This window comes from Mytilus galloprovincialis, chromosome 10 (assembly GCF_965363235.1).
Source record: "Mytilus galloprovincialis chromosome 10, xbMytGall1.hap1.1, whole genome shotgun sequence".
Lineage (NCBI taxonomy): Eukaryota > Metazoa > Mollusca > Bivalvia > Mytilida > Mytilidae > Mytilus > Mytilus galloprovincialis.
The window spans coordinates 25006792-25078880 of NC_134847.1; the positions used below are offsets into that span (position 1 = coordinate 25006792).

The 72089-nt window shown below is 30.9% G+C and overlaps 1 protein-coding gene, 1 long non-coding RNA gene and 1 pseudogene across 2 annotated transcripts in view; all 3 read left to right on the forward strand.

The window, feature by feature from the left end:
* The first annotated feature begins 1072 nt into the window (after positions 1-1072).
* On the forward strand, positions 1073-18610 carry LOC143047242 (uncharacterized; annotated as a pseudogene).
* Positions 18611-25667: 7057 nt separating this feature from the next.
* Positions 25668-30369, forward strand: LOC143049052 (uncharacterized). The gene is made up of 3 exons (XR_012970026.1): positions 25668-25825; positions 28979-29141; positions 30070-30369. It is a non-coding gene; the product is annotated as an uncharacterized LOC143049052 (long non-coding RNA).
* Positions 30370-58189: 27820 nt separating this feature from the next.
* The window catches only part of LOC143049054 (von Willebrand factor A domain-containing protein 2-like), a 17259-nt gene continuing 3359 nt past the window's right edge, over positions 58190-72089 (forward strand). Inside the window, exons 1-4 of the mRNA XM_076222848.1 lie at positions 58190-58293; positions 60295-60603; positions 63272-63529; positions 63937-63988. Of these exons, the coding sequence (XP_076078963.1) occupies positions 58221-58293; positions 60295-60603; positions 63272-63529; positions 63937-63980 (684 nt within the window). The 5' untranslated portion in view covers positions 58190-58220 and the 3' untranslated portion in view covers positions 63981-63988. The remainder of the gene's footprint in view (positions 58294-60294; positions 60604-63271; positions 63530-63936; positions 63989-72089) is intronic.

Genomic DNA, 72089 nt, shown 5'->3' on the forward strand with positions numbered 1-72089 from the left:
AAATGAAAAATCATGCACATCTAAAAGTGAGGTGATTACAATAGTGACAGATTTTTATTCCGATTTATATAAGTCCCAAAACATTGATAGACAATCAATGACAAACTATTTAGAAGACCTTAATCTACATAAATTAACAGAAGACGATAAAACAAACTTTGATACCTTTATAACACAAGATGAATGTCTTAAATTATTAAAGGAATTCAAAAATGACAAATCTCCAGGAGTTGATGGAATAGGAAAGTCTTTATACTTAAAATTCTGGAACATAATAGGGGAAGATCTGGTGGAAGTTTTGAACAATGTGTATTTAAACGGAGAACTCACAGAAACAATGAAGACAGGACTGATCTCACTAATATATAAAAATAAAGGTAATAGAAAAGACATGAAACAATGGCGACCGATTAGTCTACTATGTGTTGATTACAAAATTCTTACCAAATTCTTAAGTAAAAACTTGTCAAAAATATTAAACAAACTATTAGATAAAAATCAAACAGGTGCAGGACCAGAAAAATTAATATCAGACAATCTTTTATCTATAGAAAGTATATTAGAGTATATGGATTTGAATGGCATAAGTGGTATATATTAATTTCATTTGACCAGGAGAAGGCTTTTGATCGGGTGGAACATGAATTTATCATACAAGTGTTAAGAGCGATGAATTTTCCGTCAAACTTTATAAGATGGATTGAAATCATTTAAACTAACATATCAAGTAAGGTTATTATAAATGGAGCACTTAGTGACAAAATTGAAATTACAAGATCCATAAGACAAGGATGCCCAATAAGTATGAGTATCTATGCTGTCATAATAGAAGCATTAGCCTGTAAAGTTCGCAGAAACAATGATATACAGGGAATACAAATTCCTAATCATAACACAAATGTAAAACTTTTTCAACACGCAGATGATTGTTCTATTATATCGACAAATTTAACAGACTATGAAAAATTACTCGAAGAATTTAAACAATTTGGTTTGGTATCTGGCTCGAAAATTAATGAAATTTAAACCGAAATTTTGAAAATTGGAAATCCTAATACAAAAAACTATGGCAGTATAAACAAACTAATCAAAGACGAAATTAAAGTCCTTGGAATATGGTTTGGGAAAAATGCAGTTGAAATTAACTGGAAAAAGAAATATTATTGACTGATACAACAGATAAGCAAATGGACAAAAAGAAAATTCCGATACAAACATAAAGTTTTAGTTTTAAACACTTATATAATTAGTAAATTCTTCTATACTGCAAGAATATATCCACCTAGTGAATTTTATATAAAGAAAATGAATAAAGTGATTTATGATTTTTTCTGAGACAACATTGAGCTGTTAAACAGAACAACAATTACCAAACAATATAAAGATGGTGGACAACAAGTTCCTGACATTAATCTGAAATGTGAAGCCTTACTTTTATATAGAATAACTCAAGTTTTAACTGGAAATTCATCTGTATGGACAACATTATTCATTTATTTCATAGGAATCACCACAAGAACCATACTTCCAAAATTAGCAGAAAATATGTATAGACATTCTGTAGTCACTATAAGGCAATATGAAAAATTAAAATGCATATATCTTAAATATCAAAGTAATATTATACTTAATAAGAAAAGTTTTAAAGACGTTTATTTACAGCTGTTAGAATTTAACAATGTTATAAACAAGATTGAAATATTATACCAAAATGTAAATTTCCAACATATATGGATTAACTTACAAAGGGTAAACAATATGTATATACGAGATTTCATTTATAAAGTTGTACATATGATATTGCCAACAGGGGCGTGGCTCTCTAGGAGAAAGTTTTACAGGCAAACATATAAATGTAGCTATTGTAATAAACATGTTGAGACATTAGAACATCTATTTACAAAATGTGTAACTTTGACATATTTCAGAACCTTAGTTTGTAGTATTATACAAATGAAAAAAATTATCAAAGTTTTAGTATGAATACAAATACATGTATACTGTTTAATATTGATATAGACTTGTTTCCGTATATTTATGGATATGTTCATAGTATTTGGGCATGTAGATATATGCCAGTAGAAGAACACTTATCAGAAATACTTATGTTAAAATATTATAAAGATGAAATTTTATACAAACAATTAAATAATATTGAACAGTAGTTTCTTTTTGTTAAAAATAAAATTTAAATTAAAAAAAAGCACAATGATGAGAAAGTTGACAAAAAAAAAACCAACATCAGGATCGACCTTAATATAGGTGATTGAAATGATGTTTGAAATTTGTTTTTGCTATAGGAATTTTATTACATTTAAGTTGTAATCTATTTTTGACTCTATCCTTTGACTTCTTTCTTAGCATATGTATGCACAACTAAACTAAACTCAAATCTTTTATAACCTGCTACTTTTTATATTTTATTTTGTTAAATTGTGTGCTATTGTTTTACATATGATCGTTATTTTTTCTATAAAGTCAACAACAATCTGAGTGCTATAAAATAAAATAAAATAAAAAAAAAACAAAAACAAAAAAAAAAAAGCTGTATTTAGTGTATCAAAGTAGTTAGGCCAAGACAAGAGGCAATTCAGTGTGAAAAATGTTCAGGCTGGCAGCACAGAACCTGTAATACGGATAAGTACTCTAACTTATATTTTTATTTTTAATTTTTTTTTAAATGAAGGAGCTTTAATTTCTTTATTATAATATTGAATATTAAATATATTAATATAGATTAGAAAAGAATATTTTTATTTTCCAAAGATCTCCAAATAACAGGGCCCATAAAAACTTAGAATTAATATTCAGACCGGTTCTAACTAAAAGAGATGTAACATCCAATTTCTTCTATACCAGCTACATTTATTGTGTCAAAAGCCTGTCATACACATTTTTTTGGAAGATCTTTATGTATACTTTTCCGATAGATATTGGTTTAAAGATATTTTTTTATTTTGTTGTTGATGGTAAATCATCAAATGTTTAAAAGCTATGACATACATATACTAGTATACATTGTAAATTTTTTTCAGATATTTTTTGTTTTTTATGTGACACTATAGAAACTAATCTGTCCGTCTGTCTTAATGTATATATATCTTTTATAATATAATTATTTTTTTTCAAATTCTAAATATTTTTTTAACTTTGAGCCTTAAACCCAACCACAGAGTACCATGTTGTAGACTATGGCAGCAACCGTGGTAAGAGAAAATTGGTTGACACTGATGGCTTCAGCTTCACAGTGAAGGTAAGTTTAAATACTAGTATACAAAATTAATATGTTTCGTTTCTACTGTTTTATAATTAGTACTGTAACGTCGGTAGCCTATGCATATTAACTAAGAGACAATATAAAAAAAGAAGATGTGGTATGATTGCCAATGAGACAAAAATGAAAAAGACCAAAATAAATAGGCATTAACAACTATAGGTCACCGTATGGCCTTCAACAATGAGCAAAGCCAATACCGCATAGTCAGCTATAAAAGGCCCTGATAAGACAACGCAAAACAATTCAAACGAGAAAACTAACGGCCTTATTTATGTAAAAAATAAAGAAAAACAAATATGTAACACATGTGTACTGATTAACATACTTTAATATAATACTAGAGTATAATGCGTGAACTCTGCTTGATGTGTTAAACCAGATTGAGAGATCACATTAATCAAAGTTTTGTATATGAATATGTAATTGATTCTAATGTAATGTGTTATGTAGTTCTTGAGTTAATGATGTCCTTATAATTTCAGAAACAGAAGAATGACCATACTTTGTGGCGCTGTACAAAAAGGTCAAAGACACTCAAATGTCCAGCAACAGTGATACAAGATGATGACATCTTCAGACCAGGCCAGAAGAACCATGTCCACCCAGGTGAACCAGGTTTTCACATTGCTGTACAAATTAAAGCTGAGGTATGTCAAACTAAACCAAAAAATTATTATTAAAAATTGAGAATTACACAATTTGTATGTATTTTATACAAGTTAATATAAAAATAAGGAGATGTGGTATTATTGCCAATGGAAACTAATCTATGCATCAGTCATCCAGACGTGAAGCAAAAAGATTTAGCCAACGTCACATTATTCATCATTTAAATTTGATTTGAGAATGATACAGTAAGATTAAAAGCATAAAAATAAATATTGTATTGACGTTTATACATAAAGTTAATAGATTGATTTATAATAGGTCACTGTATTTATATTATCATTATGCTTACAGGTCAAACAGCATTTAAAAGCTGCAGTCTACGGTGTGCCAACATCAGTCATTGTAAAGACAGCCATGAGAACACATGCTGACCCAACAGCTCCAGAAGCCAGCAGACCAAACCCCAACTATCTAGTCAGAACTGGGAACCGTATTCGTCAGAGTGAGAGACCTTCAGATCCAACACACTTAGATGCTGAGGTATATTTACATTAATAAATTAATAACTCTCAAAAACGAAAAGAAAGAAATCAATCAAGAAATCGTTATGATTATAATATGAATATTATGAAATCAAAAACGAATATGATGATCTTAGATGATGTAATAGTAACTGATTTGGAAATAATGAATAAAGTGGAAAACAATCAATATATATATTTACACAAAAGAAGATGTGTTATTATTGCCAATGAGACAACTCTCCACAACAGACCAAAAAATGACACAGAAATTAACAATTATAGGTGAGCGTACGGACTTCAACAATGAGCAAAGCCAATACCCGAATTTACAATTTAAAACAATTCAACCAATTTGCATGATATTATAATCTTTTATTTATATTTCAGTTGGAGTATGACTTCCTCACACAGAACAAACCAAACTTCATCCGTAAAGATCTGACCGTGGGTAACAACCGTCACCTCATCTTTTACACAGATAGACAGTTGCAGCTACTAGCCAGAACCAAGACTTGGTACATGGATGGCACATTCCGTGTTGTCAACCATCCATGGGAACAGCTCTTCTCCATGCATGCCTTTGTGAAGTATATATGAAGCAGATTCCACTAGTTTTCTGTGTCATGTCTGGAAAAAGCAAGGAAGACTATTATCAGGTTTGTGTAATACATATATTTTATAATATGAAAAAAGATGTGATAAGGGTGCCAATGACAGAAGTTACAAACTATTCACTGTATGGTTGACAATGAGCAAAACCCATAAAAAATTATAACTATGCAATTAAAAAAGAAAAGTAATATAAAGATCCACTTGATTTCATGAATATATTAAATTGTGTAAATTGTGTAATGCATCGTGTTGTAATTAATTTTGTTTTCCTAATATTTATATTCTTTTACAGGTTTTAAGGTTCATTGACCGCAGACTTCCTGAAGACATTTCCCTTGACGGTTTTGTTGCTGATTTTGAAGCTGGTTTGTGGCAACCACTGAGACAGCGGTTTCCACGTTATGCCATCCAGGGCTGTGCCTTCCACTGGTCCCAAGCAGTATTTAGAAAGGTGCAAGAACATGGTCTGCAGGTAACATAAAGGAGTAGGTTCAGTAAGACCCCTTTTTAGCCTCAAAATATAGCAGTTTTAGAAAATTGTGAAAATGTAATCGTTTAGATATTTATTGCAAAGTAGAATGCTCCTGCTACATAAATATGGGCTGTTTTTGACAATACAATGCACATATATCGGGTACTAGCATCATAAAGTCATTCTAAATTACTGAAATCTTCATAATTGTAGCATTTTAGTTAAATTTTAGACGGTTTCCGTCTGAAATGAAAGTGGCCGCATTCGTGTTCATTCATAATATTGAAATGTAAGTTGTATTTGATGATAATACATAATATATATAAAGGTTGAGGATGAACACGGATGCGGCCACTTTCATTTTTGACAAAAATCATCTGAAAAGTGACGATTTTTGGCATATTTGATAGATTTTTCATATTTAAGCTTGAATCAGGGCGTTTTAAATGACTTATTAAGTTAAAATCTTCCCCATTAACTAATTGAATCAATTGAAATAGACACTTAAGTGTTTAGAAAGTGTCTAAAATCTTTCGTTAGATGAACTTGAAAATTGAGGCCGAAATCGGCCCTTACCGGACCTACTCCTTTGTATATATATATTGTTATGTCTGATCAAATAAAATTATAAAAGAAGTGTGGTATGATTGCTATTGAGACAACTTTCAAGAAATATAATCGTGTATATGTAAATAGTTATATCACACTGTACTGTCTTCAACAATGTTGTTATTGAGAATTTTTTATGGTTATTATCTTTTATTCAAAATGAATACAGCTAGCTTTATTATAAAATTAATATAATCAAGAGATATAACAGCATCAGTGTTTGACAATATATTTGTTTTTAATTGTTATAAGTATTTAATTTGTTTATATTTTTTCAGACTGCCTACAACCAGAAAGATTATACACCTTCTTGAGACAACTGATGGCACTTCCCTTCTTGCCGTCAGAGCACATCACTGACACGTTCCTCCAGTTAGATGCCAGAGCACCACAGGCCATAGTTCCCGTTATGAAATATGTTTACTCCACCTGGACAGACAGCCCCATCTTCGAGATACACCACTGGAGTGTATTTATGTCAGCCATCAGAACCAACAATGATGTCTAGGGGTGGCTCAACCGCTTTAACACCAACGTTGCACCCAGAGGGCCTGTACCGTTCTACCAGATGGTCACTGAACTTTTTGCAGAGGCAGGTGACATCCCCCTTCAGCTGAAACTTGTTACCGAGGGTAAACTCCAGCGATACCAACGCAAGAAGAGCCGCCAAGTGCAAGGCAAGATTTTCAGCCTATGGAATAGCAAAGTAACAGTCTTAGTTTTATGATGTAAATATAGTGTGTGTAGTGCATTGCTTCAAATGATTTAGTGCTTTTATTATTGATTACATGTAATCTTAGTTTAATGATGTTAATAAAGTGTGCGTAGTGCTTTGCTTCATCAACATGACAATAGATTGATTATTGCATACTGTTACTGTTACTTTAACTTATGTTTTACTGTACTTGTGGGATCAGCTGTTGTATATATTTTATAAATAATGAAAATATCTGATACTCATATTTACTTCTTATTTACACAGTTTGGTTACATAAGATACACAAATATTCAACAAAGTCCAATTAACCATGAACCAAAGAGCATGCATAATATTCATCTCTAAATAAAACAGAAACAATGAAATAATACTTACATTTCCCTGTGAGGATTAAACAGCACCAACAGTCATGCAAGATCTCAACTGTTCCAAACATGCATAACAAATATCCAATACCTTGATGACATTAAGTTGAACAACAACAACAACAAAAACATATTAAAATTCACAAAGATGTTTTTAAGTCAATATTTGTAGATAAAACCTTCATATTAATGAAAAGAATAGCCTTATTCCACATATTTTAAATGGGTGCCGAATTTGACTATTCTACTTATATTTCAGGATGTACACATCTGAATAGCCAAACATTTCTAGAATTAAACTTTTTTTACCTGATTTTTGGTAAAAAAAAAATAATTGGTTAAGAAAAAATTACATGGTGGTGCATTTCTTTTTTTGCTACGGCCCTTTGAAAGTATTCAATTTTGATGATTTTCTCATTTTAAAAAACTTTTACCTATTTTGCGGCTATTTTCTTAAAAAAAGATAAAAAAAAGTTTTTTCATACTTTCAATTAAGATGAAGTGGACCAATCTAAATAAATTTAACTTACGAAAATATAGGTATAGGTGTTAATATCAGAAAGTTGTATCCTATTTTGATACTTTTTGTGTCAATTTACCATGCTGTCAATTTTGTATATTTGTGATTTTTCTCTGTTTTAAGATCAAAATGCATATTATTTCAATTTTTTTGTTATAAATGATTGAAAAAAAAAAACATCTAAGAAACTTGAAAACAAAAACAAAAAATGATATGGGATGTACCGGTTTCTGGTAAAATAATTTCTTGTATCTCTCACCCATTTTTCTTAAAATTTTGGCAAAAAAGATTGACTTGATTAGAAATGAAATTTGAAAAAAAAATAATTACTCAAAAACTACTCATTGTAAATACACAATTTTTTACAGAGTTTGATTATAATTTTTTTTTAAATTCACTGATATTTTCCACCTGTATCACATGTTTTGGAAATAGTTGCAGAACGAGATTTCAACGAGACTGAAAGGTCAGAAGAATACATCCTTACATACCACAAACATACATTTTTATTTGATTTATTTCATTCAACATAGTATTTGTTGCGTAATCTAATATGTAGAACATAAAAATAATCTGCAATTATTCTCATTAAACTTTATAAATATACAGTTACTAACACATACTTAACGATACCATTTACAAATGACATTTTAAAGCAGAAATTAATGATGAATAAGATACAAATGTTACTTAATCATGTTATAGCTCAAATTGCTTTTTCACGTTAAATATTCCATGAACAATAAGCTTTGACTACTTAACACTGCACGGCACTAATTCACAGATTCTTCTGCAATACAGAATACTAGTACCTACAACGCCTCCTTAGCTCGCATTCTAAATTAATTGATTTAATTTTTGCATTTCGAACTATCAGTTTTAAAAGTTGGTTTATGATATTGAATACTTATTGACTGGGTATGAGTGAAATAGTAAGTTTATTGTCCCCGAGGTGCAAATATTGCCTTGAGGCGTAGTCGATGTCAAGTGTTGTATCCGAGGGGACATTAAACTTACTATACCACAAATAGTCAGACAGTAAGTGTTTTATTAAATCGAAAGAGACAACAGACAATAAATAATAGGGATAAATCAACTATCGTACTACTAAAAGCAGAAACCCAACCAATGTGTTTACTTTATGAAAATTCAGAAATGCAAAGGCTAAGTTTAACGTCAACCCTAGATAAAATAGGTAAACCGCGACGTCGTAATTATAACTCCCGCGGTATTTTCAAAATCATCCAATGACGTAGCTGCATTTGAGATTCCGCGAAATATAATGACGCTTGCGGTCAAATCGTTTCATCGAGGTCCAATACTATTGACCGGTCAAAAAGTTCAATGCTTGCGATATCAAAATAGTCAAAATATTGTGTACTTATTTTATATAAAAAAGGTATAATAATATAGGGTTATTGCATGAATATTGGGGAATATTGTCCCGAGTAGAATGTTATTTTGCACGAGCTTGCGAGTGCAATATATGTTCTACGAGGGACAATATTCCCCAAATTTCATGCAATAACCCTTTTATTATATAGCAATATAATATTTGAACGTGAAAATTGGTTTAGACTAAGATTTTGTCGTTGATGACGTCATGAATTTTGAACATTTATTGCACTAGTGCAATATTGGAATTCATTGCACGCTTACTTTCGATTAATTTCTGTGGGAAATATTATTTTGCTATGCAATAAAACCATTTATTACATTGGTTGCAATGAATTACATTGCTTTCCCAGTTAAATAACAACCGAAAATTTCACATGTGAAATAAACGTGGTTGTTTCGCTCTCTTACTTCATACAACAATAGGCGTTGAACATACAATTTCTCTTTAAATTTCCTGTTCCAAGTCAGGATTATGATAGTTGTTATCAAATATTTCGTGTATGTATTTGCAACTTACCTTCAAGACATCAAATATAAATATAATATACAACCATTCTGTTATCTTTGAGAAGAAACATGAAAAGTATCAAAAGCTTCCTACATTTAAACTTAGATGTGTTTTTTTTTCTTTTTATGTACTTTCTGTTAACAGTTAAATACAATGATTGTTATGCCTTTAAAGTGTTCAGGAGAATTAGCTTTGCCTGTACACAGAGAAAAACTGTGATATGAAAATGCAGTCTTTTTAGTCAAAAGGTCCTCATGAATCTTCAGTTTACCTAATTTTCTCTGGTGCATTTTGATTTTTGGCTTTTTTATTATATACATGTATGAATCAATATGTATAATTAATTCGAAAGATTTACTGACCTTTCAGTAAGTGTTTCAACGAACTGTGACATTATCAAGTAGAATGTTTTTCCTCGCCGTTTGTTGAATACGGGCCTATTAAATGTTTCTATTCTTTTTTAGTTGTCTAACGATCAGTGAAGAGAATGTCAAATGTTGAGCAGATGCTCACCGAATAGTTTTAAAGAATTGATGACATTTTACATCTTTATTGATGGCCAGGGAGTGAGTATTTTGCATTTGACATTTACATCAAATTGTATATGAGGCGTTGTATAATAAGCAAATTCTTGTTTAAGTAACCAATAGTTTTAATGTATTTCAAACGTTTTGTATCTGTTGGTGTAATATACCATGCCAAAAGAACAACAGGTTCCATAGTCAATACTAAACGTAGCATATTAATAGCATAAGTATTCACCTTTTAAATAAAAGAACAATCCCTCTGCATACTAAATATTTCATATAAAAATGAGATAAAGGTATTGTTTCTTACAACAATAAGACAAGAAGCGTGTTGTGGGAGGAATAAAGACTGGATGTATTAAATATCATTTTTCTGAAATATTACTATAAAGGTAGGAATAATATGTTGTTTTGAATTTATTAGTTTTAATAATAATAGTTCAATTTGTTATGACAACGGAAAACAGACAGTGACAAGAAAAAATATAAAACTTATGCTTAAGGTTTATGACCCCTTCTGTAGCCATTTTTGTACGAATTTTACAAACATCAATTGTATCAAAACAACTTATATCATGAATAACAGCGATAGTCCATTTTGTACATATATCAAGGGGAAACTTGATGCAAAGCATTTTTATTAACTGTTTCATTGCATTTAATAGAAAAAGAGGACTTATTGGCAAATAAATCAAGATTTTTATAGAAATGCCAAAGCCTTTAATACAGAGATGCTTTTAATAAAATTGGAAACATAGATTACTCACTTGCTTTTCTATGATGTGCTAGTGTTAATTGTTTACAAAAAGTTCTTAGCAACCTGTAAATCCCAAAACACCTCTTGCTGAGTCACTAAAGTCGAACGCATCCTCAAATGTGTAATTGATTTGGTCCATATTTATATTTGTTTTAACCAATAACTACATTAATAAACTTGTTTTAAGGAAATCAAGGCTAGTACTGCATGCAATAATCCTATATCTATCAGTCATCGAATTGCTAAATACGAGATAACAAGGATAAAGGCTGTGGATTTTCTACAAAATTTCCATATGTTTAACATTGAAACAACACAAGGGTACATAATCCGTAAAGAAAAAGAAAATTAAAAGTTGATACAGGTTTTATGATATTGGGTCCTTGTCGGTGGCGTCTATATTGGATAAATAGTACTTGTATATCTTTTTATGAGTGATATTTTGTTTCTGTTCGTTTGGATGTTTATATAGTTAGGGAGTTTCGATAAATACATACCTCATGCTATAAATGTAATAATACATTACAGTTCTTGTTTCATTTCTTTACTTTCAGACGAAATTCGGTCAATGATGAATTCAGTTTTAGTTGGCATCGCATTTATGGTACTAGCAGTACATACGACCAAATCACAAATAGATTTTAAAAACTACGTAGATGATGCTGTGAGCAAACCACAAGTAAATGTTAAAAACTACGTCGATGATGCTGTGAGCAAACCACAAGTGGATGTTAAAAATTACGTCGATGATACAATGAGCAAACCACAAGTCGATGTTAAAAATTACGTCAATGATGCAGTGAGCAAAGCTGCTGACAATTACGTCGATAACGAAGCGATTAAACCACAAGTAGATGTTAACAACTACGACAGTTATAATGACGGTAGGTCACAGTAGTTTAACTTTAATTGAATCAATCACTATAAATGTTTGGATGACTAGCCAGTTAACACTACGGTGATGAGTTCGAACCCTGCACGAAGCAGATGTGTTAGACTCAAATCTCAAATGACTAGGATTGACACCATTTCAGCCAAACGTCGATGGCTTTCTATAGCTCCTCAAACTACAAAAATCGGCGGCAGCGAAATAAACAGTAGTGACGAAAGTGACGTTAAAATGTTTAACACAATGTTTTAAATCAATCAATACATGTTTGGAACGGTTGCATATAACATTGATATCCTTATAAAGACGATACTTACCTACATTTTCTTGATTTCTTGACATGATTTCCTTTTCCTGCTTGAAGACATCTCTCATGTCACACTAAACAGAGTGTGATAATTAGTACTATCACAAGCCGATAACTTGTTTTGCCTAATTTGCATTGTTCCTCTGTACGAAATTCCAACAATTCCATTTACTATTCTTTGTTTCAATGAGTCATGTAACCAGTACATGTCATGACGAACTAATCTTTCTCCATGACAAAACTAGATTATTGTTCCCATGTTGCAGACTTATGTCAACCCATTCCTAACATTAACATTCTTCACAGAAAATTTCTTAAGAGTGTGCAGATAAATTTCTATATTATGAATGCATTTCAAAATATTTCAAAATTTATCTATAATTTATATTGCAAAAAAAAAAAAATAATACGTATACTTTGTTGTTTTATAGTATATGACAATAAAAGGTTGTAAGTAAGACCCAATGTAAAATCCCTGAAATTGTTAGGGATTTTACAAAATCACTGAAAATAGAGCTAGGGATTTTGTAAAATCCCTGATTACAAGTTAAACTTGTTATTAGAAATGTGTTTTTCTTAATATAAATACTAATGATTTTGAAATGCATTTGTATAATAAATACTATGAGCATGATGAACTAAAACTAGTGTATAATGATAATGACGTAAAGGCATATAAACAGATATTTAGTCCACAATCAACTTATTTTTGCAAGACAAGTTTGGGTGACACCTACAATTTGCATAATTGTCCTGCTTTTCTACAGGCACGCCTATTTTGTTCACATCTATACTTTCCAGAAAATCCACATTTTAAAAATCTTTGTCCATCACAAATACAGTTTAATAGCTTGTCGAAAAGATATAAAGTTTCAATTGAAACAGATGATGGACTCCAAAACAAGGAATCAGTGGGTTTAAACTGGTTTCTTGTGTATGACACTAACAGAATATTATTATTGGTAGCAAGAGGATAGTCTTTCTCTGACTTTCCATGGACAATAGCCATTATATTTCGGGGATTTCCTTTGCCACGTTTCTGTGGCTCTTTGACAATAGGTTCCAAAATGTCATCATGTTTTCCCCGGTTCCATTTGTTGCACTTTAATTTTCCCTAAATTATTTGGAGTAACTTTTGTGTGTATGTTTGCTCTTGGTTTAAAGACTTCTGTGTCTGAGTCATTATTGTCGAGCCTTCGACTTTATTCGAAAAAGCGAGACATACTGATCCTACATTCCGTCGGTGTCACCAAATATTCACTCTGGGGTATTTTTTTTTTTTTTTTAACTTTAATAACTTTCTTAAACTTTTAGTTTTTTTGCCAGGAAACATTACATTCATTCTGTGGTTCAAGTTTTTTATAATTTGAAAAAACTTTCTTAAACTATCCTGGATTTGTACCAAACTGGGACACAAGCTTCTTTATGATCATAAGATAGTATTCTGAAGTAAAATTTGTTACTGCTGTAGGCTTTTTCCACAGACATTTTCAATCAACAAGAATGAATTTATTTTTACAAATTCCCTGAAAACAATTAGTGAATCTGTGAAAAAGATCTAAATTATTTCAGGTATTTTATAAAATCACTGGTCAAAATCAAGGATTTTATTAAATCAGTAATCAGTTCAGTGATTTTACAAAATTCCTGGTTTTACAAATTCCCTGTACCATATATATGTATATATAGATATAAGTGATATTCGAGTCAATGAGAACTGAGTTCATTAACTACCCAGTCGGGGCTCCTGATATTGTTTCTTACTTATGAAATTATGACTTTAGGTTACATATCCTAAATTTTAACCGTAACCAGTTGTTGTTCGGAGTACAGTACAGTGTCTGGTTATCTTCTTACAATCTTTCGTTTCTTTGCTTTCCATTATAGTTCAGATCAAAATTATTACATCAAATTCCAAATAACTAGTTATTATTTTCTTCTAATAGAATGCAGAGGGAAAATAGATATCGTGTTCCTCATTGACAACTCATGGAGCGTTTTAAAGCCTAATTTTGATAAATTGAAAGATTTTGTAACTACAACTGCTTACGATCTTAGACCACTTAGTCAGGACCACGTCCTTATTGGTGTAGATGTGTTTTCAAAGAAAGCTATCACAGAAATAAGTCTGAAAGATTGCAACGACTTTTGGTCTTTCCGACAAGCTGTTTCTCAAATTCCCTTCCAAGGAGGACCGACCAACACTCACTGTGCTTTAGAAAACGCCTTATGGAACAGCTTTTCTGAGGATTTTGGTGAGTTGTTCCTTGTATATTGCTTTAAAAATGTCTTATTGTATAGCTTTTCCGAAGTGTTTGGTGAATTATTTCGTATATAATGCTTTAGACAATCTCTTATGGAATAGATTTTCCGAGGAGTTTGGTTAGTGAGTTTTGATATCTAAAAATGACCTAAAACAAACATAAAATACTATATTTAACGAGTTAGCCTAACAGAAGTAGAGCAAATTCCACATGAATTTATTTAACACAAGATCCTTTTCTAAAAGTCTTGCTATCTGTACTGAAAATCATGGTACACGTGATGTCATAGATACTTATTCGAATGTTAAGGTATGATAACTAAGAAGTATTTCCGAACATTTGACCAAACTATAAATGTCAAAAGATTGCTAACAACTGCACAAGGTAATATAATCTGCTATTCAATATACATTTATGTAGTATTTGTCATGTATTGAACAGGAAAAAGTTTTGTATGAAATAATGTAAAGAATTTCCAAAAGTAACGATACAATAAAAATTAAAATAACAATATTTTTTCAAAATCTAGAGTTTTAATTTTTCTTTTTGAATCAATAGGAGGTAGACCTAATGTACCAAAGCTTGCTATTATTTTCACCGATGGTAAATCTCAAGATAAGAAAGCAACTTGGGAGGCTGCGTATAGATTGAAGGATTCTGGAGTTAATGTTGTTGCTATTGGCATAGGTCCACATATTGACGAGGAGGAGCTTGTGACCATTTCATCCGATGGAAATCCTTACAAATTACCAAATTTTGGATCGTTGGAGCATCCGTCATTTCGGAAATCAATATATGGAGTAATTCATAAAATCAAAAGTGCTATCTGTTATTGTAAGTGTTTAAATACTTGTATTTCCTCAAAATCGAATTCATCTTCATTTATAGAAGTATGATAAGTAATAATATATGTATATGAGTAACTCAAGGTCAGGCATACTGAATACTTAATTAGCCTCGTGGTCGGAAGAAAGACAAAGGTAAAGGGACATAACTCCTTATAAATCTCTGGTATAATAGAACAACAAAGGATATGGGTAATATCATTGATATGGTCTTATTTAAAAATTAACTGTTTACAAAACTTTTGAATTTTTGAAATACTAAGGCTTTTCTATCTCAGGAATAGATTGCCTTAGCTGTATTTGGCAAAACTTTTAGGAACTTTGGTCCTCAATGCTTTTCAACTTCGTACGTTATTTGGCCTTTTAAACTTTTTTTATTCGAGCGTCACTGATGAGTCTTTTGTAGACAAAACGCGCGTCTGGCGTAAATACATAATTTAATCCTGGTATCTATGATGAGTTTATTCACCCATGACACAAAATTAATACATGCACATCAACAACAAAAAACACAGAAAAAACAAAGAAACACGCTTTCATTGCTATTCTTTATCTCAAAATCACAGTGAGGCCTTCAACCTTCTTTGTAAAAATATTTAAAGCATCAAAATATCTGTGAATATTTAAAATGCGGTTTCAAAAGAATTCTGAAAAGGTATGGTCCAAATGGAATTTAACACTGGCCGAGAGAGGTTTGTCTCTGCACCTAGTATACAATCTTCAGCGTTTTTTTTTTTATTAATTAGTTATCAAAGGTACCAGTTATATAATTTAATACGCCAGACGCTCGTTTCGTATACTAGTATATAACACTTATCAGTGACGCTCACCATATAAGCTAAAAGCCTAATTTTTTTTTAACTAAAAGATGTATTGGTATATTGAACAATACACAGCAATGAAAAGAAATGCTGAAATAATATACCAGATGAATGTATGATGATTTGTATGAAATTTAATTTACGTAAAGATGCAACATAAAGATTCGACTATTATGCATGAAAGATCCACTATTTTATCGATTGCCATGTATTCATAATTATTATACGTGAAATTTCAAGATTGAAAAACAGTTATTTACATAAGCTTGATGCATTACAACTTGAATGACAATATCATTTGAATACACACTTTTTGTTAAATATAATGATGAATAATCTATATTTATACTTCAGCTGAGTCCCAGTACAGTTAAAACACAGGAAAGTGTAAGTAAACTTAGCAATTTAAAAAATTACACGATAGAGTCAAGTCGAGGTATTTGAAGATGTCCTGCAAAACTTTATTTTTGCATGTCATTTGGTGTACACTAAAAGAGATATATTCAAATATACCAAAACCTAATTGGGGTTAACTTTGGCAGTTTTTTTTGGTACTATTTGTGGATTTGTACAAGCCATATTAAAGGCCATGTTATTTTTATTTTCGTGTTTCAATTGATGCATATATGTATTCAAATATACACAAAAAGTCATTCTGTTTACCTTTGCTAATTTTCACTTTAACACCTGTCATGACCAGTTTTGTACTCGCCATTTTCAAAAGTCATCAATCGATTGAGAGAAAACATATCCGGGTTACAAACTAAAACCGAGGGATTCACATCAACCATAACATGTATAAGAGGAAAACAACGAAACAACAGTACACTGAACATGCTGAAGTGCAACAAAAAAAACCGACAATGCAACATACAGAGAAACAAACTATTAGATAATAATTGCTATATTCCTGACTTTGTACAGGACATTTTTAGAAAAATGGTGGGTTGAACCTGGTTTTGTGGCTAGACAAACCTCTGCGCTTTATTGCAATGTTAATTATACCGCTAAAGTAACAACATTACATGACGTTTAAAAGTATATTCCGAAAAACATTAATACAAATTTGTTAGTTTTTAGGGGGAAAAACACTTATGTTTACATATCTAATGTTTGATTTTTTTTTGTAAATGGACACAGTTTTACTGAAGTATAGATAATAATATCACCCCTAGTTTTTTGGTGGGGTTCGTGTTGTTTATTCTTTAGTTTTCTATGTTGTGTCATGTGTGCTGTTGTTTGTTTGTCTTTTTTTTTCATTTTTAGCCATGGCGTTGTCAGTTTGTTTTAGATTTATGAGTTTGACTGTCCCTTTGGTATCTTTCGTCCCTCTTTTCTGATCACAAATCCAAACTCATTTTGGCCGTGTACAAGTCTGCAATAAATCGCCTCTACTAAATCTACGGTTTGATTAGCAAGAGTAAAAACTAACAAAAAGCTATTGCAATTTTAAATTTCAGTGATATTTTCTTTTAACTATGAGTTTGCCCTTCATGTTATATGGGGTATACGCCATTGGGACTCCTGCCATGCTAAACAATTGACACAACAAACACAAATAGTTCCTTGTGTTCATCCTGCTGTCATTAACAACAGAAAAGAGTGTTTACAATGTCCAAAATCGTCATAAAATCATTATCAAAACTTTCCATCTGAACAAAATTTCCAATATGTCAAATATCTTAAAGTGACTAAACATGATTAAAATACCGGCATAGTTTTCCAACTTTGTACAGGAACATAACATGTGGCTGGTTAAACTAGGTTTTGTATGTTTTCGTTGTTTAAGTCCTATTTCGTTGTCTATATTTGTTCAATACAATGGTTGTTTAGTATAATCGCATGCGTTTCACACGGTCATGTTTTCCCCAGTCTTATAATTGCATCTTTACACTAAATCAGTCTCAGAGAAACATTGTAAATTAGTTGAAACTGGACTTTGAGCTAGATTTGCGTAGCTGCGATTGATCTTATATTGGTTTTATGCATATTTTGCCAGTTTGTTAGCTGTTGCTGTTTTGCTTCTGATTTGACAGGATAAACCTTTTTAAGGATGTTCGTTACTCTGTTTCAAAATTACAAGCTTTTTAAACGACAAAAAATTAAAAACAAGAGGAGCGAACATCCTTTACTAAATTTAACGGTATTAAAATGTCGTGCTCTCACATCACTGTCCCAAGTTGGGGAATGACTGAAAGCTTAAAACATTTCTAATATCATTATTATTCTTTATATGGATATAAAACTAGGAATTTGATGTCATGGTTTTGTCTTTGTTTGTCATCTGTCATTAGTGTTTTTCGTATATATAACAAGCGTCAATCAGTCTGTGTCACACTATGTTATCAATGAGCATTTTAAACGTGTAACATGTCCGTAGGAGTATGTGTATTTATTTAGTACATGTCCTTAAGTATGTGATGGGTACTTCAACTTGTTATATTCGCAATTCTACCACATTTGTTGATATATGGTTTTTGTATATGATTTGAGGTTAACATTTTTTTAATTTGCAGGTTGCATTGAGGGTATTATGTGAGGAAACAACATGACGCTGTTTTCGTTACAAATAAAAATCATGTAATTTGTTTTTATTCTATACATTAAGCATAAAAAAATCTACATCCAAAACAATTCATAAAATATATCAGTTTTGTTTTATAATTTGGTACGCTTAACGCGTGTGTGTTTTTTTTATATATATAAAACGCTTGCCAGTGTTCATAAAATGCAAAAATAAAGTACAAAGTTGAAGAGCAAAATGCAATGAAACGTTAGAAGGTTTTCGCGAGATATTTGAATTATTAAGCTATGTTTCATGAGTATGTTGTATATAAAGCTGTTCGTAAATAATTGTAACAGGAAGAATTGTTTATGTGTTAGATTCTTAGTTTGAAGTCTATCTTTTAGGATAATGTTAGTACATACATGTAATATATGTAATTTGTTGTGACTTATTCTTTATCTGAATTATTATATCTTACCTAGACGTGTAAAAAACTGAAAACAACACAATATAAATTTCATGCGTCCGAAGCTGTTTTCTGTTGTCTGTTTTGACCTGTAGTGACAACTTGTTGTGCACTCCACGACTTGTAATATAAGAATATTACGACTAAGGGGAAATCATACACTGGCATAAAATATCAGCCGAAATCCTGTAAAACGATCTTGAATAATAAATTATATAACATGTTTTACATTCTAAAACATATACATTTTTCTTTTTTTAAATTCAAGATGAATCATTAATATGAATAATAGTATGTGACTAATAGAGTAATTTTAACTACAGTTTTTATACTGATATTTTATATACAATAGAATCCGAATAAACAAAAAAGAATATAAAAAGGGAAGTAAAAAAAGCCCAACAAAAACAAATTTCGATACCATGTATTCAAGTGTCGGGATTAAAGAAAGAAGGTTTCGAGAGGAAATCAAAAATAATTGTTTGACGAAAGCCCAACAACATAAAGCTAAAAAAAAAAGGCAACACACAAAAGTTCACAAATATAGAACTAAAGATTGAACCTCTAAAACCCCATCCAAAGCCGACGATAAACTCAGTTCCTGCTCCTGTAGTGGCAACAGTCGTGTTGCTTATACCCAGTAAAAGTCCGGTGATGACGTTTGTTTAATCAATGACATATTGTGGTGCACAAACACGATTTTTCGTAGCAGAAGACAATAGAAAATTGCAAATACAGTGTAAAACGTATAATATAAAAAAGATTATTTTGTAATTGGTGTGCTTGTTATTTGTATCAATTCTTCAACAGTTCAGCACTTTTATATGACATTGTATAAAAGTGCAAATATAATTTCATCCTAAAATTCGTAAAAAACATAAATTGTAAAAACAAAGGAAGCTAATTTCTTATTGTCCATGAGGTAATGGTAAATATTTTTATTCCGTGGGGGGGAAACATGTCAACTATTATTAATCCTGAATTAATTACAAACATTTTGTCGATGCCACTGCTTGTGTAAGCCAATGAATCAAAAGTGTTGTGCTGACATGAATTATCATTAATATAATCATTGTTATAAATCAACGTTTTACAAAACTTTAATTTTCGAAATCTTGGGATTTTCTACCTAAGTAGCTGTATTTGGCATCACCTTTCGGAATTTGAGTCCAATACAAAATTGAGAATGGAAATGGGGAATGTGTCAAAGAGAATATAGCCGAAGGCCACCAACGGATCTTCAATACAGCGAGAAAATTCCGGGGTCGTGCTTCCGCTGTCTCCCAAGCAAAAATATGTATTAGTTCAGTGATAATGGACGTCATACTAAACTCTGAAATATATAAAAGAAACTAAAATTAAAAATCATAAAAGACTAAGAAAGGCAAGAGGCTCCTGACTTGGGACAGGCACAACACTGCGGGGATATTAAACCTGTTTTTGAGATCTCAACCCTCCCCCTATACCTCTAGCTAATGTAGAAAAAATAAACACACAGCAATACGCACAGTGACACTCAGTTAAAAAAAAATCCGAGTCCGATGTCAGAATAGGAAACAAAAAAACTAAACAAAATGACAATGATACATGAATTAACAAAGGACTACTAGCAGTTATTGACATGCCAGCTCCAGACCTCAATTAAACTGATTGAAAGATTATTTCTTGATCATATGAATGTCAAGCACAATCCCTCCCGTTAGGGATTTTGTATCATACTATCATAAAATATACAAGGAGAACATAACCCGTACGATGCCTTTTTGCTTTTTAACTTTGTACGTTATTTTTGCCATTTTCTATTTTTTTTATCATTATTGTTCAAGCGTCACTGATTCGTCTGTTGTAGACCAAACAGGAGTCTAGCTTACCAAAATTTCAAATCGTGGTATATATGAGGAGTTTATTATTGATATCCGACATGTTTTACTGTTTTTGTTGCATTATCGAATACACATTTATTTTATATCTTTACCTGTTTGACGTTTACATTTTGACGTCAAACGCGCGATTCTACACCAGAGTTGATGTTAATCTAGTCATTCGATAACAGGACTTAAAATATTTCAATCCTTTATAAAAAAAAAAAGAAGATGTGGTATGATTGCCAATGAGACAACTATCCACAAAAGACCAAAATGACACAGACATTAGCAACTATAGGTCATCGTACGGCCTTCAACAATGAGCAAAGCCCATACCGCATAGTGAGCTATAAATGGCCCCGATAAGACAATGTAAAACAATTCAAACGAGAAAACTAGCGGCCTTATTTATATAAAAAAATGAACGAAAAACAAATATGTAACACACGAACAAACGACAACCACTGAATTACAGGCTCCTGACTTGGGACAGGCACATACTTAAATAATGTGGCGGGGTTAAACATGTTAGCGGGATCCCAACCCTCCCCCTAACCTGGGACAGTGGTATAACAGTACAACATAAGAACGAACTATAAAAATCAGTTGAAAAAGGCTAAACTCATCAGATGGACAAAAATACAAGTGGACTTTATTGCTTGATTTTAACATACTTAAACAAAATACAAAAATAAAAAAGCGATGAACGTGGTTGTTAAATTTGATGTATGCTTTTTTGTGCTCCTTTGTTAATTTTCTTTTTTTGATTGAAATTGTTACACGGTGATGACTGCTGTACTCCTAAAACAGTTTTACCTATTATGTCTGTTTTGTTCACACATCGTTGTCAATATAACGGAATTTGATGCTCCTGTCATACAAGTGAGAGGTTTAGCGCTATAAAACCAAGTTCAATCCACCATTTTCTACATAGGAAAATGCCTGTACCAAGTCAGGAATATGACAGTTGTTGTCCGTTCGTATGATGTGTTTTATCTTTTGATTTTGCCATTTGATTAGGGACTTTCCGTTTTGAATTTTCGGAGTTCAGAATTTTTGTGATTTTACTTTTTATTTACTCTTTGGTAAACTAATGATAAACACAATTACCCCTAGATAGTATTGTCTAATTCAAATATGTTTTGTCACGTCGCCTGTGTTAGTAATGTTACCAATTTATGTATTCGATACATATATAATTGCACATACCAAAAGAAAACTGTGGTAATTGGTTTTTTTTTATATATCTGGTAAATTGATGGAGTTCTTTTTAGTTTTTTTTTACTAATATGTTAGAGAAATAAATTGATTTATAATTGCACACATTCGATTATTCATATCATATTGTGTCTAATTTTTGTAAGCATATTATAATCATTTCTTACATTCTAATGTGAAGCGGTTATGTGGAGGCAATTGGTGGGAAAATAGGTTGAACTTGAAAATTATTGAAATTGGAAAATAGCAAAATAAATGTAGTTGTTTATGAAAACGATAAAAAAAAATCACTGAGAACGAGAAATTGATGAAAACAATATTTGAAATTGAAAACTTACACGAAAACATGTTACTATTTGGGTATTTGAAAACCTTTTTTTATCCCTTCGTGTGAGTAAGTTAAATGCATTTTCAAGGTCAACGGCATACAATCTGCTATTTATTTTGCATAATCGTGCATACACAAAAGAATCTGCTGTAAGTCATACAATATTATTTTTTCTAATAGGATTATTTGTAAAAGGAAGTATTTATTTTTTATATACATTTTCATTACGGATATTATCAAAAGCTAAAAGAATTATGCATAATTGATTTCATTAGCAAGGTTCAACGAACAAAGAAAAAATAGTGTATACATATTCGGTAGATCAAACATTCCTGTCTTAATAATTTTCAGATCATGTTAATTATATAAAAATCTAAAATCTAAGTTTAAATTAGAACACACACGCGACCTCGCGGGCCAGTGACTGGATTGAAATACATATGCTTTGTGTTTAGCCAACATATGTTTTTAGTATTCGTATTGTCATCTGATAAAGTCATTCTGATTGTAAGGTGCATTGTATTCTCTTTTGTCATAATCTTTCTGTTTGAACAAGCATTGGTTTTCTTTTCTAAAGTAAACTTGCTGTGAACTAATTTAAATTTTTAACAAATTAACCAAATAAAAGATGTATTAAGGTGGAAGAAAACAGACTTTTTAAATAGTGTAACATAGATATAAAACAACAACTGGAAGAATTCCAGGTTTTCCAGATAGAGGAGAGATTTACAGAAGGTAACAGGTAACCAAACCGGATACTGCATGTGACGTTAACAATTGGTATCGGTATCGGATATCTACTGCTTGAATTAAAAAAGAAACAATTTTGTAACATCTGAACAATAGGTTAAAGGATGTCGCTTCTTGACACCTTCCATTTTTCAAAACAGAAAATATCAATTGGTTTGAACGCTCAAAAAGGAGACATTGAGCTGATTTTGCAATTTGCTTCTATTCTGATCCGTTAATGGTAAATTTGTTCCTCAAATTCGATTCGATCCGTTAATAATTAGTTATATTAATCATGTGAGAGAAATAAAAGCCTGGAATAGTGTACTTTTTAATCAACACCTTTGTCCTATGTTAGTTACATAATACAGTTGAATTCTCTGATTTTACGAGAAACATGTATAAATTACATAAACAAACGACAACTACTGTACACCAGATTCCTGACTTAGGACAGGTACAAACATATGCGGATTAAACGTTTTAATGGTACCAAACCCTCTCCCTTTTTCCTGAAACAATAGCATAACATCACAACATAGAAAAACACACGATAAAATATCAATTGGAAGGCTTAACTCAATGAAAATACGTAAACTAACACACTATGAACGAATAAATTTGATCTGCGATACCTGAATGCAAATGAATAGTTAATAAAATATTAGGGACAAACATTCAAGGCCAAAAAGTAAACAAGTCCAAACAAAGCCATGGCAAGACACCACCGCGAAATATTTCACCCTTCGAAAATAATCACTTTTGAAAAAAAAACGGTTTTCATTATATACACAGGTAAATGAAAAATAACTTTGTCGGTTTAGGTATACTACTTATGTGTATATAAATTCTTCCAATTATTACGTCTGTTTGTTTTGTTCACTCATTGTTGTCAATGTAATGGAATTTTATGATACTGTCGTACAAGTGGGCTTTGTACAAAGTCATGGTTTTTTTTTATAGACGTCTTTACAGTATATCAGTTAATCCGATTACTCTTAGATCGAAAATGTGTGTCTTTTATCTTTATCTAAGTGTTTTTGTTCTTAGTGATTCCGGAAATTTCCAACTGGATACGGAGGGAGGGGGCATGTCAGTGCTGTAGCCACTTTTTTGTACTAGGCAGGTGCAAATGGTGTTCAGAGTACATCGTGAAAGATTTTGAAGAAAAATATATCATGCACACTGACATCAGCAGTACTCGTGTAAGTGATGATTTTTAGGCGAATGTGAAATTACATGTTGTCAGTATCTTTTTATTTACTCTTGACCCCATAGTTTTCAAACACGATCATGAACTTGGGACAGTATATTGGTTAGGTTGTTTAAAATTTTACTGCCTTGTACGGCATTTTTTTTTTATTGATTCTGTTACAAATCGTCGCATAGTACATTTTGCTATATCGCGAACAGTGATAAAATGAAAAAATGCACGAAATAAACACCAGAAATAGCCGATGATTTAATGATATTGGTAGTGAATTCAAAACAGACTTTTAAAGATCTACCAAAAATACACTGACAAAACAAATTAGGTTGTACCACAGAAAACAACTAATGAGGGTTCTGACATACTGCATAAATATGTGGATGGTTTAAACTAGTATATCATCCCTCCTTTAATAATAATACATAATCTGCAATAATAATGCTTACAGGACACTTACATATAAATAACGATACACCAGTTAACAAAAACAAAACAATGATAAATATAATTAAACAGTATCAAAGAATGCTTGCGTTTATTGAATGTAGCTTCACAGTACTTAAACATAAAAATGCAGAAACAGTAGTTTACCGATTTTTAAATCTAATAAATCCGTTAAGAAGATAAATTATGTTAACAAGCAAAAACTGAGGAAATTGCATGCAAATTAAAAAAAAAAGACCGGTTTCGTCGACCAGATAAACGTTTCCTGCTTTGCATTCACGAACTTTTTCAAAAATTGTTGAAATTGTTTGCAATTGAGCCCTTTATCCGATGTGAGTGTCTGAATGTATAAAAGGCCGTGATGTTGATCTAGATGGCCATATTGTTTGGTAATGACTAAAAACGTATTCATCTAGTTTAAATATTTGCTGCAGACAGAATTCATTGATGGAAAATGCGGAAACTGAATGACGGCTATGGGATACAGTATCAGCTGAAAGGTTCCGTAAATTGTTAATAGTTAATAAGAGTATACAACATTCAGCAACCAAATTCAAATTATTGCACTCTTATATAAAAATAGATTTTTTTTATTATTATAATTCTATGTTTATTTGCGTTGTACGATAATAATATTCCACAATCATCATTTAATAATAAAATTAGAAAGACTTATTCGGTTACTACAAAAGTGCATAAAAAATTCATTAAATAAACAAAAAAGTCACGTACAAACAATATAATATATGATCAACATGTTCTTAATCCTGTACAGGAACAGAAAAACTGCGCACTGTGTATCTGTTGCTTACTCATGCTTCTAAAACGATTAGTTTTGACATGGAAAAGAACAGTTTTAAGCAGAATATAAAAGCATTTCGAGATTAGGTACAAACCAAACACGACCTCAAATTTGTTTAACAAATCAACTGTGAGTTTTGCACCTATTTAAGAAAATTTAACTCAACGTATGTTCTGTTGGAAGAGGACAACTTCGAGGATTTTTTTCTATATATTTTTTTGCATTGAAATCAGGGGTAAACATATAATATCTTTAGATTATTGCAAAACACAAAATTATCACGGAAAGGACTGTAGACAAGAATACATTCTTTGATTTCTCTTCACGTTTATTAATTAATAAAGCAATCAAGGAACCTTAATCTGTAAAAGTGTGCATAGATTGTTACGAAATTAGGATATGGTAGTCTTGTTATTCATATAACATCCTAATAATAGTAGCTTTTTTCAACGAAATCCCGTGCGAAAAAAGGCAACAGTTGTATGCCAGTGTTCAAAAGTCATAAATGGATTGAACGAAAACAAATCCGAAGTTATATGATAGACATTCTATTCGGTACCGGAGCCATTTTGAAAACCCGTTTCAACAACGAGATATTAAAACATTTCTGAAAACTATGGCATTGTTCTATGGTAGTTAAAAATAATACAAATCAAAACAGCAATGGTACAATAGATATTTGCCATATTATGCATATATACAAGGGAAACTTCGTTCAGAAAATCGGTACGTTGTGGCAAATATAGTTAAAATCTACAGACTTGAATAAAGAGATTTTTATTATTAAATTTATAACATAGTTTACTCACTTCTTAATGCGCTAGCGTTTATTGTTAACAAAAAGTCATTAACAACTATATTCAAAAACAAAACTCGTATTAAGTCACTTAAGTCAAGTGCATGTTTGAAAAAGGATTGCCTGCTAATTTATAAATTTATTATTATTGGTATCAGTAATCAATTCGACTTATATGATGTGGATAATTCAATTCCCTTTTATTAGCAAATTTAAAGTACGTGTATGAATATAGTTAATGTTTACTTTATTTGTTATATAATTCAACTTCATGCCTTGGTAGTTCTAATGATTTGAATATCAAGTTTTAAAACATATACAAATATATAGATATACACGAAAATCACGTGATTGTTATATGTGAGTAAATGATAGCTTCTGTTGTCGTCCATGCAATGATTTCATATGTGTATTATAAGTACTGTAGATAAAGTAGACGTTTAGGGCAATACATATAATTAAGTCCAGATTTTGACATACAAGAAGCAAGTATGTAAACACAAATAATGCATAAATTAAACAATAATTCAACATTATTAAACGAGTATTTTAAATATTAACCAGATGCTCTGCAGGGCGCAGCTTTATACGACCGCAGAGTTCGAACCCTGAACATAGGGGCAAGTATGGACACAACATTCAAGCTTGATACTGCTCTGAATTTGGATTGTGATTAAAAAGTTGACACAACACCGGTTTCTGACACATAATGAATGTGGTCTAAGAACTTAAACTTAAAAACTTTAAATTTTAAATTGGACATTACCTATTATGGTTCAATATCCAAAATCTAAATACATGGTTAGATTCAGCATATCAAAGAACCCCATATATACAATATTTGTTGAAATCAAACAAAGTTTAATTTTGGACCGCAATTTGGATCAACTTGAAAACTGGGCCTATAATTAAAAATCTAAATACAGGTTTAGATTCAGCATATCAAAGAACCCCAAGAACTCAATTTTTGTTAAAATCAATCTTAGTTTAAATTTGGACCCGTTGGGCCTTAATGTAGATCAATTTAAAAATGGGACTAAAAATTAAGAATCTACATACACAGTTAGATTCGGCATATCAAAGAACCCCAATTATTCAAATTTTTGATGAATTTAAACAAAGTTTACTTTTGGACCCCTTCGTCCCCTTATTCCTAAACTGTTGGGACCAAACCTCCCAAAATCAATTCCAACCTTTCTTTTATGGTCATAAACCTTGTGTTTAAATTATATTGATTTCTATTTACTTATACTTAAGTTATGGTGCGAAAACCAAGAAAAATGCTTATTTGGGCCCCTTTTTGGCCCTTAATTCCTAAACTGTTATGACCTCAACTCCCAAAATCAATCCCAACCTTCCTTTCATGTTCATAAACCTTGTGTTTAAATTTCATTGATTTCTATTTACTTAAACTAAAGTTATTGTGCGAAAACCAATAATAATGCTTATTTGGGCCCTTTTTTGGCCCCTAATTCCTTAACTGTTGGGACCAAAACTCCCAAAATCAATCCCAACTTTCCTTCAGTGGTCATAAATCTTGTGTCAAAATTTCAAAGATTTCTATTTACTTAAACTAAAGCTATAGTGTGAAAACCAAGAAAATGCTTATTTGGACCCTTTTTGGCCCCTAATTTCCAAACTGTTGGGACCAAAACTTCCAAAATCAATCCCTACCTTCCTATTATGGTCATAAGCCTTGTGTTTAATTTCATAGATTTCTATTCACTTATAGTGCGAAAACCAAAAGTCTTCGGACGCCGACGACGACTACGGACGACGACAACGACGACGACGCCAACGTGATACCAATATACGAAAACAAATATTCATTTTTTGCGGTCGTATAAAAATGAAAGCGATCAAAAATTTGCATCGCCCTTTCCTTTTCCCCATCTCTTTTCCCTTTTCTCGATTACTATTTCAGCACGTAAATAATCAATTGAATGATAACCAACATATACGTTTAGATACGTCAACGTATCAGATACGGATACGATACGTCTTTCATGTCCCACTTCTAGTAATATATATTCGATACATCAACCGTGTAACTATATGGTCGATACCTTATAAACTATGTTACTTATATGCTTGGTATATGAACAATACTATTTTTATATTTGATATATCATCTGTGCTACTTATATTTTTGATACATCAACGGTGTAACTTATGTGTTTGATACATCGATTATATCACTTATGTGTTTGATACATCGATTATATCACTTATGTGTTCGATACATCGATTATATCACCTATGTGCTCAATACGTCAATAGCATGCATTATGTCACTTGTATGTTTATACATCAACTTGGTTGCATATATGCTTTAGTTGTGTTACTTATATGAATAACAGGAGATATGATGTATACATCAATGAAACAGGAAAGAAACAAAACAAATGATGGTTTTGTATTTTCTATAAATGGATTATTTGACAGGATATTCGGGAGACCGTAGCATTATCACTTGCATTAAATTTCTATTAAAGAATACTTATTAGAAAGAAACGACATAGAATATTGTATCAACTGAGTGTTTTTTTTTTTTTATATGCATGAAACTAACATCAATCCTTTCGTTTTTAGAATACTGAAACAGTTATGCGGACCCCATATAAAAGCATGTTATTTTTACTTCTGACTGCTGTAATAATTAGTACGATTGATGGCTAACTTAAGAAAATAGATGCCATATCAAATACGATAGAGGCCGTACCAAAGAAGGATGTTATTGCTTCCATCAAGAACAGTAATTATTTAAATGAATCACAGAATTCTAGTGCAGTGAATTCATTTGTAATAACGATTTTAATTAATTTCAGAAAACATGTTGTCTGTTCTAAAACATTTGAAACATGTAACATTTTAAAATGAATTTGACCATTTACTCTTGAGGTCACCCATGGGCTTTCTGATTACCTGATTACTATGTACAAATAAGTAGATGTGGTATGACGATTGATTTGAAAATGTATAATTTTACCCTTAATGTCAACGTCTGGTTAGTATTTTTTGACTACCAATATTCTCATTTGAGGAAGAAAAGAATGGCATTAGAGAAGGCAGAATAACAAAAACGATTGTGATTATTAAATTACCACAAAATTGAGATCATGCGATTACAATGACAAAACACTTTGTTTATTTGATAACAATGACATAATCATTGTGATTGATATAACTAAACCAATCGTAATCATGTGATTAATATAACCAAAACATCGTGATCATGTGATTATAATGACAAAAAAAATCTGTTATGTGATAGCATGTGTGATTGACAGATAAGATCATTGTGATAATATTAAAACTACACTGTGATAATGTAATAACAATTATCAAATTAGTTTGAATATCTCATCGCAATGGCAAAACTATTGTGATTTTGTGATTACAAGGACACACACCTGGTGATTGTGAGATTACCATATAAAGTCATTAATTATGACTATTTAATTACTAAATACCTTAGTCAGATAATAATAGATAGAAGAATAATCAAACTTGACTCAAAATTGAAAGATAATTTTATAATATTATATTTATTTGATGTTCAAATGAAGACAATCAAACTAAGAAGACTACGCAGACGCAGTCTTCCAAAAAATGTGATACAGAAGATGTAGGTAGAACAATGCGGTTTCGGATAATTTAATTATTTTTTTCATATTTTACAGAATGTGGAGGAAAACGAGAAATAGTTTTCATTCTTGATTCATCGGGAAGTGTTGGAACGCAGAATTTCCAAACTATGTTAAACACCGCAGCAAATATCGCCCATCATTTCAAAATTGGCAGTCAATACACACAAGTGGGGTTAGACAGATTTTCCTCGACAACAAACACAATGATAAAACTAAAGCAATGGAACAATTGGTTCGCTCTTCAAATGAAGATTAAACAAATTCCGTATATCTCAGGACTTACATATACTTGGCTTGCACTAGACCATGCAAGAACTGAAAGTTTTTCTGAAAGCTACGGTAGGTAATTAATTAGTATAGAAATATATTTAATTGCAATCTACAAAACAAACCGTCAATTAAAAACGAGTAATACTTGAGACAAATCAGGAGATTTTCAATCATAGTCAGACAACAAGCTGCTTTCTTTAAAGATTAACAGGCAATCGTAAACTCTAAACTACTGCAAATATGAAAGGTCAATTAGTAATTTCATTTGATATTTATTTCAATCAATGGTTATAACATTGTATGTTACAAGCAGATAATGAAAGATACTTAGTAAACAAACGCTGAAATAGGAGTCAAACTTACACGTGTATCCTTAACTTGAGAATTTTGTACACCAGATGTATCAAATTATCACCTTTTTCAAATTGGAATTCATAGAAACCATACATTTTTAGAATCGGTGAAAACTAAGTATAAGATGACATCGGATGTGATTATTTTAAACCGGAAATTACTGATCATATATAGCGGTTTTTTTTTTCAAGAAATAAATCGGATGGTTTTTCCCCATATAATTCCCCAAATGTAACCCTACTTGTCATTTTCAACAGATTTGCTGCAGTTTTCACTATTAAAAGACATAAAATAATTTAGCTAGATATTAAGGAATAACATAAAAATTTAAAAGAAAGAAATTTCTAATCGTCTTCTTTAGATTTCTTATACAACTTCTTTTCCGTGTTCTGTTGAATTTAGATTCAACAAAATATGCAAAAATAAGATTTAAGATTAGTGCGATTGCTATTGAACGTGATCGATATAATAAAACAGCTTTGAAAATAGAATGTACTCCACGATTGAAGATAAATAGTTGGTTAGATTTGGTTTGTGTTCAAATCTTGTATATTTTTAAGAACTTAAAAACAAATTGATCTCTGATTACACTGACATGTGATTACTTTTTGTACGCATATAAGGACAATACTTGTATAAGGTTTAGTTGATTTACTGTAAGACAATTCATGTCAGATTTGTCAATTATATAATATAATATATATATATATATATATATATATATATATATATATATATATATATATATATATATATATATATATATATATATATATATATATATATATATATATATATATAAACAAAATGAAGTATGTAATTAATTTCTTCCGTAAAATTCCTTAGAAACCATGTATACAATAATATTAAGTTAAAAGACCAGACTGATCTGAACCGATCTTAACGGCTGGTCGGTAAATTAAATACCGTTCCGACATTTTGCTTCTAGTAATAAATACAGAACTTTGTGCAAAGTGATAAACATAAATTAAATATACTGCAAGAACTATTAATAATGACATTTTAAAACATTTTTATAAAAAAAAAACACATTTCATTTTACTATGATAGTAAATGCAAATTTATTCTCTATATATTTTTGACAGGAGCAAGACCTGGAATTCCAAAAATCGCGATTGTGATGACAGATGGCAGATCTCAAAATAAAACAGAAACTTGCAAGGCAGCAAAGAGACTACGAGATAGTGGGGTAAAAGTATTTGCTATTGGTATAGGCAACATCGACTGGAGTGAGATAATATGCATAACACTAGATGGTTTCCGTATCCGGGTGAACAATTTTTCTGCACTGAAATCAAAGTCCTTCAGAAAAAGAATTGCGAATGAAGCTTGCTCACGTATGTTTATTTTTAACATTATGAATTTGAGGAACAAATTTACCATTAACGGATCAGAATAGAAGCAAATTGCAAAATCAGCTCTATGTCTCCTTTTTGAGCGTTCAAACCAATTGATATTTTCTGTTTTGAAAAATGGAGGTTGTCAAGAAACGAAATCCTTTAACCTATTGTTCAGATGTTACAAAATTGTTTCTTTTTTAATTCAAGCAGTAGATATCCGATACCGATACCAATTGTTAATGTCACATGCAGTATCCGGTTTGGTTACCTGTTACCTTCTAATCTCTCCTCTATCTGGAAAACCTAGAATTCTTCCAGTTGTTGTTTTATATCTATGTTACACTATTTAAAAAGTCTGTTTTCTTCCACCTCAATACATCTTTACATACATAATTGTTTCTTTTTTTTAATTCAAGCAGTAGATATTAAGTAGACTTTTCGAGTGTTTCTCCATTTAAATGGTAAATTTATAGTTGTATTCATTAGGTATTGTTTGAATATTAAAAAAAATGCATATTCAGAGGTAAATTAAACATTTAACTGTGGAGTAACTTTATCATTGAAAACAATGGGTTCACAAAATATACCATATACCATACGAATCTTTTTTCACTGACGTTTTTGCTGTGGTTGAATTCAACTTAATTCTGCACCATAATATTTCTTCTAATTATACTAAAACAAATAGAAATACAAACTAGAGTAGCGTCTGAAAGATTCAGCTCATTGCTTATAGCTATATCTGAGAAATCGTCATTATTTAAAATAATATTATGCATTACAATACAAATAATAGGATATAGTCCCAGATTAAACCCATTTTAAAAAAACATGTACTTAGTCAAGAATTTGACAGATCTTTTCTGTTTGTTCCGTTGGTTGATAAAGTCTACCGTCTAATTTTCAGATAATGGACTTACCCTTGAGGAATTATAAAATTGAGAATGGAAATGAGGAATATGTCAAAGAATCAACAACCCGTCCGAAGAACAGATAACAGCTGCAAGCCACCACAGGGTTTTCAACGCAGCGAGAAAATCCCGCATCCGGTGGTGGGCCTCAGCTGACCTCTACATACATATACCCTACATGTACTAGTTCAGTTAAAATGCTAAAATACTAAACTCCAAAACATATAAATGAACTAAAATTAAAAAAACACACAAGATTAACAAAGGCCAAAGGGACAGGTGCAAAGATGCTGTAAAAGTTTTGGATAAATCATTATGCATTTAGAGAGTCTCGTTAATCGCATAACTGATCACATACATATTCATACCGCATATTTTTATATCCTTTATTTATAACCATTTAATAGTAATAAAGGTATTCAACTATATAGTTAGCATTTATTTATCCCACATCTGGTGGTCGAGCGTTTTTTTAAAACACTATATACAATATTGATTACGGCCAAAAGTACTACTTCAACGGTCGAAATAGGCCACGACTCATTTATAAAACAGTTAAAATCTACGATGTCATGTATTTGACAAATTCACTAGGCAAACTTATTTAATATATTTGCACCTTAATAATCGCCCTATTAACAAGACATCCATTTTTTTGTCAGACTATGGTATTTACCCCTTTTTGTTGTGAAGTATAGTAAATTTTATCCAAAGAAACCGCTTAAAGTAAGAAAAGTTTTAAGAAAGAAAAATAGAAAAAAAAGTAGCAGGAACATAAGTCATAAACCAAGAAAACGATGAGGCATCAATAATTGTCGTTGTTCTTATCTTTCCTTGTAATTGTATTTCCCCATAAATGATGTATTTGTTGGGTTTTTTTATAGCAAATCATGAACCTTGTCATAAATTGGGGTAATCATTCCTTATTCGAATTTTTGCCTTACAAGTTAATAAAATCTTAATCATAATAAAAATATGCGTTTGTACATTTCATAACTGTCAAGCTGTCAATGCTAGATCTTAGATTTTGTTATCTGGGAATTATGAATTTCTTGGACTTAGTCTTCAAGAAAATAAGCATAATACAATGTAAATAAACTCATCATAGATACCAGGATTAAATTTTGTATTTACGCCAGACGCGCGTTTCGTGTACAAAAGACTCATCAGTGACGCTCGAATCCAAAAAAGTTAAAAAGGCCAAATAAATTACTAAGTTGAAGAGCATTGAGGACCAAAGTTCCTAAAAGTTTTGCCAAATACAGCTAAGGTAATCTATTCCTGAGATAGAAAAGCCTTAGTATTTCAAAAATTCAAAAGTTTTGTAAACAGGTAATTTATAGATATGACTATATCAATGATAATTCATGTCAGCACAGAAGTACTGACTACTGGGCTGGTGATACCCTCGGGGAATTAAAACTCCACCAGCAGTGGTATCGACCCAGTGGTTGTAAATAAACTCATCATAGATACCAGGATTAAATTTTGTATTTACGCCGTAAATGATTAATACTTTTTTTTTATTATAGTCTAATAAACACACAATGGGTACATTCTCTAACGAAAATATTCTTTAAATGATAACCTGTTTAAGATACCCCAAATCGATGAACAGAGAATGTACATTATGTTAGCTTATATGGTCCAGACAGAAAATTAAAAACATAACAGCATTATACCAGTTTGCCTGTCCAAATACCGAGCGTAAGGTCTTATTTCCTTGGCGAGCATTCTGATTACCAAACAAAATTTGACGGTCATTACTGTCCACAGGCAAAATAGTTGATGATATTTTTTTTATCTAAATATGCTTTTAGTACTTTTTATTGATATTGTAAATAATGAATATTAAAAAAATAAACATTAAAAAAATATAAATTCATATTCATGTAATAATTTTGGTTTTTAAGACAATGTGATGTAATTATATTATTTAATAAAGTTACGTCATGAGGTAGATTCGTAGAAAGAAAAGCTAAAACTAAGTAAAATATGTTTTGTTCGTGAAAAGATAACACAAGTTTAACTTGTCTTGTATATTTCGTAGGGGACAGTTGAGATCTACATGAATTTTGTCAAACAGGCAATATGGTATATCAGTTCGTTAATTAAGTGTTGTTTTTTTCTTTTTTTCATGGCCGTATAACCGATGATAGGACATATTTGAACCCTAAGACGCGGTGATTTAGTAAAATACATTGATCAGCTCTAAACTACATGTAAGCATGTGTTGGAAATTTTTTTAATACCATTTATTGTATGTTCTATTCAACCCCTGATTACAACTACCCATACTTTGATGGCGGATTAAGTCCAACTCGTTTCTTTGAGATTTTTTTGTTCATTTTGCATTTCATGTATGATTGACACATTAAGCTCAATAAGAATTTCAATTTCTTTATTAAAAAAAAGTTAAAAACAAAACATAATGTTATGGGAACATTCTCAGATAACGTCCTCAATATTCCGTCAATGAGATGGAGAAAAAATATCTACATATTTCTTTTTAAGGATATTTTCTAATCTGTTTCAAAATAACTAGCCATTTAAAAGACTATTAAAGATTGATAGAATATGAATAAAGGATCTAAAAAAGCAAAAAAAAAAAATGACGGGTCAGTGCTTGTTTCGAGATATCAACCATTGAACATTTGGCGGGTAAAATTCTCTCTAAACTTTACATGCATTTTATATTGGCACCTTATTTCTCTAAACAATTATGAAAAAAAAAACAAATATGACTTTTTCAACTAAATTATGGAAAGAAAAGCGGGGGTTAGCGGGGAATTTATTAAAAGGCGCTGCAAGGATAAAACCAGATGATTCCGAATATCTGGCACAAATTCAAAAACAAGAGGAGCGAACTTCCTTAAGGTTTAAAAAATATAACAAAATATTAATGCTATATGAATTTTGAATGAATAGTTTATTTATTTTTCAGTAAGCACAATTATAGGACCGACAAGGGGCTGAAACAGATTGATTAAAGGATACTTCAAAGGTATTTATTGTCAGCCTATAATCAGTTGCAAGTCTATAAAAAAACACGTGTAGCAAATATCATTATACTGATATTAAATGAACATAAATTCCTGTTAACTTAGTATATGGTTTATCATGTTCAAAACTGATTAATTTTGTAAAGTTTACAAACAAAAGTGGTAAAATAACCTTTGTAATTTAAACCTTTCGGTAATACCTACAACTGCCTTTATAAAATGTTTTCTCCTATATTTTGGATTTATGCGTTCTTGGAGAAGTCAATACAGGAAAAGTGTAAAAACATGTTAAGGAACACTGTTAAACTTTTCCATTAACTTTTATATGCGTAACTGTAAAAATGCTTATCGTTGATTGAATTTACAATGTATGCCTGAGTTCAGGAATCAAAATTATATTTTAAATGTAATTACCAAACACATCTATTGTGTAAATAATACAATATGTTTGTGGAAGCTTTTTAAGGAGGTTTGCTACTCAGTTTGAAAACAACAAGGATTTCAAACGATTGTTATAAAAATAAAAAACAACAAAAACATGAAAAAAATTATGGATCAGCGTGCTTGTTTTTTAAGCTGAAGGCCATTGAAAATATGGCGGGAAATAATTTTCTCTAGACTTTTCATTCATTTAACATTGGCCACTATTTCTTTAAAAAAAACTATGAAAAAATAACAAGGATTTTATAAGATTTTCAAAAATGTTTTTTTTTAATAATGGAATAAAAATATGAAGTGCAAAAACGGGGTAAGTGGGCAAAACATTTAGAGGCACATTGATGTGTGTAGAACATCTGTCTCTCAATAACAGACATCATTTCTTTCCGTATCGAATGATCTTGCAATCAGACGATCCCCCTTTAAAACATAATTTTACTTCTATATACATGTTTTCACCTTTTTTTTGTTATACGTACAATAAACTCATCATAGATACCAGGACTAAATTTTGTATATACGCCAGACGCTCGTTTCGTGTACAAAAGACTCATTAGTGACGCTCGAATCCAAAAAAGTTAAAAAGGCCAAATAACGTACGAAATTGAAGAGCATTAAGGACCAAAATTCCTAAACGTTTTGCCAAATGCAGCTAAGATAATCTATGCCTGAGGTAGAAAAGCCTTAGCATTTCAAAAATTCAAAATTTTGTAAACAGTTAATTTATAAATATGACCATATCAATGATAATTCATGTCAGCAGAAAAGTGATGACTACTGGGCTGGTGATACCCTCGGGAAAATAAATCTCCACCAGTAGTGGCATCGACCCAGTGGTTGTAAATAAACTCATCAAAGATACCAGGACTAAATTTTTTATATACGCCAGACGCGCGTTTCGTCTACAAAAGACTCATCAGTGACGCTCGAATACAAAAAAGTTAAAAAGGCCAAATAACGTACGAAGTTGAAGAGCATTAAGGACCAAAATTCCTAAACGTTTTGCCAAATACAGCTTAGGTACAACTAATTTAACACAAGATAATGAAACTTGGTGCAATGTAAATCATGGGTATTTATGTTCCTTTGTCCGTTCATCATCAGCATGCAAACTCCAAGCTGTTCATTCTAATTATACGCGATAAAAATAATTCTATAAAAATTTTAATAAGCTCACGTATGTCAACTATCATACTAATTGTATCATTTGTATGGTAACTTTTCGTCAGTTAATATCATTTGTACTATACTAAAACATATTCTTTATACATTAGATACCGAAATGTTTCTGTAAACAAAACAAAAATAAGTAATTTACTTTTTTAATTATATATTTTTCTCAGATTATATTAGTATTTTTGTGTCTTTTTTTAGATACCATCGATGTTGCACGAAGTTACTTTGATGACTACCTATGTATTAATAACATTTAGAATACTTATATTACTTGTTGAATATTTTAATTTATTATTTGATTGTGGACTAAATTTTATATGGTATCGACAGTATATATTTCAGAATAGAATTAAGAGATCAGTATATAAAAAAAGATAATTGTATCAGTAAACAGGAGCGAAAAACTTGAAAGTTATGTTAGAATTTTGGTTTTATATTATTTGGATTACTGTATATATTTTAACTAAATTGCTGTGTAACACTTAAACTAGACTTTTAAACTAGAAATTAAACTGATATGACTAGATAATTACGTTTAATGTTGCAATACGAAAACCACTTTTTATTAGTATGCTCTGCCAATAGATCAAATAGGTTTGAGTATTTGCCAAAAGGTTATAGTTCTTCGCCAAGCACTACTCAATTACATTATTGGATTAAATTAACGTCTGTTTTACTTATAAAGAAATTTTGTAATTGCATAAAATCTGCATTGTAAATCAGATCAGATATTATTACTTAATGTTGTTTGTTTTCTTATTGTATTTTTTGTGTATTGCTCTCTGTTGTTTATCATTTGTAATGTTGTAAACATGTTTTCGTTGCAATAAAGTATTTATTTCAAATCATTACGTTTTATGTGACCATTAATCAAGATTAATTGACTTAAAAACATGATTCCTTTTTATAATATATGTTAAACGAACAAAACGTTTGATCTCTGAACCCTATACGAGCAAAAAAACGCTAACATAATCTATACTATAGTCACAAGAATAATTGTTACAATGTCGTACAATGTCACATTCTGAATAGGAGATTGTTGTACGATTGTTTGATTGTTGCTCTCTTACAACATTTCTGGAAATAAACCAAATAAACAGACAAATCATTTAATTTTAATATCTATTTTTTATCTACTTTTCAAAGACATTCACCAATAGCTCCTTCTTTTTGCAATTAGCAGTGTCTCGCACATGAATTATTTCCGTTACTTTAAGAATTAACTTCATATTCTAAATGGATATCAATTCAACACTGTAGAAAGCGCTGTAGTCATTGCCTTTATCGGTACTACATGTAACAGCGTCTTGTTAACTGTTTCTGAAGAGTCGAAGGCTAATTGCAATTCAGCCTAACCATAATTTTACTAGGGTCAATGCAGAACAGGTCAGTGTATTATCCCTATTTAAATGAATATGAGAATTCAAGTAAAGTTAGAAACCAATCGTTATGCACATACATTACACCGTATTTCAACTTTTATTTTCTTATATACGATGTAATTTGTCAATATTGATGACGTTTCAGATTTCCCGTCTAAGTACTTATTGCTATTAATTTGATCTGGCAAATAGGAATTGCTTGGAAGGAATTAATCAGACATTAACCTGCTCATTTAATAATGGTCTGTGTTCTTGTTATTGATCGTCGAAAATGAGACAGTATTGTCAATCGAAAAGTCACTGGGAACGGTTTTGGATTTTGCGGTACTTAATATAAAATTTGAATGCTATTTAGTTCAAAAACATACAAAATAAGTAGTTTATGCACCAACATGGGTCCAAACGTTCGTTATTTGTATCACCATTGCATCCAGAAAGATGTGTCTTGTTTCAGTTCATCTCTTTTCCCATTAACACGAACTACGACAAGCTAGACTGTGTTTGTCGAGAGGGTACGCTAACCGCGTTATATATGTATCCCGTCTTGTGTAGCCTGATACCACAATTTGTTTGACTGCATTGTTTGTAAGAATAAAGTCAAATTTTTTGGTGGGATTTGTGTTGCTTAGTCTTTAGTTTTCTATGTTGTGTCTTCTGTACTATTATTTGTCTGCTTGTCTTTTTAATTTTAGCAATGACGTTGTCAGTTTATTTTCTATCTATGAGTTTGACTCTCCCTCTGGTATCTTTCGTCCCTCTTTGAGAAACAAAACCTTTTCGAAAATATTCAAATGCCAGGATAATCAATGCTGATTTCGTTCAAAGCATAATTTCAAATACTAGCATTCAAGTTCTGGGTTTTATATCACTTACAATTTATACGTTCTTCTACCAAAAGAAACCTTTTCTTAATAAAAGGCCTAAAACGAAATTAAGAAGTTATATTATATCTTTCAAAACTACTGGAACTATATCCATTGACCACAAGCAAAGATATATCACTGTGGCCTGAGGCAAATGTTATTACCAAGGATATGTCAAAACCTGTACTTAATAGACATAACTTAATAAAATACATGTATTCTGTTTGTGGACCTGTTTCTGTATTGTTATGAGTTACAATTTATGACTAAAATCAGCAAAGACCCATCGAAACAACATCTGATTCAAAAATTTAATAACACTTAACACAGTATGTACACTAAAGAGATTTATCCTGCCGAATTGACTTTGAATAAAGCTAATACTAACATTGAACACTGACCATTCCTGGCTCTTGATATCTTTATCTTTAACGGGATGCGTAATACCAAAATTTTTGATAAAAGAGATGATTTTTCATTTCCTATTGTTAATAAATAAAGGCAACAGTAGTATACCGCTGTTCAAAACTCATAAATCCATGGACAAAAAAAAACTAAAATCGGGGAAACAAACTAAAACTTAGGGAAACGCGTTAAATATAAGAGGAAAACAACGACACAACATTAAAATGTAACACACACAGAAACGGACTAAGCATTAGACAAAATCCTATGAGAATAAAAAATATAACATCGAAACCAAATACATGAATTATGGATAGATAAGTACCGTGACACGTCTTATAGTAATGTGAATTCACACTCAAAAATAAGAGAAACACAAACGCCACAACGGAAACACAACGTTAAAATGTAACGCACACAGAAACGAACTATAATATAACAATGGCCATATTCCTGACTTGGTACAGGACATTTTTAAAGGTAAAAATGGTGGGTTGAACCTGGTTTTGGGGCATGCCAAACCTCCCTTTTTTATGGCCATTAAAAATATAACATTAAAATGACAACACAACATTACAGGACTGCAATATAAATAAATAGGAGAACACAATTGACAAAGAAACATACGATTAAAGCTAACAAAAGGCAACAAGTTTAAAATTTTAATACGCCAGAAGAGCATTTTATCCACACAAGACTTACTAGTGACGCCCAGATACAAAAGTTTAAAAGCCGAAAAAAAGTACAAAGTTGAACAGCATCGAGGACCACAAGTTCAACAAAGTTGTGCCAAAAACGGCCAGGGTTTTCTGTTAATAATCCATTTTTAGATGGTGACGTTCCCTTGTCGACATCTTATGGTGTTTATGTCTCAACTTGTTCGATTCGTTCGTGTATGTAACAACGTATTTAATTTTAACGAAAGCAATCTATGTATTACTAAAGAAAAATTACACCAGGGTGTTCGAAATCACAAACTAGTCAAAACATTTACTAAATTTTATCATCGGTACAAGGACATCATTCGAAAACATAAATCAACATGCATACATTTTATACGTTCAGGCAATTCACATCCAATCTTTTATAGTAATATTCTTTACAAAGCACAAAAATGTCGGTATTCACCTCAAAAGCTAACCAAACCTTTAAACAGACTTATTTAGAAGGGATATAGTTACGATACTGATGTCGGGTCATTAAGGATTGCATATTTTGGTATTCATATTGATTCACTCATAGGGTCTTTGCATCTGAAATAAACACATTTATTCTAAAATCAGTTGTTGGCATGATACGGGTTATGTTCTCGTATATTTCATGCTGGTATGATACTAAACCCCTAACGGGAGGGATTGTGCATGATTTTTTATGTGATGAAGACATAATCTTACAATTAGTTTGATTGAGGTCTGAGGCTCGCATATCAGTAACTGCTAGTAGTCCTTTGTTAATTTATGTATCATTGTCATTTGGCATCGTTCCTTTTGTTATCTATTCTGACATAGTACTCGGGCTTCTTTTGAAATGGGTTCTACTGTGCGTATTGCTGTGTGTTTCTTTATTCAACATTGGCTAGAGGTATAGGGGGAGGGTTGAGATCTCACAAAACATGTTTAACCCCGCCGCATTTTTGCGCCTGTCCCAAATCAGGAGCCTCTGGACTTTGTTTATCTTGTATGTTTTTTAATTTTAGTTTCTTTTATATATTTTGGAGTTTAGTATGACGTCCATTTTCATTGAACTAGTACACATTTAGGGCCCACCTCCGTTTGCGGGATTTTCTTGCTGCGTTGAAGACCCATTGGAGGCCTTCGGATGTTTTCTGCTCTTTGGTCGGGTTGTTGTCTCTTTTACAAATACCAGATTACCATTCTCAATTTTATTGTTATTTGTTTTCCAAATTGATTTTTATCTCAGCATTAATCAGGCTGTTTTTCACATTTTGTCTTGTACATTTCTAGCTTAGTATACGGTATGAGGTGTGCCTATTGTTGAAGGTCTCTAGAGGGCATATAGTTGTTTTAATCCATATTTTCTTATAGAGGGTTAATACTGATGGTCTGTGCGAAAACATACTCGTCGTTCGTGCTTTAGTTTAATAATTAATAACTGCATCGTCTCATTTCGTTTATTTTCACTCCCATGTGTGTCAGTTTTACACTAAGAATCGTGTACCCCAGGCAAAGATGACCTTAGCTGTATCTGGCTGAACGTTTTGAGTCTGAGGAGGTTGATCTAGCGTTCCGAATTATAAACCTGGTACAAAATGTATTGTTTGTGAGTTCACTGAATCAATGCCACTGCTGCTGGAGTTTCGTCCCAGAGTGTTTTACCAGCCCAGTATTCAGCATTTGTCTTGACTTGACATATCAATAATACGATCATTTTCTATAACATGTATAAATTCTCTGTTGACAAAATTTTGCAATAAAGGAATTGGAAACACAATGGCCTTTATTCCCACAGACAAAGATGGCCTTTACTATATTTGGCACAATTTTACGGTATATTGGTTTTCAATTCTCTTCAACTTCGTTTTTAATCTAGCCTTTTTTAACTGTTCTGAATTGATCGACACAAATGCTTCTAATATTATTATAGTATGCTACTGCTGGTAATTGTTTCGTGACTGGCGGTTCACAAAAACCCAAAACTCAGCACATCAGTGTTGATCTGAACTATCAAAAGATAATTCTACGGTCATATTTAAAAATTACTACATTTTTGTTCATGTTTAGATATTTAAAACACTAAGGATTTTCTATCGATAGGAAGTAATGAAAGAAGGCTTATTTGGCACAAAACTTTGGAATTAATTAGTTCTCCAGTACATTATACTCGTTAATGAAGCGTCTCTTTCAAGGTAAGTTGGAGTACTTATAGTGACATTTTGACTGAGTGTGTATCCGAATGACTGAGGATGCATGCATTGCAGGCGACGCTTACAATGTCGACGCACCCGATCTCGCTCATTTTGGAATTAATGCGATTCTCCCAGTTTTGTTTGTTACCTTGTATTGTCTCTTCTAAACCAATGTACGAGATATGAACATCAGTAAAAGAGGGACGAAAGATACCAAAGGGACAGTCAAACTCATAAATCTAAAACAAACTGACAACGCCATGGCTAAAAATGAAAAAGACAAACAAAAAACAGCACACATGACACAACATGGACAACTAAAGAATAAACAACACGAACCCCACCAAAAAAACTAGGGGTGATCTCAGGTGCTCCAGAAGCAGATCCTGCTCCACATGTAGCACCCGTCGTGTTGCTTATGTGATAACAAACATGGACAACATGGACAACTAAAGAATAAACAACACGAACCCCACCAAAAAAACTAGGGGTGATCTCAGGTGCTCCAGAAGCAGATCCTGCTCCACATGTAGCACCCGTCGTGTTGCTTATGTGATAACAAATCCGGTAAATAGTCTAATGTCGCCTAATTTTTATTTTAGCGTGATGTTTAGTGTGGATTCTTTATATTATAATCATTTGATTAAATTATGCATGAGAAGTTTATCAAAATGTTCTTTTTCACCCGATCATAGCTTTAGACTTTTTAAGTAGTGTTGATCATACCACACGAAATTACGGTTATTTGCGGGATGGTAACTTTTGTAAGGTGTACAAAATCATCATGTCTTCCATAAATATATACCTTGTTGTTTTGTACCCACATAATCATTCTTATTCTTGGAATAATTGCGCATGTATGTTTTGTAACTATTGACCCACAGAGAAAAACATATTATTAAAAAGTTCCGTGGATTATTTAAACGTAGAAACGTTCCAAATCCCCTTTAAGCTTTTAAGCGTCCGTCTTCAATATCTATACAACTTATTTTTTAATTAATTTACGCATATAATTTGTTATTGCATTCTTGGAGTTTATCTACACAAAATTTTGGAATACTATGTTACGCATCATATTACTCTTAGAGTAATGTATCCGCAATTGCTATCATAAATTGCCACAGTGCACAAAATAGAACGTGGTAAAGATGCTTAATGACCTATATTTTGCAAAGACACAGATATGCATACAAATTATTTGTCATTATTTAATATGAAACAGATCCTTACAATTTTGTGTTTATATGTAAAAGATAGTATATTTACAGCTTTTTCCTTTCAATATGAAGTGGGGGTCAAAGAATCAGTTGTTCAGGCCAACATTGTTCCGCTGTATTCATTGTGTTATTTAATACAACTTTCGATAGGTAATGGAATTACATTTACAATACACTTAGCTTGCAAACCCTTAATATATTCAAAGTAGAGGGTAGAACCACACCCTGTTACCGGCTACAGGTACACCAGATGCAATCGGTATAATATTTATTGGATGTAGCTTTTTTACGTTATTTGTAAAACATAAAAAAATATTCAAATTAGAGAAAATGTGAACAGATCTACCTACCGGTCATTCCGAACAACATTTGTCGAATTTATTTTACCGATTGCATCTACCATGAATATAGCTGGTAATAGGGTGTGGTATTTATCAAAATGTAGTGGATAGAATGGATTAAATGCCTTTTTATTTATAATGTTTAAGAAATAATTCGTTCATGCCATGCTCTATGCTCATTTTAACATGGGTAGGCATTATATTTGTTAATATCTTAATACCGAGCGTTAGCGGGCATTATGGAATTATTTCGATTCTAATAGGAACATTTTGAACTTTTGTACTTCGAAGCGGACCTATAGTAGACGCTCGAAATGTCGCCATTTTGATTTGATGAACAAAAACGTTATAGAAAAATCAACAGTTTATAATCAATAAAAAAGAACAGAAACGTTTAAACTTACAAATGTTAATCAATTGTGTTCCACCATTTGATGATTTTTTTTATAGTCTGAAGCAGAATATAAGGATAAAAATTGTCAAGTAAAGTTTGTATATGTTATATAAACCTGAGCTTCATGTGTATAGTTGGTGTGCTGTCTTCAATAATAATACATATTAAGATATTTGATGGTCATGTAATCTATTCCAATCACCTTAAAATTAAAAATACAGAGGAAACAAGACGGTGTCCTTCATCAAAGAACCAATCAACAGATTTACTCGGACTTGACATATTTTATGTCTATAAGAACTTTTCTGTCTAAGCGTATACAAAAGCGAATAGTTTACAGCTCTATTTTTAGAAATAAACAAAGTGAAGATAAGCAACGCATGCGTGGTGAAAGTGACTTTGACGTATCTAAGACGATACATAAAATATTCCAGTCTTATCCATCATAACCTGTTTCATTAGATTTTCTGTATTTGCGTAAAAAGGCAAATTATATAGTATCCCTGTGTTGTTTAGTTCCCAACACGAGCACTGATATTTATCTATGTGATAAATGTGGTATTTTTCCCCGATACGTGTATTCATACAGTCTCTACGTGTGACTACTTATCCGATATTTGCGATGAGTTCTGCTGTGTGTTACTATGTATTAACAAGGAATTGTATATTAAATATACAATTCGTTGGTATTAACCCGATCACTTTTGTACTTTTATTAGTTTCTTAGCTGATGAAGAATTAGTGCGGTAACAGAAGTGTAAAAAGTCGTCTAGATCGCGAGTTTAATCTCCCCAAATAACACACGGCTAAAAATGGTCTTAACTTAAAGACAAATATGTCTTCTTTGGTTTTTGCCCTGTCGTCAGAATTTTGTACGGTCACTTTTTTCTAAAAAGTCGTTTTAATGACTGGTAGTATATTGGAGAGTTTCAACCCCCCTTTTTTAAAATGAAAAAATGTGTATGTTTGCTTACATTAAATTGAAATAGTTTTTCCTGAAGCTATTTTTATATGTCAAAATATTCTATTCAGTATTTTATTTTCTTCTAATCTATAAAATTTGAGAAGTTTAGACTATTTAAAATTGAGGTAATTTTAATTGCAAATTCAGACACAAACTTTAGTTTCTTCTCCATAGTAGTAATACAAATTATCTCATAATATTTTAAGCATATAGTTTTTAATAAAACTAATAGTGATAAAAATTTCGAAACCAAAATATGAAAAAAAAACTTAAGAAATCAATGGAAAAAGAATGAAGTAAAAATCTTCAATTTCAACACGGAACTCAATCACTTGCCTTCCGTCACATTTTGTGTATTAGTCAATAATTTGCTCTCAAATGATATATGAAATTACTATCTTTTTCGCCATTATATACACATATTTTCAATTAAAGTGCACTGATAATAAATAAAATTGAGAATGGAAATGGGGAATGTATCAAAGAGACAACAACCCGACCATACAAAAAACAACATGTATGTTTGTATATGTTTATATTCTATGTTTTTCGTTATAAAACATCAAATATACTTTGTCAGAAAAGTCTTATTGTAAAATAAAAATAACTGACGGATAGTTTCAGTAAATATTCCGTGATATGTCAAGTCCTTTGCAACTTGCTCCTTCAAGTCCAAAGAAAAGACAAAATTTGTTAAATTTTATGCAGTGCATAATATGCCTAAAAAAAAAAACTCGATTGAAATTTTGAGTCAATTTACAAGCTTCGGGAAGTCGATTTTTGTATCTGCATTGCATAAAAGATTGGATGAGGTGAACATCAAGATGTTTAATGCGATAGCTGTTAATTTGAAGAACTCTGTGCAGGCAGTTTATCATCGTTTATGCTACAAAACTTACACAAGTAAACATATGTGTCCTCCCTTTTAGAGCGAGGAAGCTTCTAGTTTGATATTTAATGTCGACATACAATCATCTGACTGTTGTCCCTCAGTTTCGGGTATTTGTACACATTCTAGAATGCAGTCGTTCAACTGGAGCGCTTGTATATTTTGTTGCAACAAAACATTTTAGAAAGATAAAAAAAAATACTCAAGTTTGAATCAGATGAGCATATTAAAAATGTTCTATTCGTGTCAGATAAAGTTAAAGTTGAAATAGTTTCCCGTCCATCTTTTAAACTTCAAGCACTCTGATATTTTGGTTGCATTACAAATTATTTGCTAAAACAATCCAAACCCGTGGAAGCAGATATCTCAGAACACGATACTGCTTTTATTATTTTTATTTTGGCTATTGACAACGATTTAATGGTCATTCCTCATGACACCGTTACTTGATAAATATAGATCATTTCTTCCGGCTGATTCTGATTTAATATATCCTACATATAAAATGCAGTCTAAACGCATTTATTTCTATAGAAATTCAGTTGTCAAACAACTTCAACAAGTTCAAGGCATATATAACATAATATTTAGTAGCAAAATAACTATTTAAGATGCCATATAAGCTTCTAGTCAATTGAAAACTGACCTCAAAATCTCAATGTCAACTGTAATAGACACAAATAACGGACAGATATTTCATTCCACTGCAAGTATATATAACCGGGACTTTTCCGTGTTATAGTGATGCAAAGACGGAATACCAATACTTTAAACTTTATTAGCAAGGTCCGGACAGTACCAGACCTAAGACCTAAACTTACTACAAAATAACATACAAAAGCATATATAGAAAACAGTTTCTATAGCAAAGGATTAGTATCAAGGTTAAGGTGCTCTAAACATTTCATTGGTTGAAAACTTGATTTTTGAAGTTTTGTTTATAAAACGTCGTTTTAGGATTTTTTTTTATAAAACAATCTCAATGATTAAGGTTTATGTATAATAACAAACATTACTAAAGCCAAAACAGTATCATTTGTATTTAGGTAGAGTTTAGAAATAGAAAAACATGTCAAAATTGAAACCCTCCAAAATTTTCACAGATTTTTACATATGACCTTTGACCTCAATTTAAAAAAAAATGTGACCATATTAAGTCCTGACGACAGGCATATTATTATAGTACACGATTTCCTCTTTCCAATGATATATTATGTAGGTGTGTGTTCGGTGGGGAGATTAAATTTTAAAAAATCTGCCTTCAGTCACCGCACTAAATTACGTTATTATTTACTGTCATGCGAAACCAATTACAAACCAGAATGTAAGCAAAAAAAAAATTTTGTGCGTCACCGACGTTTAGAAATTTGGCAAAACATTTTCTCTCTCCTAATTCACACTATGAAAGAAGGACGAAAGATACCAAAGGGACAGTCAAACTCATAAATCTAAAACAAACTGACAACGCCATTGCTAAAAATGAAGACAAACAAACAACAGCACACATGACACAACATAGAAAACTAAAGCATAAACAATATGAACAACGTTTAAAATTTTAAAAAAATCTGTTCACACTTATCTACTGTGTTTTTTTTTTTATAAATATTACATTTGTATCACTATCTCTTCTAGCGGAGGATAAATACAGATATTTAACTAGCTTCCAGATAAAAACTATAACGATAAGCTGATAAATATGTACAATAAAATAATATTTTAAATATTTCAGATTATAGGACAAAAATGTTATAAAATATTATCTCTCCACAACCAAACATTTACTTATAGTCAGCTTGTAAGTTTTTACCTTGTTTTAATCTTTGAATCTGTATCACACAATTACGAAGTCATAATAGATCAGCTTGTTTTGTAAGTACTCGAATCTGAACTTTTCTACATTATCAGTGGCATGTACTGCGCTGTGAAAAAGCGTCGTAAAAAGAACACTTGATTTTCATAATACTGGTGTTACTAGTTTCTAATGAGATATTTCGAGAGAATGTTTGTAAATTGTAATACTAACAAAATGCAAGCAACTTGTAAAACGAACTTACCTGGCTACAGATTGTTAGCCCCTTTGTGTGAGTAAAGAAAATGCGTTTTCTCGGTCAACTTGCATAAAACTGCTTCTTTGTTTACAAGACCGTACAAAAACCACATTAACTGCTTTCAGTCCTAAGATATATTTGCATTAATCGGATTAAAAGCAAAGGAAAGTATTTACTTTACTTTGTACACTTTTATTTATGGGTATTATCTGCAGCTACAAAATCATTATTTTCTTAAAGGGACATTATCTACGATTTAGACAACAAAATTTAAGACGATTCTTTTTCTTTCAAGTACAAAAAAAATGTATTTAAAATAAAAGCAAAATTTTAAAATGATATATATTTTGCTATAGCAGTCAGCTTGATCCAATTTATTTTTTAAATAAGCTTAAAAACCTCGTTGATATATTATTTACTTGAAAGTTAATAATTTAACCTCATTGAATCTGTATGCATGTGTCTTTTTTTTCAATTTAACCCCATGGTGTAATCAGGAGTGTACAGAATCTTACACCAGTGTTTAAAATCTATACACCCTTAGGCGCAGCCGAGGGTCGTATGCATTTTCAACACCGGTGTAAAATTCCTTACACCCTTGATTACATCAAGATAACCAATTCATTTAGCTTTCGTTTACTTTTTTTATTCCCGGGAATTGAACTGAAAAAAAAAATCTGATGACCAACTTCCACTACACATTTTTAACACCTCCGTTGCCATGATTGTAGAATATTATCTTTTTTTTTTTTTTTTCTTTTTTTTTATGAAAATTTTGAAAAATCTAATTATTTAGGGAATTTTGGAGAAACAAAATTTCTTCACCTGTTTTTTTATGTGCCAAAAAATTCAATATTTGTTTCTTTTTTTTCTATCTAACTTTTTTTTATTAATATTTTTTTCTAAAATTTACATTTTCTTAATTTTTGCAAAAAATATTGTTTTATCCCTTGCTGAACCAGAATATGGTGTTATTTACACCCGGGTTATTGACCAATCAAATTGCAACATTCTTGCTTCATAAGAAATAAAGTGTTATCGTTCTAGGAATGGAAATCAAGAACAATTGCTCCATCAGGCAAAGTTGACCTTAGATGAATTTGGCTATTTTCTAAGGTCCTTTTGTTCATATAGCATAAAATCATAAAGTGTTATTTTCATTTTTTATTAAATATTCCATTCAATTTGAGTGTTATTGTAAAATATTGGGGAGGGGTCTTTCTGTAGAATATTTGGGCTTATATTGAATTTTTCTTCTGATTGTTTACTCCTTTTCCTTACGTTTCTTGCTATGTTTTTTTTTTTGTCACTGTAATATATACTAATATCAATCATAAAATATTATTGACTGTAAAAATAAAGTTAGCATACAATGAAATTAAAAATATTTTGAGTCCCTGTACTCATTTATTTCTGATATTTCTGATGTGTCGTAATACTGCAAGGGTATGGTAAAATGTTTTCAGAACAGAAAGTTATCATTAAATTGAAAATGGTGAAATTTGATCAACATAGTTATATGTTTTGGTGAATTATTAAGACTTCTTAATATTGCTCGTCTCTAAATTACAGTTACAAACTAGAAAAGGTCAGTTTTTAAGTCAAATAATGTCATTTTTCTTATTCACATTTTCTGCCAAAAATACCCGTACCATTTGTTGAAAAACCCGTACTTTTTAAATGTTGCTCTCGAAAAAACACGGACAATATAAAACACTATATTGAAAGTAAATCAAAAGTAAATTCTACGTCGTTTGTGTTCAAAACATGTATAGCATTCAGAATAAGATGAACAGTCACGAATAAAACTATAATACTCGCGTAATAGCAGTAAATCAATCGAATCGCATGTGAATTCACTCGAAAAAAGTGGACCGGTTCATTCGAAAAAACACGATCTCCGCCGGACACTATACCTATCGTGAAATGAGTATTGTTTTTTTCTGACCCGATGACTCAATCAATGTATTGATTAAATCAATATACAAAACATTGAGGTACTGAAGAATGAAATTTAAAGATAAAAATCAGAACAAAATGTAACTTCGAGATTCGAGCATACCTTACTTCTTTTGAGTACTCTCTAACTAAAGAATGATTCAAAACTTGTGTAATTATAATATGTGCCGTTTTCCTTATGTGTTAATACATTAAGTAGGATTTTGGAGTACAAAAATCCTGGCAAAATGTGAAATCATTATATTTGGCAATTTATAACTCATGCGGGCATGCAAGTTTGGAGCATTTTATATCGTGCAATGCGCAACGGTACATTTTTATGTTAGTTGAATAATGTGTGAGTATGTTGATTTGCTTTGTACTTATCCTTGAATAGTAACTTTACTTTGACAGAATTCAGGAAAAAAATCGTTTTAACTTAAAATGTCAAACAAATACTGGTTTGCGTAGGTTGTATCACTTTGGATATTGAAGATGCATGCGTAAATTCATATTGAAATGAGTTTCAACATAAATGTATTCCGTAAAAGCATTGACTTGCATCTCTGCTCCGATAACATTATTTTGAAAACAATCTTTAAAATTCCTAACGATCAAATCATATTAAGAAGGTCATGGTACTTCATTTATATTCTAGCTTGTCAGGGTGACCTGTTTCGTGCTTTAAAATGTTTTATACAGAAACAAAGAGTATATTATCTCGCTTCAAATTTCATTATTTTCATATTTTAGAGATATATCTATATATCAACATTCAAATTTCATATTACTAGAAAACAAAATATGTGGGTCAAATAACTTTGTAATGCGTCATCATATCATAGCAGGTGGGCGTGTTTGAATATAACGATAACAGTGTGTTTGCATTTAATTTCATTTGACCAATTTTAAGAATAAGATTATTGCATACTAATTATCTTATTCATGAAAATGTTCTTTGAAATAGAAGTCGGATTCCCTTTATATGCCGAAAAACTTGACGAGCCTTTACTTTTGGATTTTTAAAATGCATAATTTAAAAAAATCACTTTCTTATAAATATTTTCAGTAACTATTTGCCTTCAACTTTTACCCTTTCATGCAATACTTTCAAATAATTTTTGATAATAGTAATGTTTAATTGAACTTTCCCAAATTCGTCGTGACAAACAATTATACAATAATTATGCAATAACATTAGGTTATATAAAGACATGTTATAATGATTACATTGATTGATTGAGTTAAACACAAAACTTTGTGGATACATCGGATTCATTGGAGGAACATACCATTTGTGATGCTGTTATTTCATTAGCTGTTCGATAGTGTAGAAGCTTCACAGGAAGGTTCCATTTTACTTGTCGTGCTAACCAAGCGGACCTTGCTCGGCTTCAGTGTACTCGTCATCTGATTGGTTTAGCTACACGTAAAGTGTTTTACAGAAACTTTTCTGGTTTATTCAATTTTAAGTCTCTATGGAGTGATATTCAATCATTCTTGGTTTATGTTTCACTTTAAATTTATTTGGTTTTTTTTTAATTTTTATATAATAAAATCGAAATTAAGCGTCAAAATGTGAAAATAACAAGTATCTTAAACACGATTATATGTTGGATCCAATTATACAAAGTTGAACCCAGACAAGCCTTTATCTTAAAGTTTCACACACCTTTTATATTATACGAGCCGTGTTTGAGTTAACTTTATGGATACGTCGGAGGATTATTCCACTTTCAATGCTGTTATTTATTTCATTGGCTGCTTGATACGTACAGAAGCTTCTCCGGACAGTACCGTTGTATTTGTCATGCTCCTCAAGCGGGCCTTGGTCGACTTCAGTTTACTCGTCTTCTTGCCTTATCTGTACAAATAGTGATTTTCGAAAACTATTTCAGAATGTTTTTTTTTTAAATATCTTTGAAGTGATCTTTTAATTACCGAACGTGACTTATTCCCGATTGTGACTTTTTGCTGAGTGTGAATTCTAATTACTATAAGACGTGTTACTGTACTTATCTATCCCAAATTCATGTATTTGGTTTGATGTTATATTTGTAATTTTCATCAGATTTTGTCAAATTGGTTGACGTCTTTTCTATTAAATTCATGTGTTATGGTAAAGAAAATTAATCACTAGTCTTCATTTATTAGTTTTGATTTTGTTCAACGTAATCTGTACGATTTTTATGTTTGAAATTAGATTCAAAACAAACCGGACATATATATAATATAGTTAATTGCTATTAATTAGTATTGCAATGTGCATTGTGTTTAAATGTAATATCAGTATTTAGTTCTATTATAATCTTAAATCAATCCTATTTCTATCTTTTTTTAGATAATTTTTTTCAAATATGACCTCATTTTTGCGCTGTTTCAGAAATTCAAATGACTTTCGAACTTTGATATCTGGGCGTCACTGGTAAGTCGTGTGTGGACGAGGCGCGTTTTTAACGTATTGCATTTTAAACCTGATGCCTTTTGTTATCTATTATTCATGTGTTTCTTTGCCTAATACGTTCTCCTAGTTATTTGAATTGTAGTCCTGTATTATTATGTTGTCATTTTAATGTTATATTTAACAATGACATCAAAGTGCGAGGTTTGGCATGCCACAAAACCAGGTTCAACTCACCATTTTTTTTCTCTAAAAATGTCCTGTACCAAGTCAGGAAAATGGCCATTGTTATATCATAATTCGTTTCTGTGTGTGTTACATTTTTACGTTGTGTTTCCGTTGTGTCGTTTGTTTTCTCCTATATTTGAGTGTGAATTCACATTACTATAAGACGTGTCACGGTACTTTTCTATTCCAAAATTATGTATTTGGTTTTGATGTTATATTTGTTATTCTCATAGGATTTTGTCTAATGCTTAGTCCGTTGCTGTGTGTGTTACATTTTAATGTTGTGTCGTTGTTCTCCTCTAATATTTAATGCGTTTCCCTCAGTTTTAGTTTGTTACCCCGATTTTGTTTTTTGTCCATAGATTTATGAGTTTTGAACAGCGGTATACTACTGTTGCCTTTATATATTCTTTGTTGCTTAGAATTTCACATGATAAATATGTGATTTTTTTATGTACATTAAACATGGACTAAAAATAATAATTCATTGTGTTCAAATTAGCCTATCAGATTTGACTCTCACAAGAACGATATATATAAAAATGTGAAATACCATCAGTGAACATTACAACTTGGGTGTTTGTAACAAAAAAAATCGCCCTCCTCTTTAACTGTAACATAAAAGACACATTCTGTTAAATTACAAAATCGACTTATCGAGTTTTGAATGTACCCTTATTTTCTTCATCTCTCGTATAACAGATATTGTTCTGTTCTTGTTTCATAATTATTTATTCTTATTGTCCAGTTAAGTTCTATAAATTTTACAAAATAAACAATAAAAAATTCCCGCTTTTAATATATGGTACATGTAGATCAATTTTATATTCCATATTTTTCTAATTGTCATACGACCAATGATTTTTTTTGCCAGACGATTTTGTCTATTAATAATGAAGTTATCCATAAGGTCGCTGTCGTGAATTCACACGTAATAGTCTTCCCACAACAGTCATTCATTTGTTCTTAGCAGTAACATTCACTAAAACACAAATGGAATACCCTTGACCAATTTATTCTCCATTTCATATTAAATTATACTGTTTAGAATTAAGAATAGAACATCTGACTAGTAGCCGCGACGGACAAATAGTATTCTCAATTACTGTATTTTACCTTGTTAAGAAATTTAATACATAAGACCTAATAGCGGACGACTAAAACACTTCAGCAAACATTGTGAGGTTAATTGTCAGAGTTCGCATGCAATATAAATAAATATAAACTAAAAAATTAGCAATGCAGTTTAAAAATATGATGTTTGATATTTCATTTAAGAAGATATAGAATTCAAACGGTCTCTTCAGGATTTTTTCAATCTTCGTTTTAATCGAGAAAAAGTTCAACGAAATACTTCTTTAAAACAGTTACTTCACTTATCGAGCGGCACGTCTTATTTTTACACAAACTCAACTCCTTTATTAGGACAAGGGAAAAATTGTGTGTATTACGAATACCTGTAATACTCATTTGAGCATATTTAAAATACATCATATTCGTTCTGTCATATACGAAAACGTAAAATAAGTCAGTTCTGCAACAGCTCTAGTAGCCCCAAATGCCTAAAAATATAAACTCTACGACAGGGTTAAAATGATGGTATAATGTTTACGGAACAACTTACCTTAGATCTAACCTGACTGCACGCAAACTATTTGAAATATAAAGAACTTTCTGCCATTGAAGTATTTGATCATTGACTGAAAAGAACATGACATATTAACGTAGTAAATTAAACTGACATTTTCAATATAAAGAGCTTTACAAATGCTGCATACAAAACGATTCATTTACATTTAGTCATAAACAATTATAGTTCTTCATAGTCATATAGATCTGCTCACTCTTCCGGAGCACCTGAGATCACCCCTAGTTTTTTAGTGGGGTTCGTGTTGTTTATTCTTTAGTTTTCTATGTTGTGTCATGTGTGCTTTTGTTTGTTTGTCTTTATCATTTTTAGACATGTGGTTGTCAGTTTGTTTTATATTTATGAGTTTGACTGTCCCTTTGGTATCTTTCGTCCCTCTCTTGAAATGTATTGTAGCCTAGAAATTAGATAGTTTTTATCTTGTTCAAATATTTGTTGTGGATATAGCTAATCTATGAAATATATGGAAATAGCTAAAAAATTCCACAAAACGTTCAAATTTCATCATATTATTTTTTAAAAATCCGCAATCAATAGCAAATTCGGTACATCGCACAGTAAAAGCAAACGGATTTCGATACAATTTATAATTTTGTGTTCATTGTAATATTCCGTAATCTTTATTAAATAATAATGTAAAAAGAACTTTCTCGGTAACTGCAAAAGTACATAAAAAGTACTTAAAACAACAACAAAACCACGTACACACAATTATCATATATGCTACAACATGTTCGTAGTCCTCTAAAGGAACAAAAAAAACTGCGCACGGTGTATTTGTTGCTTATTCATGCTTTTAAAACGATTATTTTTGAAAGGAAATGGATATAATTTTAAGTAGTGAGTAAACGCATTTTATGATAATAAAAATGAACTTGACACGGCCAATTGTTATAAAAAAAACAACAGCTGTGAATTCTGTACCTATATATGATAATTTATCTAAATATTTGTTCAGTAGGAAGAGCACACCTTCGAGGATATTTTTCTATAATTTTGCACATTAACGTCAAGAAAAGGGTAAGAATTTTTGTATACGATTTACACTTTTATCAGATTACAGTACAACGCAAAATCAAAACAAAAAAAAAGAGATCTAAATGAAGGTGAAGATAAGAAAACATTGTTTATTTTTTTCATGGGTATTTAATTAGTAAAACAATCTGACCCCATGTGACCTTTTTGTGCGAAAGTGTGCATACTAGTAAGTTTCACTTTGAATTGTGACATGGTAGTATTTCCATTTATATTACATACTGATGTAATTGTATATTTTTCCCCCTTTTTGAATTTGCCTTGGAGTTATACTTTTTTGTATTTATAATCGAAGGCTAACTGGGTAGGATAATGGACATTTTGTGAAATTTAATGTTTTAACTCAGAATATCAATTCAAATTTCGGCATTTTTACAACTTTATTTTAAACGATATTAGATAATTAGTAGAATACTACAAATCATTTCTTGGAATGGTAAGCATTGCCGTGTAAAAGTTGGTTTATTAATATTACTAAGTATTATGGAGAAACAATTAGAAAAACTAATACTTGATAATTAAAAGAAAGCATTATCTTGATGCATACGAGAGAGGTTTGACACCAAATGATTTAGTTTTGACCCTATGATTTATTATGAAAAAAATATCATTGTATATATTTATTGGTACGTTTCTATTTTCAAACATACCAAAACTAACACGGTATGAATTATTACTTTTGTCCTTCTCAATTTAAAAAGAGCTCATTCCTTCGAAGGTCGTACTATTTACGAATGTCGCTTGATTTTCCCAAACAATTTAACATTTTAGTTGTAATTATGTTGTATATTTGATTGGGATACACACTGATACAATATTAACTGATAAAAGCTTAAAGTGTTTTTTTATGGAGCCAAATAGTAATAGTATTTGTTCGATTTAAAAAATCTAATTTGAAGAACTTATTTATAAGTAATTCACAGTATGTACTCTGTTTTTATGGTATATCCTTTGTAGTCTTTTGTTTTCTGTGTTATGTTTTGTGTACTATTGTTTGTCTGTTGGTCTTTTTCATTTTTAGCAATGGCATTGTCAGTTTATTTTCGATTTATGAGTTTGAATGTCCCTCTAATATCTGTGGCCTCTCTCCTGAACTATGTCCAATGTGTGCCTTCATATATTTTAAGCATAAATTTACTTTACCAATTAAGGATATAGATTAGACCATATTTTTTTTAATTTTCCTAACAATTTCAAAATAAAAGATGAAATGTATTTAAGTTACCATTTAGGGTCGCTTTTCTTGACCTGACCCAATTTTTATCGGTCGTCCCATTGTCTTTATTACACTGCTTAGCTCTTAATAAAATTGAATATCACGACTTTGTGACGTCAAATACGTTGACTCGGCCTTAATAACTTGGACCCGAACATATCACCGACGTCATAATATATTACCGACGTTGATAAGTATCACCCGATTTACACGTCATGTTCCGATTTGCTGGTGAAACAAAAAACATTTTTTTTTTATCATGCAAAATACGCAAATACAACCCGATAAATCGATTATCTGAATGTCTGCATATTCATATTGTAAAATATCAAAATGTAGACAACCTGATAATCATTATATATTCTCAAATAATCATGAATTCTTTGTAAAACAACTTTTGTAGTGTTTTTAGACTAGCTGTTTTTGTGTTGGACTAGGTAGATTATTTTCTCACAGTGCATTTTGTTTATCAATGAGTATTTAATCTATGGTTACGCACGTTACTTTTTGTAAAAAATAAAATGTACCTAGGATAAATTAAGTAGAAAATTATAATTATTATGTTTTTGTAGAAATGCAAATCGGAAAGGCCGTGCAATCATTTCACTGTCCTTTTTTATGTTTAAATACGACCAAAAGTGACATATCGTGTAGTTATTGGACCAGTTTTAAACAACTCTCGATCAGTCGAAAAGCTGTATTATTATCAGCACTGGGCACTCCGATTTAACCGTATAATGTGTGATTTTATCATTTAATTTATTTTAATAAATCTGTGTTATAGTTGGTTGATTTATGATATAAAATCTAGATTGATATTTCCAGAAAAAAATGACAATATTATCAGCTAGTCTACTAATTTTACTAGTAGCCGTCACCTTTACCGTGAGTGGAAAAAGATTGAGTAAGTATTTATTGCAAAATTAAATAGAATTATACAAGGAGTATAAATACACCGTTGAAAGTAACCATGCAATTTAAACATGTTATAGTCACTTAAAACGGCTCTGTACTTTTGTATCACGCTTCACAGAAAAAAAATGAAGCTTTCCGTTTGTTTTCCTATGCATTATTGAAAGGATGTTAACTAGAACACATGCAGACATTGTGCATTTTATTGGAAATTAAAACATAATTTTTAAATGCCTCGAGATTGTTTCCTGCCAATCAAAATTGCGAAATCTTATAAACATCTATATAACGTAAATATAAGATGACATTCATATTCAGCAAACTTATTTATGATTATGTGTTGTGTCTAACTCGGTTGTGTTGAAAACTCGAATGATTCATTTCTCGGTCCCGGTAAAATTCCCGTTTGAGCAATGGATACTTACCTCTAATGAGTTGAACTCGGTTGATTTATTTAAGTTGAGTAAACTTAACAGTCCCGTCGATTTAAAATTAATGTTAATTGACCCCGATGACTCGAAGTTTGAAAGTAAGAAATTTCTTAAGATGCAGAGTTATTGATGAACAATGCAAATCGGATGCATTTCTTTTGCAATCAAATCAATTTCAAAAAGATTAAATATACATAAGTTGATGTGGTATATAAAGGTACAAGTAGTATACCGCTGTTCAAAACTCACAAATCCATGGACAAAAAACAAAATCGGAGTAACAAACTAAAACTAAGGGAAACGCATTAAATATAAGAGGAGAACAACGACACAACATTGAATTGTAACACACACAGAAACGGACTAAACATTAGACAAAATCCTATGAGAATAACAAATATAACATCAAAACCAAATACATGAATTTAAGATAGATAAGTACCGTGACACGTCTTATAGTAATGTGAATTCACACTCAAAAATAAGAGAAAACACAAACGACACAACGGAAACACAACGCTATGAGTGCCGTTGAGACAACTCTCTATCCAAGTCACAATGTATAAAAAGTTAACAATTATAGGTCAAAGTACGGCCTTCGACACAGAGCCTCCGAGTCGGCTCACACCGAACAGCAAGCTATAACGGGCCCAAAAACGATTTGTGTTAAACAATTCGAACAGGAAACCCAACGGCGGTCTAATCTATGTAAAAAACTAGAAAAAAACGATGAACGCAACCAAAAAACGACAACCACTGAATACTTGTTTGTTAACAGTTGAAATGATATGTGTATGGTGACCGGTAATTAACACGTACCTTTGTTAATTGTCTAAGCGGAATTTTAATGTGTTGAACATAAATTTCGCCTGACATAAAACGAAACGAATTTAGATAACCCGAGACGAGATACAATGAATCGTTAGGAAAAAAATCATTGATGACAATAAATGAAAGTGTTAAGTCAATTATGACCAATTAATAATAATTTATTGCAAAGCAGACGACCCGCGATCATATAAGATATTTCTGAACTTGTTACGTTCATCGACCGATTTCATAATTAATGGTGACTGATCTCTGTAAATATTTGTGTATTGAACTTATTTGTGAATTCCTGTATCTGGCTTTGTGTGTTTAATTATTAACAGTGACCACAAAATATGGAAATTTAAAACACACTCATAAAGTGTTATATAAAAGAATGCACGCTGTTCAAAATATCTATGTTACTTAAATATCTTATCGTATTTCAGGGATTCAAAATGTATGTCGACACACTCGACCTCAGATGAGTCGAACCTCCGATAATTCAATTACTTTTGTCCAGTCCCTTTGACTTCGAGATAACGAGGTTCGACCATTTTAGTCATCAAGTTTGAATGATATTTATATAAACGCAATAGCTAAATATATGCATAAAATTAATTTGGCTGACAAAAAGTTGAACACACATACTTAAAACAAACGTTAAATTTGAATATGTCAAGAATGCAAAAACCAAATAACATGCCTATCTCTTTTTATTAGCTATAGGCATTACAATATTATGTCATTTTCAGGGTTTAAAGGAAAGAAAGATGTGGTATTTATTCTTGACTCGTCAGGCAGTGTTGGAAAGGCAGATTTTAAAGAAATGAAAAATTTTGCAAAGTATGAAACCTATCTTTACAAACTTGGGAAGAAAGCGACACAATTCGGCCTAGATGTATTTTCAACAACTGTGACGACAGAAATAAAACTGAAAGATAACAACAGATGTGGGAGCTGTCTCCGCAATGCAATAAATAGTGTTAATTATAAAGGAGGAAAAACAAACACATTTTTTGCATTAGACCATGCACGATTTAACAGCTTTTCAGCAAGCTATGGTATGTAAAAGTTTGTAATAAACATCATTAACCATATACATGTTTATCCTGTTGTAACTGCACCATATAGGTTTTTTTTGTATTTTTGTTTTAAGAAAAATGGATTAGATCAACAAAGGGAGAGGTGTGTAGGTATTTAAAAATGGTTTAATCCCAATCACATTTTCGTAGTAGTGGGTTATGGTTGTTAATGGTGTTAGGTGCACTGTGTGAGATTTTGTTTTAATTGAGTTCAGTCATCTCTATTTTATGTATTCTATACAAACCTTTAAAATCACTTAAATTTTAGGATTTGTGAATTTACATGCACTAATGGTTTATGAATTTGATGATGTATCAGGGTTAGGCCACATGCGTTTGGGCCATGGATGCTCTTTTCTGAAAAACAAATTGGGTTTGTTTTTTTTTTTTTTGGGGGGGGGGGATATTCTTTACTTTAATTTTCTTTATTTATTTCATGTGTGAGGGTTGTTATGCGAACAATGCTACAAGAACAATATATCATGCTCCTCTATTCCTAGTTTTCTAATAAGATATAAGAAGATACGATATTAGTGTCAATGAGACAACTCTTCACCCAAGTAACAATTTGTATAAGTAAACCATTAAACAATGAGTTTGACTATCCCTCTGGTATCTTTCGTCCCTCTTTTATAGGCCAAAGTATGGCCTTTCACACGGAGTCTTGACTAACACCGATCAGCAAGCTATAAAGAGCCCAACAAAATGCCTAGTACAAAACCATTCAAACAGGAAAACCAAAGGTCTAATCATTATGAAAACGAGAAACACTTATAAACCACATCAACAAACGACAACAACTAAACAACAGGTTCCTGACTGAGGACAGGTGAAAACACATGCAGCGGGTTTAAATACTTAAACAGGCGCCAACTTTTACCTTACCCCGAAATAATAGTGTAACATCAAAACATAGACACACTATAAACATATCAATTGAAATAGCTTAACTCAATCAAAGAACATATTAACAATAACAAGTAAACATACACTGAACGAATAAATCAATGACACAATGTAAACACAACATCAATAACATAAGGGATGGACAATTAAAGTAACAGTGAAATGTTATCAGAAAAACAACAATAAGCTTGAAGAAAAATCCGCCTTTTACAATTCTATTATACACAGGTAAATGAAAAACATTTTGTTGTAAGTATACAGTCCATATTGGGAAAGGAAATATTTTTATAAAAATAATTTTGATGTTCATAGTACAAAGAAGTGTGAAAATGGGGGATATTGAATTTCAAATATCGAATATTTGCTCGGCTACGGCATCTAGTATGTACCATATTTCAATTTAGACATACAAATAAGAAAATTTGTTTCAATTCAAAAATGTCTTACCATTTCGCTTCTTCCATGGTTGGTATGTACAATCACTTAGCTATCCAGAAATTACATGTTTTTTTTAATGGTAGATTTAATTTCGTAAAGCCCATTATTTTTTTTAGGTAGACGTCAAACGCGTACGCTTTCGAACACATCGGACTTCAATGCATTACATTAGGAGTCAAACAGCGCATGTGCTTAACGTCCACTTTCGTCATAATTTATATAAACTACCGTTATAATGTTTTATTGGATCAATAAGAGAAAGATATCATAGACGTCAAAATAAATTAAATATTAAAGAATATTTACTGATTTTTTTTAAAAACAAAAATATATAGAAATAAAATGAGGTCTTTGTCCCAAACGCCTGTGAATCAGATAGAAAGCATTCAATAAGTCTTATTCGGTATGTCATATTTGAGGAAAAGAAGGCGTGATTATGGTTACAAGATTTGGAAATTATTCGTCACAATCTGTGAAAAAGATATTACAAAACAGTTAACCAACAGGTGATGACGTGTAATTGTTATTAAGGGTGTACTTAGGTGAGGTGAAGGAATGTGTGATAGATGTTCGGACTCCTTGGTTTTTTCCTACGATACAGGAAAAATATTTTGCCCCATAACACCCATTTTTATTTTTCATATGATACTACAATAGCACATAAAAAGTCATTTACCAAAATTAAAGCAGATTATAGATTTCTTTTCTTTCGATTTGAGACCCACGCAATACGAATGCAACTATAAGGTAAAAGTCCGAGTCAGCCTTTTTCGACTATTGTTAAACTCAAATATCACGAAAAGGAGATCCATAACCCATCAATATATATTTTGCTAAATTGGTTCCTTAATTAATGCTCTTTCGACTTAAAGAATCTATTTTGAATCCTTGATTTCTTTTAATTTCACCCAAGTTCATCCTCAATTGATATAAACAAATCTTCAAACTAAAGTACATTGAGAGTGTTTACTCTTTTTCTTTAGCATTTATTAAAAAAATGCATTAAATTGGACATTATCCAAACCTTGTTCTTCAAAGTGTGCTTTCAAGTGTTCGGTTGACTTTTACGGTAGGGTAGAGGGAAGACTAATGATATGATAGTTTTAAGAAGTTCCTGTCATTAACTGTTTCAATTTTAAGACAATGAAAAGCTATTTGTTTTTCTTCAAATGGAAGAATTATTACACATGAAACCAAAATTGACAGAATACATGGTATTTAGTGGGTTTTTTTTAACGTTTATAACATAGTTATTTTCACGTCTGCTGACTTTAATTTAACCAGTTCATAAAATTCATTATAGGAGCTAGAACTGGAGTTCCTAAAGTCGCCATAGTCATGACTGACGGAAAATCTCAAGGTAAAGATAAAACTTGTGATTCAGCGAAAGACCTGCGAATTTCTGGAGTTACCATCATGGTGATCCCCATTGGCGACAAGGTTGATAAGAAAGAGATTGACTGTATGGCATCTAGCAAATCATTCATATTACCTGTAAAAAGTTTTGCTGGACTTAGGAACCGTGTGTTCAGAAATAGAATTGCAAAGAAAGTTTTTGCTGGTAACTTTATTTTATTTTTATTTTTTATTCATTCATTTATTACAGTTTCTTTCTTCTGTACATGTACAACAACGTATGAAAAGAAGAATGCACAAAAAATGCTACTTTGTGATAAAAGCCAGAGACTTTCAAATATCAAAAAAGTAGTAAACCACTTTTCATCATTTAAAACAAAGACGAGAAGACAAAAGGGGTAGCATGGGGATAATTAAAATCCATAAGACAAAGAATACCAGCATGATTTCAGTCATGCGTATTACTTTTTTTTATTGTTATTAAAACAAAGACTTTGTTTAGTCTCATTTCACAACAGATTGGCTAGAATGTGATTCAACCAAAAATAGTTGGGTTTTTTTTTTTTTTAATTTTCAATTCATGTTAAAATCTTATGGTATTTTAATTTTTAGTGAAACGTCCAGCCTCTATCGGTGTGCGTGGCAGTTCAGGATAAACAAACAGGTTCGTTTGTAAAAAAAAGTAGTATAAAATATGGGTTATAGATCAGTGAAACTGCAACACCACAACATAAATAACCAATCGAAATCTAGACATTTAATACTGAAAATTGTATAATTTTCATATTTTGTTGTACATCAACATCAAAATAAAAGGGGTGGTATGCAACTAATTACCTGCGACCAATAGCATAGTATAGATGTGCTCAATCCTAGTTCACCGTAAGGCATTCAAAAATGACCATAACTCATATCGTATAGAAAGTTAAAAAAAAATCCCTGACATGAGAAATGTAAAACAATTTAACAAGAAAACCAAACATTATGTAAATACAAAACAATAAACAGAAAACAAAAATGAGTTTATTTTCATATAAGCAAAGAACGAGAACCACTTATTTACACGGACCTGACTTGGGACAGGCACATACTGGCGGGGTTAAACATGTTTCCGGGAGCCCAACCCTCCTCATAACTTTAACAATATTGTAACAACAAGTCATTAAAACCAACAATAAAAATCAGTTGATAAGGGCTTGTCTTATCAAATTGATATACAAATCACAAAAACATTCACAAAAAGTCAAAAGATTCACCCAGCATTTCTTTTTAAATATCCTTGTAAAAAGTCGATAAAAAGAAATTTTTATGTGTGCTGTTTGCTGATTCACTTCCCTTGATTGACATACCAGTAGTTATATTGTACAATATGATTCGTCAACAGTTGTTCTGTAAAGACACATTGTCTACAGATATGACGTTATGCGTATACTTCTTGGTACAAAAATTGAAAATGATATTTTTCCGAAAAAGTCACAAAAATCTTTATTTTTTTCATCAAGCTAATAATGAACTGTTTATGTAGATTATATAAAGTAGATGAACATTTTTTTTGTATAATTTTTTTTTTTTCTTCATGAATTTACAAGTATCAACATATATTTATCTTGTGGCACAATAAGCAAGCAAATGAAATAAATAGGCATAATACGTATTCTATGAACTAATACTTCAAAATCTATGGATTAAATATAGTAATAACATTTTCATTCATATAGTAATAGTCGTGCAAGAAATATATGTAAAGATATATTGCAAATATCAATATTTATCAAAATAACTTTAATACTGGAAAGTATTAGTAAATAAAATACTTTTCTTTATATACATGAACGATATCGACAAGTGTTTGCAAATATTACACAAAACATTTATCAGCATTTACATTGGTCGTAAATGTTTTATAAACCGCGGTCTCTCAAAACTGCCCACACCTCTGTAAAACAGTTACGCAAATTTTAAACTTTGCATATATCTCCTATCTTGGAAAGTGCATGCAAATCTATGGCCTATCGTTACATATCTTTGGAGAATATCTAAAGCTATGGAAATAAAATAATTATCTTCAGCATATCTTTGACGACCTCCTAAATAATGTCAAAAAAATAATACATTTACATATACATTAGCAGGTCCGCAAATATACCTGGCAGAAAAGTAGTTACATTTGTCAAACATTTACACGACTGTCCAAATTGTTGTAAATCTGCCTTTTCGTGTAGTGCATACATATGGTATGGTATAACAGTGTACAAATAATTTCAAATGCTTATATACATACATGTACCAATTTAATCAATAACCTTAGCCCAGGGGTTCCAGTACAAGTTCTGTTCTTCCACACTTAAGTATTTTGAAGAAATATGTTTCTCTAAAATCAAGTTTTCTTTTATGTAATTTTGAAGACCTTTTATATTAGGTTTTATATCTTGCATCTTACATCTGTAAATAAAGTACTTCGTCAGTAATATAACTTTATTCTTAATAAAATTCAGTTTATAATTTTCATAAAGACCAAACATGACAATTTTCAAATTAAGTGGAATTTCGATAAGAACCTTATCGAAAATCCATGAATTAAGATTGGTCCAAATGTCGGCTACAATATGACAACCCCAAAGTAAATGTTCTATAGTCTCAGGCTCTTCCTTGCAAAATGTACACAAATTACAATTAAAAAGCTTCATTTTGAATAGTAAAGCATTTGTCCCATTAAATATAATGAATAATTCTATATTGAAACCAACATAACCTAGTGTTTTTTGAAACCTTGGTAACACACAAGTGCATTTTTTTCCAATTTTCTACAACTTTGTTAAGAATACCTTCCCATTTTTTTTTTTTCTGCTACAAAATTTGTAGGTAAAATTCCTTGATTTAAAATAGTATACAAGTCCATTGAGCCTTTTTCGGACTTGAAACAAATATCAATGTTAAAAGGTATAATAGCCTGATGTGTTTTTTTCCTCTTTCAGTGTTGATGTCTTGTAGCCACTTTTTTTTAGTGCTATGTAAGTCCATAAAACTGAAGAAACATGGGTTTGAAATTATACATAATTTCAAAATGTTCGTACGTTAATATATCTTCATGTTCATCTAACAGGTCATTTACAGTCCATACCCTATGATGTGCCCAATTTTTATAGTAAACGCTGACATTATCAATTTTAATATGTTCGTTATGCCATATAGATGTAGAAATGACTTCCTCAAAATAAAATGGATGTCTGAGTTTTGACATAGTTTTCCAGGCATGAAAAACTTCATCCCAAAATCTGTTTTTTTTTTATTTTTTAATAATTCCAAAATAAGCCAACTCTGTAAAATTTATATTTTGGGTGGAGGTAAATAATTGAATCCATTTCGATTTTGACTTAAATTATCTTCTAACCCAAGTAAGTTTTAACCCTTGTATAAAATTTCTCAAATTAATAATTTTTAGGCCCCTCGGAAGTATTCCTGACATAGAAGATCCCGCTTTATCTTGTCAGGCTTATCATCCCAAATGAATGAATAAATTTTACTATTAAGTTGACTTATCATATTATCATCTGGACCTGGGATGGACAGGAACAGATGATTAAATTTTGATATAATTAATGACTTTATAATTGTAATTTTACCAAACGGGGTAAGTGACTGTTTTGACCATTTTTGTAATTTTTTTTCTATTTCTTGTATTCGAGGAGCATAATACTCTGAATCGTCTATCGTAATACCCTTGATCTCATCACTGTTTCTTACTAAAATGCCTAATATTTCAGCACATAGTAAGAAAAGACAAGGAGACAAAGTATCACCCTGTCTACAGCCTCTCTCCACACAGAAAAAGTCTGACAGACAGCAGTTCTGGGTGACAGTAGATGTAATATCGTTATAAAATGTTTTTATCAAGTTCATAATAGAGTCTCCAAAATTAAAATACTTCAGTGTTTCAAAAAGAAAGACCCATGATATAGAGTCAAAGGCCTTCTCAAAATCAATGAGTAATAATATACCAGGGATATCATTTTCTTCTGTAAATTGTAAAATATCATCTATAAGTCTACAGTTCTCCCCAATAAATCTACCTAGGATAAAGCCTATTTGATCAGAATCAATAATACTATTTAAAACTGACTTTATCCTTTCAGCAATTCAACTAGAGGCTAGTTTGTTTGTTGAATTCAAAAGTGTAATTGGACGCCAATTTTTTAAGAACTGTTTTGACTTGCCTTCTTTAGAAATACATGTGATTACTACCTGCCTCTGTGTGACACACATTTCCCCTATCTGATATGAATAATTTATTGACCTCAAAACAAACGTTCCAATGTCTATCCAAAATACTTTGAAAAATTCTGCAGTAAAACCATCTGACCAAGGACTTATTATTTTTCATCCTTTTCAAAGCTTGTGTTTATTCAGCAAAAGAAATGTTACCTTCTAATGATTCTTTTTCGATATCATTTAATTTAGATGTCAAAGATGGTAATTCCCTTGATAGGTTTACTTTTTAAGGCATTCTTGTCTTTTGTAAAGTTCTCATAAAACATTTTTGATTGTTTTAAGATTTTTTTTTAAATTTTTTTTTACAGTATTTTCATCAGTAACTAGTCTTTTAATAGTTTTAGTGACAACGTTTTGTGTTTCTAAATTACAACAAAAATCTGTTGGCCTCTCTCCTTCTTCAATCCATTGGGTTCTTGACCTAACATATTGACCTTTAACCCTGTTCTGTCTGAAAATTCTAAGTTGACATTTGTTGGCTTCTATTTCATCAAGAGTGTCCTCTATACCTACCTTATTTTCTAAATTTTGTATCTCCTCAGTCAGTTGGATTTCCTGTTTTGTCCTTTCTCTTTTTATAAATGTTGAATAAGAAATAGTCTTACCTCTAATCTCAAGTAGAAGGGTCTCCAACAATAATTGATCATTAATTGAAAAATCAATATCTAAATTATCAATACTATGTAAAGCATCCCCTCTATGCACTGGCATTGTATATTGCTCAACTGTGTTAGTAATTTGTTGTGTTATTAGTTTTACATATTCAGGAACATGAAGGAGAGAGTTATTAAATTTCCAGAAGCCTCTGCCTTTTATAAATTCATTTATTTTTAAAGTCAAAATCACTGGTGATTGATCTGACCTGTAGCTGTTACCAATGTTTACTTCACAAATGTCATCTATAAGGCTTTCATAAATCAAAAAGAAATCTAATCTAGATTGTTTAAAAGGGTTTTTCCTTCTCCATGTAAACCTTTTAACCTCAGGGTATATTACTCTGAATGGGTCAACCAGATTGTTATATTCTTTAATTTCTAAAATTTTCTCTCTAGATCTTGGATTGTTTATACCTATATAGTTATGGGTATCAAGGTTGAAATTTTGAACAAGATTAGAGTCCCCAAAATAATACAGTGCTGATTTCCAAAGAAATCTATAATTTCTGTTAATTTGTCATAGAAGCAGGGAGTATCAATATTTGGCCCATAAACATTTATCCGAGTAAATCTCTTGTCTTTAATATTAAGATCCAATCCCATCAGATTGCCATCTTCATCTTTTTTAACTTTGTGTATTTTATGTCAAAATTATTTTTAAACAGTATAGCAACTCCTCTTTGTTTGAAGCAAATGAATTGAAAACACAATGGCCTTTCCATTGGTTTTTTATCAAAACTTCATCTTGTTCTATAAAGTGTGTATCCTGGAGACAATATATATTTAAATCTTTTGAATTAAGGTAATCAAAAATATCTCCCCGTTTTTCCTTCATGTGAAGTCCTTGACAATTATAGGACATTATTCTAATGTTTTTCCTTCCATCATGATATTTGTTCATCAACTGTGAAGTATAATATTTGTAAAACAAAGGAAAAAATAGTCCATGCGAGACATCAGGACTGATTTCATAATATTTCAGTTCCGGAAAAAAATATTCATATATATGCCAAATACCACAAATCCATGTTTTGTAATAAATATATACATAAAATAAACAAACAAAAAAGAAAAAGAAACACATTTAAAGTATATAACATGAAACAAAGATATTTTTGATCTTAATGTAGTTTTACATGTGTTCTAGGGGAGATAACTCAATTTGTTTATAGATCAAAATTAGGCCAGACTAAGTTGTGTACTGATCTCCATAAGAAAATGTACTACATCTCCATATTTAAACACCATTTCTTACAAACTTATAATTAATAAATTTGGTTTAGACATTAAATAATTGTTTAGACAAAAGAAAAGAGATCACGCAAGAAGCACCTTAAAACCACAAAATGTCCATTGTTTTGTGCTTCCTTATCTGATCTGGTCAGGTTTGTCTTACGTTTATATCACATCACTACAACATGTGAGGTGTCACTATGCATCTTCGGATTTAAATAAGCATACACAATTTGTCAATTTACTTTAATTGAGATCAAAAACGAAATATTAATTTTTAAAAGCTCATCTTAAGGTATAAATTTGTATCCCCTTTTGAGTATTGAACATGTTGAAGGTACAAAATGTTTTTTTTTTTTTCAATCTTAATGTTTTTTTTTAAGAAATATAGAGTCTTAAAGGTATAAAAAGCACCCTGCAAATCCTCCAATTGTTTATATATACACTTCTTATAAGGTGATCTTATAAATTCACACACATTGAAATAGACTAAAGCATGCATTTTCTCTAGATATATAAACACCAGAACACAAAATGCAGAACGAAAAAAGCAAAAAAAAAACTAAATCAAATTATAACATATAATACCTATATATGTAAGCCAAAGCATGCATGCATTTATTCAACATAACAATAAAAGCAAAGAAAAAAGGCTATATATCAAATGAAACTAGTCAAAAAAAAAGAAGAAAATAGAGCAAAAATAAAGAAATAAAACTTAAAATAAAATGTAAGCCAAATGAAAAAGCAACAATTTTTTTTCCATACCTACTACATTAACTATCAATCTAAAACCTGTGAATAGAAATCTAAACAATTCAAATTCTTGTTTCAATGTAATATATTATGTTTTCTAGCTAGAATTCTTTATTAAATTTATATCTTCTTATATTCTTAGTTAATTTATATACTCAATAGTCTTATATATATGACATTTTAGATGAAATTTTTTATGATTTTCAAAATGAAGGTCAAAAATCAAACTTATGTCAAGGCCAGCAAATGTAAAAAAAAAATGGCGTTTTTTGTAAGAAACAATTTGGTCTTACATGAAGTAGGATTTTATCCCATACAAGTAGCCTTAATCGATACAGAACCTCGGTTTGTACCAAGAAATGGCCTAAAAATAAGGAAGGTTAAATTTTGAAATATTTTAATGTTGTGTTTTAAGTTGTCTTTTATTGAATAATTAGTTACAATGTACCAATTAAGTTTCCAACATGTAAAACATACCTTGAAATTTCCAGACGAAAAGGCAAAAATATAAATAACAACAAAGCTCTTAATGTTTGTCATTCAACAGTATACGGATAAGAAAGTATAGCAAAAGTATTGATAATGATGTTTACAGAATAATTTTTCTAAAATATACTGGATTTAAGGAACCAATAACCATGAACAAACATGTGCATCCGGTGACTTTCCAAGTCCTCAGAGGGTGTGGATGGGGTTTGTAGAAAATTGGTTAATACGACATAAAAATTGGCCCTAACACTAAAGAATAGTAGAAAATAGACCACACAATTAACAAATTGGAAATAATGTGGTGCGAAAATATTAGAAAAGGGAATAACGGACAACAAATATAAAATCTAAACAATTCAAATTCTTGTTTCAATGTAATATATTATGTTTTCTAGCTAGAATTCTTTATTAAATTTATATCTTCTTATATTCTTAGTTAATTTATATACTCAATAGTCTTATATATATGACATTTTAGATGAAATTTTTTATGATTTTCAAAATGAAGGTCAAAAATCAAACTTATGTCAAGGCCAGCAAATGTAAAAAAAAATGGCGTTTTTTGTAAGAAACAATTTGGTCTTACATGAAGTAGGATTTTATCCCATACAAGTAGCCTTAATCGATACAGAACCTCGGTTTGTACCAAGAAATGGCCTAAAAATAAGGAAGGTTAAATTTTGAAATATTTTAATGTTGTGTTTTAAGTTGTCTTTTATTGAATAATTAGTTACAATGTACCAATTAAGTTTCCAACATGTAAAACATACCTTGAAATTTCCAGACGAAAAGGCAAAAATATAAATAACAACAAAGCTCTTAATGTTTGTCATTCAACAGTATACGGATAAGAAAGTATAGCAAAAGTATTGATAATGATGTTTACAGAATAATTTTTCTAAAATATACTGGATTTAAGGAACCAATAACCATGAACAAACATGTGCATCCGGTGACTTTCCAAGTCCTCAGAGGGTGTGGATGGGGTTTGTAGAAAATTGGTTAATACGACATAAAAATTGGCCCTAACACTAAAGAATAGTAGAAAATAGACCACACAATTAACAAATTGGAAATAATGTGGTGCGAAAATATTAGAAAAGGGAATAACGGACAACAAATATAAAATCTAAACAATTCAAATTCTTGTTTCAATGTAATATATTATGTTTTCTAGCTAGAATTCTTTATTAAATTTATATCTTCTTATATTCTTAGTTAATTTATATACTCAATAGTCTTATATATATGACATTTTAGATGAAATTTTTTATGATTTTCAAAATGAAGGTCAAAAATCAAACTTATGTCAAGGCCAGCAAATGTAAAAAAAAATGGCGTTTTTTGTAAGAAACAATTTGG